This window comes from Pelobates fuscus, chromosome 8 (genome assembly GCF_036172605.1).
Source record: "Pelobates fuscus isolate aPelFus1 chromosome 8, aPelFus1.pri, whole genome shotgun sequence".
Lineage (NCBI taxonomy): Eukaryota > Metazoa > Chordata > Amphibia > Anura > Pelobatidae > Pelobates > Pelobates fuscus.
In genome coordinates this window covers 137,515,933-137,588,021 of record NC_086324.1, presented here as the reverse complement: position 1 = coordinate 137,588,021, position 72,089 = coordinate 137,515,933, and positions in this window count along the sequence as shown.

The window sequence follows — 72,089 nt, the reverse complement described above, 5'->3', positions numbered from 1 at the left end:
CAGCAGCCCTACCTCCCCACACACACAGCACCCCTCACACACACAGCACCCCTCACACACACTGCACCCCTCACACACACACCACACCCCTCACACACACAGCACCCCTCATACACACACACACACACACAACACCCCTCACACACACAGCACCCCTCACACACAACACCCCTCATACACACACACAGCACCCTCACACACACACACACAAACACACAGTACCCCACATACACACACGGCACCCCTCACACACACAGCACCCCACACACCACCCCACACACACACACAACACCCCTCACACACACAGCACCCCTCACACACACCACCTTTCATACACACAGACACACACACACACACAGCACCCGTCACACACACACACACACACACACACACACACACACACACACACACACACACACACACACACACACAGCATCCCTCACACACAGCACCCCACATACACATACACAGCACCCCTCACACACACACAGCACCCCCCCACACACACATCACCCCCCCACACACACAGCACCTCACACACACAGCACCCCACACACACCACCCCTCATACACACACACAGCACCCCCCACACACACACTACACACAGCAACCCTCAGACACACACAGCACCCCTCACACACAGCACACACACAGCACCCCTCACACACACAGCACCTCACACAGCCACATACACTACACCCCTCAATGCAGTATGTGTGTGTATTCAGGAGTCTGTGTGTGTGCTTGTATTCAGCAGTCTGTGTGTGTGTGCGCGTATTCAGCAGTCTGTGTGTGCGCGCGTATTCAGCAGTCTGTGTGTGTGCATGTATTCAGCAGTCTGTGTGTGTGTGTGTGTATTCAGCAGTCTGTGTGTGTGCGTGTATTCAGCAGTCTGTGTGTGTGTGTATTCATCAGTCTCTGTATTCAGCAGTCTTGTGTGTGTGTATTCAGCAGACTGTGTGTATGTATTGCATTTGTTGGATATACTAATAAATATAAGCTTAATTTTATCTATTTATATCATTATTTAAAATTTGTATCATTGAACTCTCTGTTGTTGTGTTCTTTTAAAACAAAAGTTGTTAATTAGTTCGGACAACAGTATGAGTTGTTTTTCTAAACTTAAACCTCAGTATTAAGGTTTAATTGCCGTGTTGGCACTTTAAGGAAAAAAAAGTTGGCATGTATTGCAGTTTGGGCACTCAGGCTCAAAAAGGTTCGCCATCACTGCCCTAACCCCTTCCATGCATATTAGAACCCACCCTACCCCTTCCATTCATATTAGTACTCCCCTAACCCCTTCCAATAATTTTTCTACCTCCCCCCTCCTCCAATCCATATTAGTAGCCCCCCTAAACCCTTCCAATTATTTTTCTACCTACCCCTCTCCCCTATCCTTATTAGTAGCCCACCTAAACCCTTCCAATTATTTTTCTACCTCCCCCTCTCCCCCTATCCTTATTAGTAGCCCCCCTAACCCTTTCCAATTATTTTTCTACCTCCCCCTCCCCCCATCCATATTAGTAGCCCCCCTAAACCCTTCCAATTATTTTTCTATCTTTGTCCCCCCTTTTACCTGACATAGCAGGGGGACCTCTGGACGTCCGGCAGGCGCAGTGTCAGACTGAGCGCCGGGTAGTCACGTGACACCCGGCCAGGGCCGGTGCAAGGATTTTTGCCGACCTAGGCCCCCATGTGTTTGCCGCCCCCATGTGACATCACAATGCCCCACCAATATGATCTGCCATGTTAACTAACGCCAGTGCTGGAGTGCCGTCGTGTTTACATTCAAAGGCCTGCAGGGACAGGCTATAGACACTAGAACCACTACATTAAGCTGCAGTGGTTCTGGGGACTATAGTGTTTCTTTAATGTGAGGTAAATTAGAGATTAGTGCCACGAATAATATGCTAGATTGCCTACTTACAACCAGATGAGGATGATGATGGGCTCTAGCTGCAGTCTGACTCCACTGGTCTGGTGTAGAACAGGCTCTCTGGAGGCTGTTTGTAACTGTGGTCACAAAAATCAATGTTCTGGGAGAACTTGAAGCAGCTCCATTTTTGGGGGGCCCTTTACACAGCTCAAGGTCTGGGTCCCAGGGTCCACCTTCATGTTCCACCAATTGTTCACAGGGGGTGGAGTGTGTAGGGGATGTCCTGATATGTGTGTAAGGAATGCATTGTGTGAATCTGTGTTTGGATGTGTAAGGGCTGCAAGGTGTGTTTCTGTGTATGTATGGGATGCAGTGTGTGCGTGTGTAAGGGGTGCATTGAGTGTGTGTAAGGAATGCATTGTGTGTTTCTGTGTGTGTAACGGATGCATTGTGTGTAAGGGTTGCATTGCTTGTGTGTGTGTGTCTAATTAATTGTGTGTGTAATGCATTGTGTGTTTTTCTGTGGGAAAGGGGTGCATTGTCTTTGTGTGTAAGGGGTGCATTGTGTGTGATTGTGTGTGTGTGATGGATGTCAATCTCTCCCCCCTCCCTTGTCACTCTCTTCTCCCCCCTCTCCCTCCCTTGTCACTCTCTTCTCCCCCTCCCTCCCTTGTCACATTCTTCTCACCCCCTCCCTCCCTTGTCACATTCTTCTCCCCCCTCCCTTGTCACTCTCTTCTCCCCCTCCCTTGTCGCTCTCTTCTACCCCCCTCCTTGTCACTCTCTTCTCCCCCCCCATTGTCACTCTCTTCTCACCTCCCCCTCCCAACTCTCATTTCCCCTCCCTCCCCCGTCAATTCCCCTCGCTGTCAATTTCTTTCTCCCTCCCTCGCTGTCAATTTCTTCCTCCCCCCATCCCTGTCAATTTCTTCCTCTCCCCCATCCCTGTCAATTTCTTCCTCCCCCCATCCTGTCAATTTCTTCCTCCCCCCCATCTCTCTCAATTTCTTCCTCCCCCCCCATTCCTGTCAATTTCTTCCTCCCCCCCATCCCTGTCAATTTCTTCCACCCCCCCCATTCCTGTCAATTTCTTTCTCCCACCCCCATCCCGGTCAATTTCTTTCTCCCACCCCCATCCCCAGCGCTCAGGCGGCTGCAGCATGAGGGGGGCCGGCGAGCTGGGGGGGATTTCTCCATAACCTGTCCCCCCCGCATGATTTCCTGGGGGGGATGCATCCCCCCCATCCCCCCGGTTCCTACGCCCATGCATACAGAATTAAAACTGAGAACCACTGATATGTATCCTGGTTTATGTGATAGTGTATTCTATGACATGCCCACTAGATGGGGTAATAGGTTCTTGGAAAGTATTTTGAAACATGTGCTTTCCAGTAAATTGTGGTGAGTTCAAAACAGGATTTGCTAAATTTAGGTCTAAAGATCCAACATGAATAATATTCTACAACCTGCTCTACATTAAAAAAAAAAAAAAAAATGTAGCATCTATTATTAAAGATTATTTACCAAGTCTTGAATTTGAAGCAGCTGATTTGATAAAAAATGACAATTTGCTTCTGTTGAGTGCTTGAATGTACCTTCTATTCTAATGCCTGTTTAGAAATTACAGAGATTATAACCACCACCACTGATACCGGAGAAACTGACGGAAGCGAAGCACAGAGAGATGGACACAGGTTTCTTCAGGAAGGAAGAGATTCTTTATTGGATCACCGATCGGGACTCAGAGGGACTAACGTCACCAAAATACAGCAAGTTCTGAGCCCCGGACAATAGTGCAGGCTCCTTATATAGGCACATAACTCCTCCCATATTAAGCTCCACCCGCACATTCTCTTGACCAATCAATACAAATAAGAATTAACTTCCTGCTTGACCGCATGGCTTGTCCAGCACAGTGGAGGAGGGGAATACTACATCCTGTATTCTTGCACATGCTCCGTACACTACTGATCGTATCTTGCCTCGTGCAACCAACTGATCGATACGTCAGCATATGCACGTACACATGCCACGTGGTAATCTCGGCCTACTAAATTTATTTTTACCGAGATTCCACCACATTCCCCCCTTTGATGCCTCTTGATATTTCACAATTACTTGAGGCATCACTTAACCTTAGTTTGCATACACCGCAAGTTACCTTGAACCAGACCAGACTTATCTTATGATGTGAATCTTCAACACTCATCTTCCTGCATTGGTTCTCCCTGATCTAGAGCCTCATATTTATAAATTGCCATTATCTGTGCAGCAGCCTTCCTCTCTGCTATATTTTCTATCAGGCTTTGCACAGACCTAACTACTAAGGGTATAAGACACGGCAGGAGTAGACACAACATTAAAATCAGTAGGACTCCACCTACCACTGCCTTAAGCCCTCCAAACCACTCATACCAGCTACCAAACCAACTACTTGGATTGTACCCTTTCCATACCTGAGTAGGCACATGCGCTAGTTTAACCATATGGCTAGTAAGCTCAGCTATTGCTTGCCCTTCGTCATCTATTTGAAGACAGCAATTGCTCAGGTTAAACTTCCCACATACACCTCCCTCTACTGCCAAAAGGTAATCCAAGGCTAATCTATTTTGGTAGACTGCTGTCCTCATCCTGGTATTATGCTTCGCTAGAAGATTGAGCGCTTGTGATGTCTCGTTAGTAATAATCTCAACCACCGCCTGTAATCTTATAATACGGCTGAGCATATAAATAGGGGTTCTATAACCAAAGGTACCATCTTCTGCCCACGTAGCTGGCCCATAATAATCTATAATACGCTGGGGAGGCAATTCATTATCTTCCCAGGCGCCTATCTCTATGGGTCCCCTTTTCTTCCTATGATTCACATCATATACTTTAACACCTAAAGTGTCACCTGTTTCAATAGGTAACAAGAAGAAGGATGGTTTGAGCATACCCAACACACATGCCCCTTCCCAGTCCTGTGGCAACTCCGAATAGGCTTTCTTACCACAGATCCAGTACAAATTTGCTGGGGCTCTCCAGGTAGATGTGATGGATAAATCAAACCACACATCCTTTAAATTGGCGTATCTAGCAAACGGGTTAGATGGTTCTGAGACATTTGAAGCCGACCACCAAGTTGTATTCTTCGTATCATCATCATAAGCTTTTTGCCCTAGACAAGTTAATTCTCCTACAGAAGTATTATACATCATTCCTTTCCTTGCTATGCAAACATAACCTATGATGGAGGTCTTTAATCTCCACTCAGATTTACCTCTAACACTCATATGATAATCGGCTTGTGTAGATATTAATTGGTCAACTGCCTCAGAACCGGACATTACCTCCTTTGCTTCCCAAGGCCATTGGTCTCCCATGTTAGTACCTCCACACACATAGCAGTTGGTAACATTAAGACTACCGGCAATACTTTCGGCTAAATCAATGAACAGGTTTTTAGCATTATGGGGGATCTTATTATCTATACTCATCTCTTCATAAAAGGAATGGTATACTTGATGAGTTTGGGAGGATACCGTATCAGTCTCTATCCCTATAAACAATACTGTCCCAGGATCTAAACCCGTCCCGTATATTTGAAACCCAAATAAATTACCATATTTGTCTAAGAACTTGTCGGGGTTATTTATAAGTATATGGACTGGATTGCATTCCATAGACTTACAATATGGGCTGGTAGGCAACTTAGTCACTATCATGTCTTTGTCTACTGTCTGTCCCCAAGTTGCCCACCCCACACAAGACCAATATGGGCAAAAGTTATAATCTCTATTTGGGCATCTAGGACTCACATATTTATTTTTACTACTGGGACAAATATATTTATCGTTAGACCCATACGTCCTCTCCCATCTAAGATCCCCACATACATTCCACGGCTTTCTACCACTTGATATCGCCTTACATGCATCAAATAGCAGAACACCCGAAGAATGTACGGATTCTAACACCGTCTTATTAATTAGGGTCCCCTGAGGATCTCCATTCCTGAGAGTCAACCAAATTGTACGAGGTTGATACTCCGGACTGAAGCACCTAGGTTCTCCTACTCCTAAATGGCACACACTATATTCTATATTTAGGTATCTACATCTTGATACATCTCCTTTACACTCGTATTGTGAATGCCAAATTAGGGTTTGGGAAATATGGTTACCTGTTCTTGTAGTCTTAATGCATACCTCACAGCTAGGAGTGTCGGTACCTCTACCTTCCTGAATATAAAAATACACATAAATAAACATTATCAAGAACACATCTTTCGTCGTCATCCTCAGTCTTCGTCCGTGCGAAGGCACCTCAGCTTCCAGGATGTAAGGGCTGCAGGGAATGGAGTTCTGCTCGTCTTCACAGGAGTCCCTTTGAGACTTTCCCTGGCTTATATACTATACGTCGGTGGGCGGACAGGCTTTATTATGGCCTTCTCACTCAGGCACCAAATCCCTAAAATAATAAAATTTTGTAATCCACACAAGTTCCTCGTTACTCCGACGGAGTAGTGCGTTTTAACCGGATCTTGCAGGGTGTCAGGATCGGGACAGGGATCCAACACGCAGAGTACAAACAGTAGCCAGATACGTATACCGGACCTTAGAATGGCCGGACTAACGTAAGTAGTACAGTATAGAATGGTCAAAGACAAGCCGAGGTCGAGGGTAACAGAAGACAGGTAAGCGAGAGACAAGCCGAATCAAGGGTAACAGAGATAAGCAGAGTAAGGTAAACAAGCCGGGTCAAAACCAAAAGGGATAATAGAATACACAAGCACTGAGTGACTAGAACAAGCTAGAACCACGACAGGGCAATGAGCTAATGAAAGAAGCTCTGTTAAATACCCTGTTCAGAGCAGTAACCACGCCTCCAAGGCGTCCTGATTGGTCCTGCAGCCATTGACTGACAGGTTGTTCCGGGGGAGTGTCCTGATGACTACTTCCTGCCTAGATGCTGTAAAAGGCAGTCACTCCCTCGCGGCCGGCCTAGCATGACCGGATAGACCGCGGGGAAGGGAGCCATCAGACCGTCTGGATGGAGGAACAGCTAAGTCTCTACCTCTTTCGGAGGTAGAGACCACAGGTACCCTGACAGTACCCCCCCTCTCAGATACGCCCACCGGGCGGAATGAACCGGGACGAGATGGGAAGCGAGAGTGATACGCCCTGCGGAGACGGGGAGCATGAACATCCTCCTGAGGTACCCAACTCCTCTCCTCAGGACCATATCCCTTCCAATCAACCAGATATTGTACTCTCCCCCGGGAGATTCGAGAATCAATAATAGAGTTAACCTCATACTCCTCCTGACCCTCCACCTGAACGGGGCGAGGAGGGGCTATTGTGGAGGAAAATCTGTTACATATGAGTGGTTTCAGCAATGAAACGTGAAACGAGTTCGGGATGCGTAAGGTATTAGGAAGAGCTAAACGATACGCAACTGGATTGATACGGGTCAGCACCCTGTAGGGTCCAATATAACGAGGAGCGAACTTCATGGAGGGCACTTTTAAACGGATGTTCCTCGTGCTCAACCATACCCTATCACCTGGAACAAAGACCGGAGCCGCCCTTCTACGTTTATCAGCGTGTTTCTTGACCAACATAGAGTTGTGCACAAGGATTTGTCGAGTTTGATCCCACAACTTCCTCAAATTGGCAACATGAACATCAACCGACGGCACCCCCTGGGAAGGGGAATCCGAAGGAAGAATAGACGGATGAAAACCATAATTCATGAAGAAGGGGCTTGAATGAGTAGAATCGCAAACGAGATTGTTGTGTGCAAACTCCGCCCAAGGAATCAAACCGACCCAATCATCCTGGTGTTCAGAAACAAAGCATCGTAAATATTGTTCGATTTTCTGGTTGGTACGTTCAGCAGCTCCGTTAGACTGAGGATGATAGGCAGAAGAAAAGTTTAATTTAATACCAAGTTGAGAGCAGAAGGACCTCCAAAAGCAGGAAACAAATTGGGAGCCTCTGTCCGATACAATTTGAGAGGGTATCCCATGTAGGCGAAAAATCTCCTTAGCGAATATCTCTGCCAATTCGGGAGAAGACGGGAGTTTAGGCAGGGGAATGAAGTGTGCCATCTTAGTAAACCTGTCAACCACGGTGAGGATAACAGTCTGTCTTTTAGAGATAGGTAGATCGACAATAAAGTCCATGGCCAAACAGGACCATGGTTTTTCTGGAACCTCCAAGGGGTGCAGGAATCCACATGGAAGCGTATGGGGTTGTTTGGTTTTAGTACAAACTTCACATGCAGCGATGAACTCCTCAATATCCCTCCGTAAAGCAGGCCACCAGAAGTCCTTAGAGATCAACGCGTAAGTTTTGCGAATACCAGGATGTCCCGCCATCTTGCTATTATGTAAACACTGTAAAAGTTCCAGTTGAAGAGCAGGAGGAACGAAATGACGGCCCGCAGGAGTCTGTTTAGGTGCTAGATGTTGCAACTTAATGATCTCGGCCAGTAATGGAGAATGAATCCTGAGATTCGTATTAGCAATGATATTGCATTTCGGCACTATAGAAGAAAGAACTGGTTCAGGTACAGTAGAAGGTTCATATTGGCGAGATAATGCATCGGCTTTAGAGTTTTTAGAACCAGGTCTGTAAGTCAGTACATAATTGAAGTGAGTCAGAAATAAGGACCAACGAGCTTGTCTAGAGGATAAGCGCTTAGCCTCCCCAATATAGGACAAGTTTTTGTGGTCCGTCAAAATCGTAATAGGGTGTAGGGTCCCCTCCAACAAATGTCTCCACTCCTTTAAGGCTTTAATGACTGCTAACAGTTCCCTTTCCCCGATGTCATATCTGCTCTCAGGCCCAGAAAATTTCTTAGAGAAAAAAACACAAGGGTGTAACGGTTTATCCACCCCTAACCTTTGAGACAGAACAGCCCCAACTGCTGTCTCAGAGGCATCGACCTCGAGCAAGAAAGGCAGAGTCGTATCAGGATGGACTAGAATGGGAGCCGAGGCAAAAAGTTCCTTGAGAGTCTTGAAAGCACCAAGAGCTTCCTTAGACCAGAACTTAGTATCAGCCCCTTGTTTGGTCATATTGGTAATAGGCGCAATGATAGAGGAGTAACCCTTAATGAAGCGCCTATAGTAGTTGGAAAAACCAATAAACCTTTGGATAGCCTTGAGTCCTTTGGGCAAGGGCCAGTCTAAAATAGATTGGAGTTTTACAGGATCCATTTTAAAACCCTCCCCAGAAATCACGTATCCAAGAAAGTCTACCTGAGACTGATCAAAACTGCACTTTTCCAATTTGCAATATAGACCATGTTGCAGCAGCTTGTGTAATACCTTTCTGACCTGTCTATGGTGAGTCTCAATCTCCTTAGAGTGTATTAGTATGTCGTCCAGGTAAACAATAACACAATCATGCTGAAACTCCCTAAGTACCTCATTAATCAAATCTTGAAATACTGCAGGAGCATTGCATAGTCCAAATGGCATAACAGTGTATTCGTAATGGCCATACCGGGTATTGAATGCCGTCATCCACTCGTGACCTTGCTGGATTCTCACCAAATTGTAAGCCCCTCTGAGATCTAACTTGGTGAAGATTTTGGAGCCCTTAAGACGATCAAATAACTCGGTAATCAGTGGGATAGGATAGGCATTTCTGACAGTTATTTTATTTAAGCCTCGGTAATCGATACAAGGTCTCAGCGTGCCATACTTCTACTTAATGAAAAAGAACCCAGCCCCGGCCGGAGAAGAAGACCTCCTGATGAATCCCTTTTCTAAATTCTCCCGAATATACTCCTCTAGAACCGAGTTTTCCTGAACAGACAAAGGATATACATGGCCCCTCGGAGGCATAGTGCCGGGTAGCAGCTTAATCTTACAGTCAAATGACCTGTGTGGAGGCAAAGAATCGGCATTCTTCTTGTCAAACACTGCCCTTAAGTCTAGGTAAAGGTCTGGTATTTGTCTTTCTGTGGACTGAGTAGGATTCTCCGGTATGTTAATATTAGCTAATGGAGAAACCTTGCACAAACACCGATCCTGGCAGCCCTGGCCCCACGAGAGTATCTCTCCTAACTCCCAATCGATAATAGGGTTATGTTTTTTCAACCATGGGTACCCCAGAACTATGGGAACGGAAGGAGACGAAATGAGCAGAAGAGATAAATTCTCCACGTGTAGGATACCAACATTTAAATCAATGGGTACGGTCTCACGAAAGATAACAGGGTCTAGTAGTGGTCTACCATCTATGGCCTCAACGGCCAAAGGTGTCTCCCTTAGCTGGGATGGAAAATTGTTCTTACTAGCAAAGGCTTGGTCGATAAAATTCTCAGCAGCACCGGAATCTATCAATGCCATAGCCCTTACTACTTCCTTCCCCCAAGTTAAGGAAACTGGTAGCAGAAGCCTGTGATCCTTATAATTAGGAGTAGAGGACAAAATAGAAACACCCAAGGCCTGTCCTCTAGAGGGACTTAGGTGCGAGCGTTTCCCGGGCGGTTAGAACAGTTCGAGAGTAAATGACCCTTGGCTCCACAATACATACACAAACCCTCTCTTCTCCTGTGCTGTCTTTCCTCCTCAGAGAGGCGGGTATACCCTTTCTGCATAGGTTCAGTAAGCAAAGATATCGTGGAGTCAGGACTTGGAAAAGCAGGAGCTAACCTAAAAGAAGGTCTCTGGTTCCTCTCTCGAGTGTTCTGTCTCTCTCTTAGACGTTCATCTATACGAGAGATGAACGAAATTAAATCCTCTAAATTCTCAGGGAGTTCTCTGGTAGCAACCTCATCAAGGATTACATCAGATAGGCCATTCAAAAATACATCCATATACGCCTGCTCATTCCACTTGATTTCTGCCGCCAGAGACCTGAACTCTAGTGCATAATCCACCAGTGTTCGGTTCTCCTGTCTCAGGCGCAACAGTAATCTGGCTGCATTAACCTTTCTACCTGGAGGGTCAAATGTTCTTCTAAAAGCAGCTACAAATGCGTTATAGTTATAAACTAATGGGTTATCGTTCTCCCATAGTGGGTTGGCCCATCTCAGAGCTTTCTCAATGAGTAGGGTGATAATAAATCCTACTTTTGCCCTATCTGTAGGATAAGAGCGAGGTTGCAATTCAAAGTGGATACTAATTTGGTTTAAAAAACCACGACACTTCTCAGGAGCCCCACCATAGCGTACTGGGGGGGTAATGCGAGAAGAAGCACCCACTGTGGCTACCTCTAGACCTGAACAGACAGGAGAAACAGGGGTATTACGTATCTCCTCTGGTGGGTTATTGGCACAAGCTAATAGAGCCTGTAGCGCAAGCGCCATCTGATCCATTCTGTGATCCATGGCTTCAAACCTAGGATCAGGAGCAGCCAGCTGACTGTTTGTACTTGCAGGATCCATTGGCCCTGTCGTAATGTCAGGATCGGGACAGGGATCCAACACGCAGAGTACAAACAGTAGCCAGATACGTATACCGGACCTTAGAATGGCCGGACTAACGTAAGTAGTACAGTATAGAATGGTCAAAGACAAGCCGAGGTCGAGGGTAACAGAACACAGGTAAGCGAGAGACAAGCCGAATCAAGGGTAACAGAGATAAGCAGAGTAAGGTAAACAAGCCGGGTCAAAACCAAAAGGGATAATAGAATACACAAGCACTGAGTGACTAGAACAAGCTAGAACCACGACAGGGCAATGAGCTAATGAAAGAAGCTCTGTTAAATACCCTGTTCAGAGCAGTAACCACGCCTCCAAGGCGTCCTGATTGGTCCTGCAGCCATTGACTGACAGGTTGTTCCGGGGGAGTGTCCTGATGACTACTTCCTGCCTAGATGCTGTAAAAGGCAGTCACTCCCTCGCGGCCGGCCTAGCATGACCGGATAGACCGCGGGGAAGGGAGCCATCAGACCGTCTGGATGGAGGAACAGCTAAGTCTCTACCTCTTTCGGAGGTAGAGACCACAGGTACCCTGACACAGGGATTCTCTGGATCTGCTGTAACTTGCCAAGAATCGACTGCTGCTGGTTTAACCCTGGAGTGATGTATCCACGGAGTCACTTCGGCTACTTTTATCGCTGTAGGGGTAGACAAAAGAACAACATAAGGACCTCTCCACTTGGGCCCTAACGGTACATTATTCCACTCTTTAATCCACACTTGGTCTCCTGGATGGTAACTATGAACAGGGGGATAAATATTCACAGGTAATCTATCTTGTACCCATTTCTGTACCTCCTCCATAGTCTTACCCAACTCTACAACCTGCTGCCGGGTAATTCCTTCTCCCAACTGACTCAAGTCCCCCCTTAAGTTACCAAGTACGGGAGGTGGTCGCCCATACATGATTTCAAAAGGAGAGAGGCCCATCCTTCTGGTAGGGGTACTGCGGATTCGCAATAGAGCTATGGGTAAGAGAACGTTCCACTTAAGTTGGGTTTCCTGACACATTTTAGCCAACTGATTCTTAATAGTTCTATTCATTCTCTCTACCTTACCAGAACTCTGGGGTCTATATGCCGTATGAAGCCTCCACTTTATACCAAGCATATGAGTCAGTTGTTGTAGGCACTGATGAACAAAAGCTGGACCATTGTCCGATCCTATAGAACAGGGTAGTCCATATCGGGGTATTATTTCTCGTAGCAGGAATCTCACAACTTCTCCTGCTTTCTCTGTACGAGTAGGACATGCTTCTACCCAGCCTGAATAGGTGCACACAATTACCAGCAGGTAACGATGTCCACCCGATTTAGGCATTACTGTATAGTCAATTTGTAAATCGGACATGGGGAGTCCCCCCATAAACTGGTCTCCTGGTGGCTTTACTGGTCCTTGTCTTGCATTATTTTTAGCACACGTTACACATCTTCGTACAATGGCCTGAGTCAAGTTGGACAATCTTGGTATGTAGAAATGTTTTCTGAGAGATTCTTCTGTGCTGTCTCTCCCAGAATGTGTCCCGTTGTGATAATTTTGGACAATTTCTACCGCTAGTGATGCTGGAATGACTATTCTTCCATCTTCTAACTGATACCATTTGTTCTCCAAATACTTTCCAGGTTCAGTCTTTAACCACTCCTCTTCTTGAGCTGTATAAACTGGAGTCCATTGAGACAGTGGAGTTGGTATAAGGGCAGCTATATGCCCCACATATTCCTGTCTTCCCGATTCAGCGGCACGCTTAGCTGCACTATCTGCCATCCGATTTCCTTTGGTTACATCACCATCTCCTCTCAGATGCGCTCGACAATGTATGATACCGACTTCTTTCGGCTCCCACACTGCTTCCAATAGTTGTAGGATTTCAGCTGCATATTTGATTTCTTTGCCTTCTGAATTCAGTAGTCCTCTTTCTTTATACAAAGCTCCGTGGGCATGAGTGGTTAAAAACGCATATTTGGAGTCCATGTAGATGTTCACTCTTAAACCTTCAGCCAATTGTAACGCTCGTGTCAGTGCTATCAATTCTGCCTTTTGTGCTGATGTTCCTTTCGCCAGTGGCCGAGCTTCTATCACCTTGTCTATTGTTGTTACTGCATATCCTGCATAGCGGATCCCTTCTTTCACATAACTACTGCCGTCGGTATAATATTGAACATCGGGGTTCTGGATGGGAAAATCACGAAGATCTGGTCTACTTGAAAATACTTCATCCATTACTTCCAAACAATCATGTTGACTTTCAGTAGGTTGTGGCAAAAGGGTAGCTGGATTTAAGGTGTTTACAGTCTCTAAATGCACTCTTGGGTTTTCACACAACATTGCTTGATACTTAGTCATACGGCTGTTACTAAACCAATGATTTCCTTTGTAATCCAACAACGTCTGTACTGCATGTGGGACTCGTACATAAAGTTCTTGACCCAGAGTGAGTTTATCGGCTTCAGCTACTAGCAGGGCGGCTGCAGCTACGGCTCTTAGACAAGGTGGAAGTCCGCTGGCCACTGCATCCAGTTGCTTAGACATATAGGCAACAGGTCTTTGCCATGATCCCAAGTACTGTGTCAATACTCCCACAGCCATTCTTCTTTGCTCATGTACATACAGGTAGAATGGTCGTGTGTGATCAGGTAGACCTAATGCTGGGGCACTCATCAAAGCCTTCTTCACATCTTCAAATGCCGTTTGCTGTTCTTGAGTCCATAAGAAGGGGTCGTGCTCTGTACCTTTGATAGCTGCATACAGAGGTTTTGCCAGTATCGCGTAGCTGGGAATCCATATCCTACAGAAGCCTGCTGCCCCCAAGAATTCTCGCACTTGTCTTCTATTCTTGGGTATCGGTATTTGGCACACAGCTTCTTTTCTCTCTGGCCCCATAATTCTTTGACCTTCAGAGATATGGAATCCCAGATATTTGACAGTTGGCAAACACAACTGAGCCTTCTTTCTAGACACCTTGTATCCTGCCTTCCAGAGAATGTGTAGTAGATCGTGCGTTGCTTGCTGACATATTTCCTTTGTAACTGCTGCTATCAACAAGTCATCTACATATTGTAACAATACACACTCTCCTGGGATGGACTCGAAATCCAGTAGATCTTGACTTAGAGCTGAACCAAATAGGGTAGGTGAATTTTTAAACCCTTGGGGCAGTCTTGTCCAGGTCATTTGGCGTTTTGAGCCCGTTACAGCGTTCTCCCATTGGAAAGCGAAAATACATTGACTTTCTGCGGCAATTCGGAGGCAAAAGAAGGCATCTTTGAGGTCTAAGACTGTAAAGTAAGTAGCCCCGCCCGGAATTAAAGCAAGCAGGTTATATCTATTGGGCACAACTGGATGTATACTAACAACCGCATCATTGACTGCTCTCAAGTCCTGCACAGGTCGATACTCATCTGTACCGGGCTTTTGAACAGGCAGCAATGGGGTGTTCCAGGGGGAAGTAAAGAATTTTAGGATACCATACCGTATGAACTTATCCAGATAAGATTGGATATTCTTCTTAGCCTTCTGCGGGATGTGGTATTGTCTTAGGCTTACTGGATAAACCCCAAGTTTTAGTTCAATTTTAATAGGTGGAATATTGCGGGCCAGTCCTGGTGGGTTGTTCTCTGCCCAAACTCCTGGTATGTTGAATAAGGACTCATCACTCCTAGGGTTTTGGCTAGTCAACGCTGTATAAAGTCGCCACTCTTCTTCCTTTGGTACGGATAATGTCATAATACCTGAGGGTCCATTAAACTTTAAGGATGTTGTTCCATTTGGTAGGAACGTAATCTGCGCTTGTAATTTAGATAGCATATCACGTCCCAGCAATTGGACTGGACATTCAGGCATATAAAGGAATTGATGTTTTACTACGTGGCCTCCCAATGTACAGAGTCGACTTTTAAGAACCGGTTTTTCAGCACTTCTTCCAGTTGCTCCTATTACAGTAATAGTCCTTCCAGATGGAGGAGCAACTAGATTAGTCACCACTGAATGTTCAGCACCAGTGTCGATCATGAACGCACTCCTTTTTCCCCCTATTGATACATCGACCATAGGCTCCGCTCTACCAAGGGGGATGGAGCCCGGTCGGTATCAATAGTCCTCCATGACCGTGTCAGCCAATCCTACAAAGTCCCTGCCTTCTCTATCGCGGGACCTTTGCGCTGCTGGGAAATACCTATCTTCCCTAACACTTCCTCTGTTCCCATTGCTCCCTCTATTACCATTACTCCCTCCGGGGCCTCCTCTACCTCTCGCTCTGCCTCTAAAGTTTCCATAACCTGCCCTGGGTTGGTCTCTCTCGTACTGCTCTCTTTGTGGACATTCGTTCCTCCAATGCCCTTCTTCCTTGCAATACGCGCACTGATTCCTACTCAAAGGCTCCCTACTCCATCTACTATCGCCTCTATCTGGGCCCCGTCTATCTACGCCTGCGATCGCTACCGCTAGCATATCTGCCTTTTTACGCATCTTGCGCTCTTCCTCTTTCTTACTTTCTGTTTCCCTATTCATATACACCTTATTCGCTACCTCCATTAGTTGGGTGATGGACATACCTGCAAACCCTTCTAACTTCTGTAGCTTGCGCTTAATATCTCCGTAAGCTTGGCTGACAAAGGCGGAGTTCACCATTCGGGAATTATCTGCGTCTTCCGGATTAAAGGGGGTATACAAGCGGTATGCCTCCAATAATCGGTCATAAAAGACACTGGGCGCTTCATCACTTTTCTGAATCACCTCAACTGTCTTCGACATATTAATGGCTTTCTTTCCTCCGGCTTTCATGCCAGCAATTATAGCGTCTCTATAGGCTCTGAGTTGAACCATATCAGCACCATTTACATTCCAATTGGGATCGGTGTTGGGATAATGTGTTGCGGCCCATGCTGATGGATTGGCTTGATTCAAAGTACGGGCTTTATCCTCTAGCGCTTTAATGGCCGCTTGATTAATTCTTGTCCTTTCCTCATTGTTAAACAAAGTCATTAATAACTGCTGGCAATCAGCCCATGTCGGGTTATGTGTCTGTACTATTGAGGTGAACAGATCAGTCATAGCTTGTGGTTTCTCAGTATACGAGGAATTGTGGGTCTTCCAATTTAAGAGATCGGTTGTCGTGAACGGGACATATACGAAGACTGGGTCAGCATGTGCCATTTGGCCTGCGGCATCGATATAGGCTGACCCGGGATTCAGACGAAGAGGCATCTGATAATGTTTTAATTGTTGGGTACCGGTCAGTTGTCGGGTTTGTATGGGGCTACGTAGAGGGGCGTCAGTTATGGGTTCCAGTCGGGGAGAAATAGGGCATGAGGATGTGGGAGCTTGGTTTTGGGAAAAGGTAGTAAATAAAACACTTCGAGCCGAGCTAGAAGAAGCTTGACCGGAAGTCTGAAGTGGCGCCAAATCAGGATATTCGGATCTAATGGGGATTGGCTCTGGTTCCGGAAGGGGAGATTTAGTACGAGAGGGGGTGGATTCTGTACTGGAGGAGGAAGCGGAAGTGGATGAGGGCAATGAGGGAAGGGTTGCAGGACTTCCTGCATTTGCGTCACTTCCTCTTAACGGAAAGTAAGGGGGCGGCAAAGGGATCTCGGACTCAGGGGGCGTGTCCAAAATGGGCCTAACACCAGTCCTAGTGGACAAACAAGTCCTAGCCACCATGAGGCGACATTGCTCCTCGTGGCATGTCTGAATCCATTTTGGCGAGTCATTTACGGCCTGTCTCCAACAATCAATATAAGGAAACTGGCCGTAAAGTTCAGGCCTACCCGATACAGCCACGAGTAAGCGCTGTACCAGAGTTGGATCCAAACTGCCACGTGGCGGCCATGCCGCAACCAAAGTAGGCCACTCCCTAGTACACAAAGTGACCAAACGTACAGGAGACATTTTAACCCCAAAATCACAAGTTTTGAATCCCTTTTTAAAATTCTTCACCATACAACCTAAGGGATCCGGAATCGTTGACTGCGACGCGCCCATACTTATCAATGGAACGTCGCTGACAACGAATACTATGCACGCGTACTATTCAACGGTCACACCCGTTTCCTCTGGCAACAGCACCACGTGGTACAGTTACCAAGTGAAACGTACACGATAACACAATAAACACTCAGGGAATTCCCGTACACACACAACTGTTACACCAGTCACTAGATAATCAATATTATGCCCTTTGGCGAAACTATACAGTCACCCACGCTATAATTCTCTGTATACGAATTACCCGTCTATAACACACCCCAGTAACATCGTCTTTTACAAATAGCGGTTACAGTACGGTTAGCATAGGTCAAAGCACAAGTTAAGGTCACAATACAATTATTAGTGGTTATGGTGTTAAACATGCAATGGACGACAATGATTAGTACTTATATACAGTGTCAGTAAATATACAGGGTTATGGTACCGTGCACTATAATACAGCAACACACTATTAACACTCTCGCTAGACGGCTGAGCTCGCGCTATCTAACAAGATATACACTTTACTAAACAATCTTTATCACATTTACAATTCCCAACTAAACTATTGGCCAGTACCTTGAATGGACTACCTAAAACTATATACACCCGTTTTGGTTAGCCACACTGCCCAAGCACCACATATAGCGAGCTAGAGGACCGAATTTACACAGGCGCCTCTTAGTCGATTACTATCAAAAATCTAGTGGGTTCCAAATTTACACGCCTTCCCACTTAGCCAAGATAGGTTGAGAGCTAGCGAACCGAATTTACACAGGCGCCGCTTAGTCTCCCGGTCCCTCCGACCTAGCGAACGTAATATACACCCTAGAACGCTAGTCTAGACAAGACACCGGTGTCCGGCTAGGGCTATTTACACAGGACCCCGCCTGACTAACCAAATCAAACGGTCTGACTAAAGAGCGTTCGATTGAGCGGTGCGCCTTCGCTCCTTCCCTCCGACAGAGGGGGCAGATTCCATACACAAATAACCCCTTATGGGCCTACCGCACAATCGGTATACCCCTAGTGGGTCTGCCGTCTAAAACAGCAGTTGTCTTACCTCCTCGTTCCTGAACCTGAGTTCACACTCATCGACGGGGACACCCCAGCACTTCTTACGTAGAGGCCGATGATCTCCTGGACAACAGACCAGTGGCGCCGAGACGAAGGGAGGTCCACGCAGAAGTTCAGGGGTGCAGCCGTAGAGAACGTGGGCAAAGATAGACCGTCTCACGCCTCTGCCTCTCAGCTACCGTTGAACGATGAGCTTCCCGGCCAATGCACCAAATGATACCGGAGAAACTGACGGAAGCGAAGCACAGAGAGATGGACACAGGTTTCTTCAGGAAGGAAGAGATTCTTTATTGGATCACCGATCGGGACTCAGAGGGACTAACGTCACCAAAATACAGCAAGTTCTGAGCCCCGGCACAATAGTGCAGGCTCCTTATATAGGCACATAACTCCTCCCATATTAAGCTCCACCCGCACATTCTCTTGACCAATCAATACAAATAAGAATTAACTTCCTGCTTGACCGCATGGCTTGTCCAGCACAGTGGAGGAGGGGAATACTACATCCTGTATTCTTGCACATGCTCCGTACACTACTGATCGTATCTTGCCTCGTGCAACCAACTGATCGATACGTCAGCATATGCACGTACACATGCCACGTGGTAATCTCGGCCTACTAAATTTATTTTTACCGAGATTCCACCACACCACCACTACCACACTAGGACCTCCTGATAACTAGCCGTGATTCGGGAAAAAGTTAGGGAAAAAAAAACTAAAACTGTGGCAAGCTTTCTAGTAGCCCCATGAGTGGTTGCTGGTTATAACCACAGCTAGTTTTGAAGTTACCAACAGGCTGCTGGGCACAAGACGGCAAACGATTAAGTGGTGGCAGAGCAGACCTGACTGTAGAGTACAGTTGGACTGGAAGAGTCTTCTTCTACATTAGCCAAAATAAGAGCAAGCTAATCTAACTAAACGATCAAAAAAAAAAACACATAAAAATAAAAAAAATGCACTCATGATGTCTACGAAGAATACATTCTTCTTTATTTACACTTTTTAACCCCTTAAGGACAGAGGCAATTGCACAAGTTCTGATCAAAACAAAATGTTAACAAAATGTGGAATTTGTGCTATATGTCTCTTCAACCGTAATTCACCTTTCATATTAAAATGGTTACACAATTTGTATATAGGAACGAAATAGGGTAATGAGATGCTGGGTTGACAAATAAGCATGATGCCATACTAGATGTTTAATCACGTGATAATTAATTTATTGCGATTGTCTATACACAGGTCAACACTGTAGCTATTCTATATTCTAGACCACCCTGTTCAGGAACTATTTCTACCTCTGTGTCATGTTACTTTTGCGCCTGTATCCCCATGTCACTCTCTCATCCTTTTTGTACCATTATTGCTATGTCCAACACCATTAAATACATTATTTTTCTAGTTCTCTGCCAATAATTGTGAAGTTGTTTCCTGCCCCCTTTTCTACTAGTATATCAGAATCTTAGCCTTGGTAAAGATGTCTGGAATACTCATAAATGGCTTACAAGGATTTCCAGGGGTTTAAATAACCAGAGAACAAGGCCAGTGAAACCAAGAATAGACACATAAGTATCAAGGAACATGCTTAGGTAGCCAGAACTACGGCAGGAGGACGAGTTTTAAATTTCATGGATATAAATAGACATTAGCTTCATGATGCAAGCATGTTAAAAATGGGAAAACGCTGACCCACGGATCGTAAAAGGCTGTTACTGTCAAGGTTTGATCTAATGACCCCAACATGCAGTACCTACACAAATGGTATTATAGAAGAAAGTAGGATAAAACAAAGAATAATAGTGTATTACCGCTCGTTAGAGTGAATAGGCCTAAAGTTACACTCCACAGCCTAAATATACAACATACATTTGCAAGCCCTCTCCTTCTAACCAAGCTCAGACTTTATGTGGCTTCCCTATCACAGCTCAATGAAAAATATTTGCAAGGCAGGTGCTCTGGGTAATGCCTGCTTCTTGAGTTTAGCTCCACCGAGCTAACCAAACCAGGAAGTAACAGGATTGGTTGCCTGATTGAGAGTCAGGGATGGTTGGTGGTGACTTTTTTAAAGTAATTTTTTTACTTGAACCAGAAAACTATACTCTCAATGATAAATATAATGTAGAGGGGGTACCCTCAATACCTCACTCAGATGGATGTGGTTTTTTTTGCTCACTACTTATTTTCTTCTTTCCAAATCTGCAATGCTTTCAGAGCAGTTTAGGGCACATCCTACTATCTCCCATTAGTGTTTCACTAGCCAGTTCTATTTGGGTACAACATGAGGTTCGGCTGCAGTTACCATTTGGGCTGTTTAAAAACCTACCAATTCTCAGCTGTCCATTAACCAATATGCCCATTGCATTTTCTACCTTCCTCTCTGAGATTGCATGATCACATTTTTTAAGATGACTTACTAAATAGTCTAAATTCAAAGAAGTTTTTCAGCATTCGTGTTTTCCACAAATATAGTCTCTTATTGAAGTTGCCACTTCAGTTCCCATTTCTGGAGTTAGTACATTTTGGATTTGAGTATCAGTATAACCTATTCCACAGGCTACTATCCTCACTCAACTTGTGCTTCAGAATGCTTTAATTAATGCACTAATACGTTTATAGACCAGTACACTGCTCTGGACCGGAAGTGTTGACGTAGTAGTTAAAACATTTTTTTTTAAAGCCTGGTATCCAACCCGATAATAACAAAATCATTAAAGGGACACTATAGTCACCTATACAACTATAGCTCCCTGCAGCCTTTCTCATGTAAACACTGTATTTTCTGAGAAAATACAGTGTTTACATTGAAAGCTAGGAACACCTCCAGTTGCAGTCACTCAGAGGGAACCAGAGGGACTTCAGGGTTGATGGAGGCATAACATGCCTCCATCCACTCAGATCTGCTGTCAGCAGAGCACAGGGCAGCACTGTGCACAGCATCCTGTGATTCAGTATCTCCTCCCTCCATGCAGACACTGAACTTTCCTCATAGAGATTCATTGATTCAATTCATCTCTATGATGAGATGCTGATTGGCCAGGGCTGTGTTTGAACCATGCTGGCTTTGACCCTGATATGCCTCTTTGTCAGTCTCAGACAATCCTATGGGGAAACACTGTGATTGGATCAGGCTACCACATGTCAGCAGACTGCTTGTTTTTCTGAGTCTAACAGCATGCAGATTTACAACTTCAGGCTTGAATACAGTAAGATTTTTTACTATATTTATGGAGGCATGAGGGGCCCAGGGGGGATAGATGGTGGTGTTAACACTATAGGGACAGGAATACACGTTTGTGTTCCTGACCCTATAGTGATCCTTTAATAAACATGAGAATGCTTAACTTTTAACCGTAGCACCAATGCTTGGGGAAGCTGGAGATAAAAGATTCGTAATGAACAACTAATGTTGACACACCATCTGACATGTATTACACCAAATTTATTACCGCTATGTTACAAACTTCAGGACACATGAATCTACATATATATACACATATATATATATATATATCCACACCCACTTATATATATGAACATCCTGGATATCTGGCAATTTTCTTCCCGTAGTTGAAAGGCAACAAGAATATGAATATGCATTTTATGAATAAAACCTGCGATAGCTTAACACATACAATACCATATGTAAAGGATATAGTGACACCTAGTGTTCACACACCATATTTAAAACAGTACCCTTGATGCATAACATTGAAAATAGCTAAGCAATCACTTTCCAGCAAACCTGCCTGCCTATTGTTAGGATGCATGAAAAAAATTATACTTGAAAAGATGCCAGCCTAAGTATTATTGGTCCTAGGCTGTATGACCTGAAATGAACAGCAGGAGAGTGCAGAAACATATATAGCTTTTATCATGGCAAACTAGCACCGTGCCCCTTAATACCCCCCCCCCCCCCCCCGTGATACAGACAGAGAGTTGAGCCTGCATAACATTTCAGCACCCAACGATGACCCAATATTGTGTAGACAGCCAAGCCACAGTTCCTTCCTCCAAATAACGCAGTTTTTGATGTACAACTACTCCTGAAACACGGCCATATACATGCCCCCAATAGATAGAGGTGCCCTGATGTTGATTAAAATTACCAGGAGAAGGACTCACTGCAATGCTAGTATTTCCTACTCACCACCTTGCCCAACATGTCATAACCAGGAGGCAATGCAGACCAGAAGTTGCTTCATTGGAAATTGCCTGCATTTCTGAGGTACGAGCCACAGGTATCTTTAAAGGTTGGATTAACCCATCCAACAACTACAGATCTTTTTGGCCTGAACATTTGTGACACTAATACTGACTCCAAACTTGGTCATTAAAAAGTGAGAAGATTATGAAATTTATCCTATTGTGAATTGTTTTATATTCTTGCATCTCAGGTGTGCTTTGCAATATCTCATACAGTAGGAAGGAGACCAAAGGAACAGTCTTGGGTTCCTGTCAGAGATGTCCACACCCTTAGGTAAATCAGAGTTTCACACCAGTTCCAAAACAAACTGGGTGGTTCCTTCCTGCTCTGGGGAAAGTCTTTGGAGATTTTACTGTCACACTACCTGTGCCATTTGTAGTCCTATATTAACCTCTCTTTTCCAAACCTTGCCACGCCTGATGTCCACCTCAATTATTTTCAGGTACCCACTAAACACACTGACAAATACTGATGCTTCCTGAAGTTCCTTGATGCGTGCATAAATATTTTTTTAGTATCCAAGATTTCTGTTGTCTTAGGCCATGGTTTAATTTAAATTGTGTTGCCATTAGGCATGTTGGCCTTGGCTGAATCTTTAAACTACACTGTGATTCCAAGTTCCCTTATTTTATTCCTTGGGTATGTTTTTGTTAAGACTGACTAATAAAAGTACCAGCAGTACGCATTCTATCTTTTCATGTTTTGCCCACGTCCATACTCTACCTAAAAATATGCCATCCAACATCAAAAATCGGTGTGTTGGTGTCTTCTTCTGAAGTCTCTCCCAGTGCCTAGACTTCTCTAGGAGTAAAACATAAACTGAGATTATTATATGTAAAGCTAAGCATGCTACAGCCAACAGTTAACTTATGCAAAACATATGTGCCTATAAAAATATATAATAGTATAGAGAGCACTTTAGATTCCCAGTAGGGTTGGATGAGTGGGCATTCCCACCAGATGTGGAGGTAGGTGCCCGTGTGTCTGGTGCATCTCCAGCAGGTTTCGTCTGTAGTGGGGTCGTATATGTGAGTCTAGTGTGGGGTGCGGTACCAGAGAGCCAAAATTTTATAGGCCGCTTCTTGCGTCCCGCTAGACAGCGCGCAGTGGAGCGTGAGGGTACATATCTTGTCCCATTGAGGTAGTGTGAAGGATGTGCCTAGTGCTAATTCCCATTTCCCCATAAAGCTTGGGGGCGGTTGTCTTCCCTGTCGCATGAGCATGCCATAGAGTGTGGAGAGGCCCTTAACTAGGGGTACTGGGTCCATACAGAGTTCCTCAAATTGTGTCAGTGTTCTAGTGGTGTTGTGGATCCGGAGCAGCGGTTGCGTGAACAGTTTCAGTTGTCTGTATCTAAATTGTATCATGAATGGGTGGTTTGAGTTCCCCGTCATGACCTCTAGTGTCTTGAGGCGGCCATCGGTGGTTGCGTGGCACAACCTCGGGACCTCTCGATCCAGGAGGCGGACTAGTGTTTTCGGCTCTTTACCTGGGGGAAGGTCTCGTTGTGGGTCAGCGGGAGCAATGGGGAGGGTGTGGTGGTGAGTGACAGTCATGTGGCTAGTTTATGCCACACCTGCATGGTCGCCTTGATGAGGGGGTGTGGGGCTGCTAACTGCCTACCCTGTTGGTGGTCCAGCCAGGGGAGGACTGCGATGGGTCTGCCCACCTGTGCGGTTTCCACGTCTTTCCACAGTTTAACTACCCCTGATTTAGTCCATTCCATGATCCGTTGGATGTGTGTGGCTCTGTAATACCCTCTGAAGTCAGGGAGGGCCAGCCCTCCCTTTTCTTTGGGCAGCGTGAGCACGTCATGCTTTATTCTCGGTTTCAGTTTCTGCCAGGTGAATCTAAGGGTCATGGATCTGAGAGAGGCAAAGAAGGCCTCTGGGATGGTACAGGGGATGGCCTGAAACAGGTACAGCACCCGCGGCAAGACATCCATTTTGAGAACTCCCACCCTGCCGAACCACGAGAGCCGTACCCGTTCCCATTCAGTGAGGTCGTTCTGGATGGTGCGCAGCAGCGGTTGAAAATTCGCCTCGTATAGCTGGGCGAGATCCTTGGTGATCATTGCCCCAAGGTATCTCAGGGAGGAGTCCGACCACCCGAAGGGGAGGTCCCTTCTCAGTGTCATTGCTGTGCGCTTTGGGATTGAGATGTTCAGGATCGTGGATTTGGAGAAGTTTATTTTGAAATTCGATAGTTCTCCGTATGTATCAAATTCCCTCATTAGGGTTGGCATTGCTGTTTCAGGTTCGGTGACGAAGAACAATAGGTCGTCTGCATACATTGCTACGGAATGCCTCTTGTTCCCTATCTTCAGCCCCGGGATGAGTGGGTTGTTCCGGATCGAGTTCAGGAATGGTTCCAGTGCGAGCACGAACAGAAGGGGTGAGAGTGGGCAACCCTGTCTGGTTCCATTCCTGATCGGGAAGGGGTCAGTAAAGGCCCCGTTCACACACGCGAGCTGTCGGTCTCGAATATAAAGCTTTGATCCAGGTCATCATGGATGGACCCATCCCCAGTTCCTCCAGCACCTGGAACATGAAGTCCCAGGATATCCTGTCGAAGGCCTTCTCTGCGTCCGTAGAGAACAGGAGAAGGCCCTCTTTGCTGGTATTTGCGGTATGGATCAGGGCTAACGCCCTGATCGTGTTATCCCTAGATTCGCGTTGTGGGGTGAATCCCACTTGGTCCCTGTGTATTAGGTCTGGGAGGAAGGTTTGCATTCTCTGCGAGAGCACTTTTGTGAAAAGTTTTATGTCGCAGTTAAGCAGGGATATTGGCCGGTAATTGGCGTCCTCTTCAGGGTCCTTCCCTTCTTTGGGGATCAGGGCGATGTTCGCCTCCAGGGTTGGGATCTGCATTCCGTCTCTGAGCGCATTGAGCGCCACCAGGAGGCGGGGGAGGAGGAGCTAAGCGTACGCTTTGTAATACCTGATGGGTAGACCGTCAGGTCCCGGGCTTTTGCCGGGTTTGGCTGTTTTGAGGGCCCATGCCATTTCCTGGGCGGTTATTGGTTCGTCCAGCTCTGCGCTTGCCTCTTGTGTGAGACGTGTGCCTATGCGGGATTCTAGGTATCTGGTGATTCGTGCTTTCTTGTCCGCTAGTGCATTATCTGTCGTGTGCGGTTCTAGGCTGTATAGGTCTGCATAGTAAGTCCGTATGGCGTCTGCCATGTCCCGTGGCATGCCCTGGATCCTCCCCTGTTTGTCCCTAATCTCGGGGATATATGCTGTTGCCCTCTTTTTGGCTATCATACGTGCGAGGAAGGTGCCACATTTATTAGCGTTATTATAGAAAAACGCTTTAGTGTGTATGCATGCTCTGTGATAGTTAGCATTGAGGATGGTAGAGAGTTCCCTCCGGAGCGTCGTTAGTTGTGCCCCGTCAGTCGGGAGATGGGTCTGTTTGTGTCTGTCCTCTAGTGTGCGAATTTCGGTCAATAGGGTCTTGAGTCTGGCGGCTTTTGCCCGTTTAAGGGCTGCACCTTTCACATTTGTGAGCTTCCCAGAGGCAGAAGGGCGTGACGTCCGGCGTGTCATTGTCTGTGAAATATTGCGCAAGTTGCGTTTTGGTTTCCGTCATCACCACCGGGTTGTTAAGGAGGGAGTCGTTGAGCCTCCAGCTGTTACACGTAGGTCTATATAGTGGGGACGTCACCGTCATTAGGACCGGGGCATGGTCAGACCAGGTTGCTGTGTCTATGGCCGTCCGTCTGATGTCTGTCAGAAAGTAATGTGGCATTAGGGAATAGTCGATTCTCGAGTAGGTTTTGTTGGGGGTCGAGTAAAAGGTATAGTCATGTTCCGTTGGGTGTGTCGCCCTCCAGCAGTCTACTAGGCGAGCTTCGTGTAAGGTCTTGTCTATGGCTGTGAGGATGTGGCGAGGCAGTGATGAGGTGCCAGTGGACGTGTCAACTGTCGGTCTTAGGGCTATGTTCAGGTCTCCCCCTATAATCAGGCAGCGTTCGGCAAATCTCTCTATTGCCTTGATTGTGGAGCGCAGGAAAAGGTGTTGGCGTCGGTTAGGGGTGTAAAGGCATGCGAACGTGTAGGGCTTGTCAGCTATCAGTCCCTTGACACAGATGTATCGTCCTAGCTTGTCCCTGAGAGTGTCAGTGGGGGCGAAATGTAGCGATTTGTGGATCAGTATCGCAGTGCCTTTGGTTTTCCCTTCTGGGTTGTTACTAAAGAAGCCTTGGGCGTATCGCCTGTCTGTGAGTTTAGGGGCTTGATCCTCTTTAAAGTGGGTTTCTTGAATTAGCACTACATGTGCCCTTTGGCTATGGAAATGGCGTAACGCGTTTGAGCGCTTCTCAGGGATGTTCAGCCCTTTAGCGTTTATGGTCAGGAGGTTGATCTCTGCTCGCTTGTGTGTGGTCTGGGGCGGCATAGTAAGGGCACAGCTGTGTCGGTGGCTTGTAGGGGTGGGTGGGGTAGGGGTGGTAAGTGACTGAAGGGGGGGCGCGGAAGCTGTAGAAGCCGGTCAGTAGATGCAAGGTGGGGCTACGCCCCTCCCCCCAGGGGCTATAAATAAAAATTTCAACAATAACAGTTAACAGTAATACAAACTCTGTAACTCTGTGTGTAAAACTCTGTGTGTAAAAGCAAAGGTAAAGGTGTGGGCAAGGTTGGAGTCGGCTCGACCGCACCTGTCGGTCCAGCCGAGTCCCCCTGCCGTGAACTATACACCCCTGTCCGGTGGGAGCGTGGCCTATCACCCCGTCTCTCCCTAGGGTTAATCCCCTCCTCTCTGCCGGGGCGCGGAGGGTAGCGTACCACTAAAGAGCGCCCTTCTCGTGGGCGGTGTGTGGGGAATCTTTTCCTATCTGGGGTCACCTGTGTCCTTCGTCACTACCCGTATAACAGTGAATACAATTGGCCCCTGTAGTGTCAGCAGTCGGGAGGCCCTAATCTCGAGCACCTTAGCGTACCCTGGGCGTGAAGCCAGTCTTGTGGGGTCAGTGTGGCCCGGTCCACCTGTAAGCGTTGGCGTGATGTCCCTGCTGTCCCTCCCTCTTGGCCAGTTGAGCTGTCATAGTTGCGGGGGGGGGCTAGTGCCGTTCCCAGCCGGTGTCACCTCTGTGAGACCCTGGTTCCCTGCCGTTACACGGGTGGTAAGTTACTCTCCCAGTATTCCCAATCTCATTAGACCATGCAAGGACGGTGGTGATGTCCCCATTCCGTGACACGGGTGGTAAGTTACTCTCCCAGTATTCCCGATCTCATTAGACCATGCAAGGACGGTGGTGATGTCCCCATTCCGTGACCCATTTAGCCATTTAGCCGTTGCCTCCCGCCTCACCCCCCTCCCCAAAATGTCAGTGCAGTCACATGCCAGTTCGTGGCCACCAACAACCCCATAGCAGGAGACCTGGAGAGAGTCAGAGAGTCTTTTGTGGTGTTGCAGGCCTGTCCCCTTTTCCCCCCTTTCCCGATGCCCACCCCAAGGGTCTCAGTAGACCGTGAATTGTAAGATCTGTGTGCATGGGTCGTGTGCGTGTGGGGTTGTCTGCCCCGGTGTGTGTGGTTATAGTTACGTGTTCTTTTGTGTCCTTTCGCAGCCTTGGGATCGCCTGGCATAGCTAGCGGGTTGCCCCGGCCGGTCTCACGGTTTCCATCCGGGTCCTGGGTCGTCGCTGTGGCTGTGGCTGGTCTTGTGGTGGCGGTGGTGGGCCATTGTAGTAGTCCAGCGGGTCTGGCCATCTCAGGTGAAGTGGGGGTAGGTGGAGTTCGGTTGTGAGGTCCTGTAGGTCTTGTGCCGTGCGTATTTGTCTAGGGCCGGTCGTTGTGTGTGCGACCAGGCCTGTTGGGAAGTTCCATTTGTACCTTATTTTCTGGGCGGCTAACGCTCTAGTAAGCGGTTTCAGAGCCCTGCGGTACCCAAGGGTGGCTGGGCAGAGGTCTGGGTATAGTTGAAGCTGGTGGCCGTCGTGGTCGAGCTCACCCCTGTTGCGGGCCTCATGTAAGATCTCTTCCTTCAGAGCATAGTTTTCCAGGCAGCAGATCACGTCTCGTGGAGGGGCGTCCGGCGGACCTCTGGGTCTCAGTGCTCTGTGTGCCCGGACGAACGCAATGGGAGTCTCACCCGGGCGTCCCAGGAGGCCATTGAATATGTTAGAGATGAGGGTTATCAGTTGTGCGGGAGTTTCTTCTCCTTCTCGTAGGCCACGTATCCGCAGGTTGTTTCTGCGGCCCCTGTTGTCCAAATCTTCGACGTGGCGTGCCATGGCCTGCATTTGGGTCAGTTGATGTGTCTGGGCCGTTGATTGGGCCGCCTGTGCCGCTGTTAGCTTGTCGTGGTCAGCCTCAATTTGGGCCATGCGGTCGGCTATGCCCTGTATATCCGCTCTCATCATTTGAATATCCGCCCTGATAGAGGTCTGAAGGGCTGTTGTGGCGTTGGTCAGATCAGCTCGGGTGGGTAGTGCCTTCAGCAGGCTGAGCCAGTCTGCCGGTGGGGTCGCCATGATTTCTCCCCGGTCTGGGGAGTGGGAGTTGGGAGTGGAGGCCTCTGCGTGTGAGTAGGCCTCAGACGCCGCCTGGGAGTTTGGGTCCGGCGTTGCGGCTAAGTATTGCCGCATGGAGGAGTTTATCAGCGCCTGGCGGGTCCCTGAGGGTTTAGGGGTGCTCCCGGTCTTTGAATGTTTCCCCATTTCGGGGAGTAGACAGCCTTAGTCACACCTGCCTGCATGTAAACACTTCCTGTAAAGTGAGATATTTTGTTTAAACTTCCTTTACGGCAAATTCTGTTTATTTTAGAATTTCTTATCTTGTGCACTGTTAACAGCTTACTATAGACCAGACATAAGCAACCTTCGGCACTCCAGATGTTTTGAACTACACCTCACATGATGCTTTGTCAGCATTATGGGTGTAAGAGATGAAGTCCACAACATCTGGAGTGCTGAAGGTTGCCTATCCCAGCTATAGACCTTGCTGGAGCCTCTTGTATGTGATTAAAGTTAGATTTATGGAGCAGGAGATAAAAAACAATTCTAAAATAAGTTAACATCTGATTGAAAAATAAAAAAACATTTTGTTTTCATGCCAGCTGTGCAAGTCACACCCAGAGAAGATGTGGCTAAGGCTGCATAAATGGAAACAAAAGTGTTTTAACTCCAAAATAGCAGAGAATTGAGTCTGCATGGGCTTGATCTATACACCAAAACTGCTTCATTAAGCTAAAGTTGTGTGACTATAAAGTCCCTTTAAGTGGGAAATTTGCTAATAGATAGTGGAAAATGAGCTGTCAGTTAGTGAGCATCTGTTATTGTTTTTATATTATTCTGTTTGTTTCACGCTTTCAAAGCATTGCTTCTATCTGTCCTACTGTTCAAGCCCAGCACCCTATGCCAAAAAAATGATTGACAGTATAGAACAGAAGAACCTTCCTTTAGCTGATTTTCCTGCTCTCTGTCACTGCATTTACAGAGAATGTCTGACTATATAAATCACTAGAGGCAATAAAAATTCACGCTAAGTGTGGGACACAGACATTTAAATGTTGTAGGCACGTAACGCGGCACAATTGATTCAGTACTTCCCCCTGTAAGCCCGAGACAGGGGAGGGCTGGCAGCCTTAGGCCTGGGGGGCAAAACCAGTCAAGTGGCCCATTGCGCCACCAAATCAGTTCACCATCCATGCCCACCTTTTCCTGGTTTTATAACGGATATTGATGTTATGCTAATCAGTAGCTCTTTGCCATACCCGCTCCTTCACGGCTCTGACTTTCAATGTTGTCAAAGCACAGGCTGAGAATCTCTGAGCCTGTGCTCTGACTCACTAACTGAGCGCCGGAACCACGAGGGAGAGGATATGATCTGACTGCACCTACTGCTGGTGCGCACCAGTGGACCACCAGTGAATCGTTTAAATTAAATATGCTGGTGTACCCAACTTGCGAGCTGTGTTGGCCGCCGGGTGCCTCTGTTGTCATGGCACCCTGCGTGACCGCACAGCTTGCCCACCCCAACGGCTGGCCCTGCTGACACACACTGACGTTACTAATGTAATGCTTGCTTGCTTGCGTTTAATGTAATGCTTGCAGGACGGCCAGCTGCCGCAGAACCTCTTTGTTCCCGTCTCTGCAAAGGGCTCCGGGCACTGCTTGTTGTGAGTGTGACCCACTGTAAATAAGGGGCAGAGGACAGAGGGCACTTGCACTGCGGTCAAGACGGGTCTGGGCAGGAGGAGAGTGCAGTGCAATCAGTGCACTCCCCTCCTGTGTGTCACCAGTAGACTGGTGCACCTGCCCAGGATCAGAGCCGGTGCAAGGATTTTTGCCGCCCTAGACAAAATATAAATTTGCCGCCCCCCCATGTGACATCACAATGCCCCACCCATATGATCTGCCATATGAACTAACGCCAGTGCTGCACACAGTGTGTGTTTACATTAAAAAGCCTGCAGGGACCAGCTATAGACACCAGAACCACTTCATTAAGCTATAGTGTCCCTTTAATGTGAGGTAAATTATAGATTAGTGTCACTAATAATATACTAGATTGCCTACTTACAATTAGATGAGGATGATGATGGGCTGCAGTTTGGCTCCACTGGTCTGGTGTAGAACAGGATCTCTGGAGGCTGTTTGCAACTGTGGTCACAAAATTCAATGTTCTGGGAGAATTGGAAGCAGCTCCATTTTTTGGGGGCCTCTTACACAGCTCAAGGTCTGGGCCCCAGGGCCTGACAGTGGGTATGCCCATAAGGCTCACTCATAAGTCCACTTATATGTTCCACCCACCCATGAGTTCGCTCACAGGGAGTGGAGTGTGTAGGGGATGTGTTATTTGTTATTGTAGAGGATCTAATATGTGTGCTTATGGTATGTAGTGTATAGGGATACCAGTTTGTGCAGGTGATGCAGTGTGTTTGTGTGTAGTGGAAGCAGTGTGTATTTGTGTATAAGGGATGTATTATGTGTTTCTGGTTGTGTGTAAGGGATGCATTGTGCGAATCTGTGTTTGTATGCATAAGGGATGCAGGTGTGTGTCTTTATGTGTGTGCATTGAGTGTAAGAGATGCATTGTGTTTCTGTGTGTATGTAAGAAAAACAGTGAGTGTGTTTGCATGTGTGTGTAAGGGTTTGCATTGTATGTTTCTGTGTATGTGTGCAAATGATGCATTGTTTTTGTGTGTAAGGGTTGCATTGTGTGTGTGTGTAATGGATGCATTGTGTGTTTCTCTGTGTGTAAGGGAAGCATGTTGTGTTTCTGTGTATGTATAGGGATGCATTGTGTGTTTCTGTGTATGTATAGGGATGCATTGTGTGTTTCTGTGTATGTATAGGGATGCATTGTGTTTGTCTGTGTATGTATAGGGATGCATTGTGTGTGTGTGTGTGTGTGCGCGCGTAGTGTGAAAGAGCTCCCTGTCTTGCCCCCTGTCCTATAGAGCTGTCCCTTCTGCCCCTTAGAGCTCTCCCCTGCCCCATAATGGTCTCTCCTCACCCCCACCCTCCCCTAGCGGTCTCTTCTAACACTCACCCACCCTCCCTGTGCTCTTCTCATCCCCCCTCCACCCTCCCTGTGTTCTTCTCACTCCTCCCTCTGTGTGTTCTCCTCACCCCCCTCCTCCCTGTGTTCTTCTTACTTCCCCCCTTGTTCTTCACACTCCCCTTGTTCTTCTTACCCCCTTCTTCCTATTACTCCCCCCTTCTTCTTCTTCTTCTTACTCCCCCTTCTTCTTCTTACCCCCTCTTCTTACCCCCACTTCTTCTTAACCCCTTCTTCTTACCCCATTCTTCTTCTTACACCCTCCTACTTCTTCTTACCCCCCTTCTTCTTCTTACCCCCTTCTTCTTCTTACTCCCCTTCTTCTTCTTACTCCCCCCTCTTCTTCTTCTTACTTCCCCTCTTCTTCTTACTCCCCCTTCTTCTTCTTACTCCCCCTTCTTCTTCTTACCTGCCTCTTCTTCTTACCTCCCTTCTTCTAATTACTTCCCACTCTTGTCCTTCTTACTTCCCCCTTCTTCTTCTTCCCCCTTCTTCGTCTTACTCTCCACTCTTCTTATTCTTACTCCCCCCTCTTTTTCTTACTCCCTCCTCTTCTTCTTCTTCTTACTTCCCCCTTTTTCTTACTCCCCCCTTCTTCTTCTTACCCCCCTCTATTTCTTATCTCCCCTCCTTCTTACTCCCCCTCCCCCTCTTCTTACTCCCCTCCCTCTTCTTCCCCCCCTTTTTCCTTTTCTCCCCTCCTTCTAACACTCCCCCTCCCCTCTTCTTACTCCCCCTCCCCTCTTCTTACTCCCCCCTCCCCTTACTCCCCCCTCCCCTTACTCCCCCCTCCCCTTACTCCCCCCTCCCCTCTTACTCCCCCCTCTTATTATCCCCCCTGCCCCCTTCTTACTCCCTCCCCTCTTCTTACTCCCCCTTCTTCTTACTCTCCCCCCTCGCCTCTTCTTACTCTGCCCCTCTTCTTACTTCCCCCTCCGCTTACTCCCCCCCTCCCCTCTTACTTCCCCCTCTTCTTACTCCCCTCTCCCCTCCCCTCTACTTACTCCCCCTCCCCTCTTACTCCTCCTCCCCTCTTACTCCCCCCTCCCCTCTTCCTACTCCCCTCTCCCTACTCCCCTCTCCCATCTTCTTACTCTCCCCCCTCCCCTCCTCTTACTCTCCCCCCTCCCCTCCTCTTTCTCTCCCCCCCTCTTCTTACTCCCCCTCCCCTCTTACTCCCCCCTCCCCTCTTACTCCCCCCTCCCCTCTTCTAACCCCCCTCCCCTCTTACTCCCCCTCCCCTCTTCTTACTCCCCCATCCTTCTTACTCCCCCCTCCTTCTTACTCCCCCCTCCTTCTTACTCCCCCTCCTCTCTTACTCCCCCCTCCCCTCTTTTTACTCCCCCCTCCTTCTTACTCCCCCCTCCCTTCTTCCTACTCCCCCCTCCCCTCTTCTTACTCTCCCCCCCTCCCCTCCTATTACTCCCCCCTCCTCTTACTCCCCCTCCCCTCCTCTTACTCCCCCTCCCCTCTTCTTACTCCCCCCCTCCCCTCTTCTTACTCTCCCCACTCCCCTCCTCTTACTCTCCCCCCTCCCCACTTCTTACTCTCCCCCTCCCCTCTTCTTACTCCACCCCTCCCCTCTTCTTACTCTTTCCCCTCCCCTCTTCTTACTCTCCACCCTCCCCTCCTCTTACTCTCCCCCCCTCTTCTTACTCTCCCCCCTCCCCTTAATCTCCCCCCTCGCCTCTTCTTACTCTGCCCCTCTTCTTACTTCCCCCTCCGCTTACTCTCTCCTCCCCTCTTCTTACTCCCCCTCCCCTCTTACTCCCCCCTCCCCTCTTACTCCCCCTCCCCTCTTCCTACTCCCCTCTCCCTACTCCCCTCTCCCATCTTCTTACTCTCCCCCCTCCCCTCCTCTTACTCTCCCCCCTCTTCTTACTCCCCCTCCCCTCTTACTCCCCCCTCCCCTCTTCTTACTCCCCCCTCTCCTCTTACTCCCCCCTCCCCTCTTCTTACTCCCCCATCCTTCTTACTCCCCCCTCCCCTCTTACTCCCCCCTCCCCTCTTTTTACTCCCCCCTCCTTCTTACTCTCCCCTCCTTCTTACTCCCCCCTCCCCTCTTCTTACCCCCCTCCCTTCTTCCTACTCCCCCCTCCCCTCTTCTTACTCTCCCCCCTCCCCTCCTCTTACTCACCCCCTCCCCTCTTATTACTCTCCCCCCTCCCCTCTTCTTACTCCCCTCTCCCCTCCCCTCTTCTTACTCCCCCTCCCCTCTTACTCCCCCTCCCCTCTTCCTACTCCCCTCTCCCTACTCCCCTCTCCCCTCTTCTTACTCTCCCCCTCCCCTCCTCTTACTCTCCCCCCTCTTCTTACTCCCCCTCCACTCTTACTCCCCCCTCACCTCCTCTTACTCTCCTCCCCTCTTCTTACTCCCCCTCCCCTCTTACTCCCCCTCCCCTCTTACTCCCCCTCCCCTCTTCTTACTCCCCCTCCCCTCTTACTCCCCCCCTCTTACTCCCCCATCCTTCTTACTCCCCCCTCCCCTCTTACTCCCCCCCTCCCCTCTTTTTACTCCCCCCTCCTTCTTACTCCCCTCTCCTTCTTACTCCCCCTCCCCTCTTCTTACCCCCCTTCCCTCTTCTTACCCCCTCCATTCTTCCTACTCCCCCCTCCTTCTTACTCCCCCCTCTTCCTACTCCCCCTCCCTCTTCTTACTCTCCCCCCTCCCCTCCTCCTACTCCCCCCTCCCCTCTTCTTACTCTCCCCCTCCCCTCTTCTTACTCCCCCCCTCCCCTCCTCTTACTCTCCCCCTCCCCTCTTCTTACTCCCCCCCTCCCCTCTTCTTACTCTTTCCCCTCCCCTCTTCTTACTCTCCACCTCCCCTCCCCTCTTCTTACTCTCCCCCCTCCCCTTAATCTCCCCCCTCCCCTCTTCTTACTCTCCCCCTCCCCTCTTCTTACTCTCCCCCTCCCCTCTTCTTACTCTCCCCCCCTCCCCTCCCCTCCTCTCCCACCCTCCCCTCCTCTTATTCTCTCCCCCCTCCTCTTATTCTCCCCCCCTCCTCTTATTCTCTCCCCCCCTCCCCTCCTCTTATTCTCTCTCTCCCTCCCCTCCTCTTATTCTCCCCCCCCCTCCCCTCCTCTTATTCTCTCCCCCTCCCCTCTTCTTCTTACCCCCTCCCCGGTAGCGTGGCCGAGCTGCTCTCCGGTCCGCAGTGCCCGGCCGGAGTGATAGGAAGGTGCACACTGAGTGTGCACTTCCTGTCAGTCCGGCCGGTTACAGGAAACAGAAACTCCTGTTCCGCGCGGAACAGGAGTTTCTGTTTCCTGTAACCGGCCGGACTGACAGGAAGTGTCAGTGTGCACTTTCCCATCACTCCGGCCGGGCATCGCGGACCGGAGAGCAGTTCGGCCACGCTACAGGGGAGGGGAGGTGAGGCAGTGCGGCAGCCTGTCTGAGCGCTCTTTACAGAGCGCTCAGGCGGCTGCAGCATTGTAGCAGCCACGCTACAGGGGAGGGGAGGTGAGGCAGTGCGGCAGCCTGTCTGAGCGCTCTTTACAGAGCGCTCAGGCGGCTGCAGCATTTAAAGGGCCGGCCCGCCGCGGCCGGTCCTAAAAGAATTTCGGGCGGCCCCCCGGCCCAGCCCGTCCCTGTTATGTACACATATTGCAACTACCCTGTTACATGACTCTACGAACCATATCTTTGTTCTGTATTACCCCTGTTTCTTTTCTTTTTTGTACCAAACTGTTCTAATGGTGTGTTACCTCCGTCTACAAGCAACATATACAATATATGCAAAAAACAAAATAACGAATGTTTAAAAAAAATTAATTGAAGATCATTTACTCTTGAATAAACTGACTTCAAAAATCAGATATTCAATCTCATCCTTTAATAAAATTTGGGATCCATGGCGAGAGTTTATTGCCAATAAAACTAGATAAGAAAACCACAGTGTATCTTTAAGGGGAATTACACGAACAGGCGTAAATATTATTATTATTTTTTTTTTGTGCTTCTTTTTTGTTTGTTCGATACTTTGTCTCTTCTCTCTCTTTGAGATTAAGTATTTTTATTCTATACTTGAAAAATTTGTGGGAAATCCAATTTGTAAAATGTTATAAAGCAATTTATATGTATAGCATAATTAATGAATTTTGCTAATGCCTATTATATATAATTGTTTGTTTTTTGCTCACATAAATAAAGAATGTAAAAAAAAAAAATCCACTACACATACAGAGATTACACCCTCTGTTGCCTGAGCCCAGAGCAATGTGTTCGGAGTGTCGTTAGCCAGCATATCTTGGGGTATACAATTGGGTGTCATTAGCCAGCATAGGGATGAGGGTAAACCTGCTTTAAATACTCCAAGATTTTTTTCTTTCAATTATATCCATGGGGTGACCTCTCATTTTTATTTCAACACCTTCTCATTTAATCTCTGACCGTATAATAATAAGCCAGTCTCCTACAATTTTCAGGTCTGCAACCATAATAAAATCATTGGAATCCGGCCCCACAGCCCACTGACCTATGCTTTGTAGGGGCCTCTAATAGCAGAGCAGAGACCTTATATGTCTGTGATTATGTATATTTAAAATAAATAAATTATGTGTGTTTATAATAAAAATGTTTTGACCGCTGCTTCGGGGCAATGGACAAAAAGGCTATCAAGTGTTAAAAGAAATGAAAATCAGTTTAGGACTGTTATTTTACAAAGATGATGCTCAGATGATGATAAACCAAAGCCCAGTTCACAAAAAAAATAGCCGGGACTTTGCATAAACTATTAGCATTGTAGGTTACCACTGATTTGAATTGCTGTTTTAGGATAAACTACTTATCCCATAATCCATTGCTGGACAGATCATTATGGGATAAGATTTATCCACATAGACCAGAAGAAATTAACAAAAAAAACAAAAAACCCACTCCTAATTGAAACATAGAAACATAGAAACATAGAATGTGACGGCAGATAAGAACCATTCGGCCCATCTAGTCTGCCCAGTTTTCTAAATACTTTCATTAGTCCCTGGGCTTATCTTATAGTTAGGATAGCCTTATGCCTATCCCACGCATGCTTAAACTCCTTTACTGTGTTAACCTCTACCACTTCAGCAGGAAGGCTATTCCATGCATCCACTACCCTCTCAGTAAAGTAATACTTCCTGATATTATTTTTAAACCTTTGTCCCTCTAATTTAAGACTATGTCCTCTTGTTGTGGTAGTTTTTCTTCTTTTAAATATAGTCTCCTCCTTTACTGTGTTGATTCCTGTGATGAGGTGCCCTTCGCCACTTTGTCCTGGAGAGGCCTGCTTGCCCGCCTCCTCCCCTGCGACTATGGTCCTGGACTATATTGCACTGCAAACCCTGTATTCAGGCATATGGACTTGTATTAGACTGTCTTTGTCCCTTTATCTATGCTGTAGGTTTGGACTGCTAATATAACCTAACAGCCAGGGGATTTAGGCGAATATATTACATGAGAATGCCATTACTGGAGAATACAGCCGTTCGTATGATTTCATGCGAATTCTTTGTGCTCTGAATAGGTGGCCGCCATTTCGGGACTTTTCCACGTGTTCGCGGCCATCTTGTGTGCGAACAGCGGTGTTTGCCTGTAACCGCATGGAACTGAAAACGGATACGCAAACAGGCGAACACCGCTGAATCCTCCAGACCTCCATAAGTTCGTACGGAAACTACCGAACGTCCCCTCGTTCGGTAGTTATATGCAATCATCTATGGGGATTCCAGCGAACCCCGCGATTCGCATGGATGGCCAGAGTATCATACCTTTTTACCGTGCGAACGGAGACCGACCGCAAGGCCAAAACTCATGGAACTAATTTCGGCTAGTTGGTCTGTGCGGTCGGTCAAAACTTTGGAACGTTGTATCTCCCGAACTGTACATCCGAATGGGGTGATTTTTGGATATATTGTCCCCCTGAAGGAGAGCTATCCAGCGCTACCGGATTTAAAGCTGTACCCCCTGTTTTTGGGGTACATCCAGAACTGGTGGAAGAATGTGGACATTTTAATTGGGTTATGTAGTTATCTGAGGGGAGGAGACGTGGGGGTGTTACCATCTGTATTATTGGTTGTTTTCATCCTCCCCCTGGGAGTGTTCTGTGTGTATCTATTTCTAATAAAAAGCAGGCTGGGTGTTCCAGTCCTCAGACCTCTTCTGACCCTCAATACGTAGCCTTGTCTCGTTATTGGAGGGAACTGCTATATCACACTGGGGATTGCTATGCGCTGCATATTCCCCTGAGCTCTTAATCACTTAGCTCTTGTAAGAGCTTGTTCCGGATACGCTCTCCTGGAGGAGAGGTCTTCCCCACACGGTCCTGGAGGACAGAAGCCGATCCAGGGTGGGAGGAAGACGGCGCGGCTCCAGTTAAGCTACGGCGGTTGTGGAGCCTGCGGTGGTTGTGGTGTCGTCTGCAGTGCTTGGAGTCCTCTGAGAGCGCTAGGAGCATCCATCAACGGAGGGTACTCGGTCGGAGTACACGGAGCTCCGTTACATTGGTGGCAGCGGTGGGATGGCGTCCTAGTGCGAGGAGAAGCAGCTCAGAGACACGGGTAACGTTTGGAGTTACAATTGAGGGCAACGCTAGCCATTGGGCAGCGCCCCTGGCTACAACAGGATGGCTTCCCTAGGGCGAGGAACAGCATCCTGGGAACACCCAGCAAAACTGGACTATTGGTATAGTCACGTACAGTTTGACGCTATGCTGAAGCGGCGGTTGGCTATCTACGGGTCCCTTCTAACCGAGGAAATGATACCAAGAATGAGGAGAGAACTGGCAGAGTATCTGCAGATGGAAGCAGAATATCGGGCAGTGAGGGCAAAGTATTCCGTCCCTGCGCCCCAACAACAGCGTGAGTTACAGGGGGCCGAAGGGGCCGTCCTTCCCCCCCAGCAGCCGTGTGTCCTACAGAGAGCAGAGACAGTTGGTCCCTCTCTACAGCAACAGGACCATGGTAAGGGAGTGGAGACAGGCGGTCTCCCTCTCCAGCGGCAGTGTGTACCCCAGGGGGCCGAAGGGGTCGTCCTTTCCCCCCAGCAGCCGTGTGTCCTACAGAGAGCAGAGACAGTTGGTCCCTCTCTACAGCAACAGGACCATGGTAAGGGAGTGGAGACAGGCGGTCTCCCTCTCCAGCGGCAGTGTGTACCCCAGGGGGCCGAAGGTGCCGTTCTTCCCCCCCAGCAGCAGTGTGTCCTACAGAGAGCAGAGACAGTTGGTCCCTCTCTACAGCAACAGGACCATGGTAAGGGAGTGGAGACAGGCGGTCTCCCTCTCCAGCGGCAGCCTGTGTTTCCAGGAGAGGAGCACAGCACCCCCTCTCCCCAGCGGCAGCTTCCCCCAACAAGGGGAGACACCAATCCTCCAGACGGCGCAGATGGGACCGTGGTCTCTGTGCCTGACCTACAGGGATGCTGGACAGCCCTTCCAGATCCCCAACTACCCTCACCGGGACACCCAGAGGAGGGGGTAAGTACAAATTCCCCTCCCCAGCTAACCCCTAGCGTGGCACCAGGGTTAACGGAGGCGATGCTAACCCCTCCTGACGTCCATGTTCCCTTGACTACTGAGCCGGACTATGGTCTCAGTACCCCAGCGGAAGAGCTGGCAGCTGGACAGAGCGCAGTCGGCCTCTGCCCTACCCTTGTCCCTGGTCCAGAGCCTGATGTCCTGCAGGCTACCCCAGCGGAAGAGCTGGCAGCTGGACAGAGCGCAGTCGGCCTCTGCCCTACCTTTGTCCCTGATCCAGAGCCTGATGTCCTGCAGGCTACCCCAGTGGAAGAGCTGGCATCTGGGCAGAGTACAGTCGGCCTCTGCCCTACCTTTTTCCCTGGTCCAGAGCCTGATGTCCTGCAGGCTACCCCAGTGGAAGAGCTGGCATCTGGGCAGAGTACAGTCGGCCTCTGCCCTACCTTTTTCCCTGGTCCAGAGCCTGATGTCTTGCAGGCTACCCCAGCAGAAGAGCTGGCAGCTGGGCAGAGTGCAGTCGGCCTCTGCCCTACCTTTGTCCCTGGTCCAGAGCCTGATGTCCTGCAGGCTACCCCAGCAGAAGAGCTGGCATCTGGGCAGAGCGCAGTTGGCCTCTGCCCTTCAAGTACCCTCGGCATGTGGCCTCATTACCACAGCCAAATACCCAGGTGCAGTAACTGTGTGTTGTGGGTAGGCTGTTCCTGTACTTTGATGTTGTGGGGGGGCCACTCGGACATCTGTTTATTGTGGGTTGGTGGATCGACTAACGGAGGCACTGACCGACAGAAGGTCAGGTGCCTGGTTAGTCTTCCCCCCAAAGGGGAGATGTGTGACGAGGTGCCCTTCGCCACTTTGTCCTGGAGAGGCCTGCTTGCCCGCCTCCTCCCCTGCGACTATGGTCCTGGACTATATTGCACTGCAAACCCTGTATTCAGGCATATGGACTTGTATTAGACTGTCTTTGTCCCTTTATCTATGCTGTAGGTTTGGACTGCTAATATAACCTAACAGCCAGGGGATTTAGGCGAATATATTACATGAGAATGCCATTACTGGAGAATACAGCCGTTCGTATGATTTCATGCGAATTCTTTGTGCTCTGAATAGGTGGCCGCCATTTCGGGACTTTTCCACGTGTTCGCGGCCATCTTGTGTGCGAACAGCGGTGTTTGCCTGTAACCGCATGGAACTGAAAACGGATACGCAAACAGGCGAACACCGCTGAATCCTCCAGACCTCCATAAGTTCGTACGGAAACTACCGAACGTCCCCTCGTTCGGTAGTTATATGCAATCATCTATGGGGATTCCAGCGAACCCCGCGATTCGCATGGATGGCCAGAGTATCATACCTTTTTACCGTGCGAACGGAGACCGACCGCAAGGCCAAAACTCATGGAACTAATTTCGGCTAGTTGGTCTGTGCGGTCGGTCAAAACTTTGGAACGTTGTATCTCCCGAACTGTACATCCGAATGGGGTGATTTTTGGATATATTGTCCCCCTGAAGGAGAGCTATCCAGCGCTACCGGATTTAAAGCTGTACCCCCTGTTTTTGGGGTACATCCAGAACTGGTGGAAGAATGTGGACATTTTAATTGGGTTATGTAGTTATCTGAGGGGAGGAGACGTGGGGGTGTTACCATCTGTATTATTGGTTGTTTTCATCCTCCCCCTGGGAGTGTTCTGTGTGTATCTATTTCTAATAAAAAGCAGGCTGGGTGTTCCAGTCCTCAGACCTCTTCTGACCCTCAATACGTAGCCTTGTCTCGTTATTGGAGGGAACTGCTATATCACACTGGGGATTGCTATGCGCTGCATATTCCCCTGAGCTCTTAATCACTTAGCTCTTGTAAGAGCTTGTTCCGGATACGCTCTCCTGGAGGAGAGGTCTTCCCCACACGGTCCTGGAGGACAGAAGCCGATCCAGGGTGGGAGGAAGACGGCGCGGCTCCAGTTAAGCTACGGCGGTTGTGGAGCCTGCGGTGGTTGTGGTGTCGTCTGCAGTGCTTGGAGTCCTCTGAGAGCGCTAGGAGCATCCATCAACGGAGGGTACTCGGTCGGAGTACACGGAGCTCCGTTACAATTCCCTTTATGTATTTAAATGTTTCTATCATATCCCCCCTGTCTCGTCTTTCCTCCAAGCTATACATGTTAAGATCCTTTAACCTTTCCTGGTAAGTTTTATCCTGCAATCCATGAACCAGTTTAGTAGCCCTTCTTTGAACTCTCTCTAAGGTATCAATATCCTTTTGAAGATAGGGTCTCCAGTACTGTGTACAGTACTCCAAGTGAGGTCTCACCAGTGTTCTGTACAATGGCATGAGCACTTCCCTCTTTCTACTGCTAATACCTCTCCCTATACAACCAAGCATTCTGCTAGCATTTCCTGCTGCTCTATTACATTGTCTGCCTACCTTTAAGTCATCAGAAATAATCACCCCTAAATCCCTTTCCTCAGATGTTGAGGTTAGGACTCTATCAAATATTCTGTACTCTGCCCTTGGGTTTTTACGTCCAAGATGCATTATCTTGCACTTATCCACATTAAATGTCAGTTGCCACAACTCTGACCATTTTTCTAGTTTACCTAAATCATTTTCCATTTGGCTTATCCCTCCTGGAACATCAACCCTGTTACATATCTTAGTATCATCCGCAAAAAGACACACCTTACCATCAAGACCTTCTGCAATATCACTAATAAAAATATTAAAGAGAATGGGTCCAAGTACAGATCCCTGAGGTACCCCACTGGTGACAAGCCCAAGCTTCGAATATACTCCATTGACTACAACCCTCTGTTGCCTGTCACTCAGCCACTGCCTTACCCATTCAACAATATTGGAATCCAAATTCAAAGATTGTAGTTTATTGATAAGCCTTCTATGTGCAACAGTGTCAAAAGCCTTACTGAAATCTAGGTAAGCAATGTCTACTGCACCACCCTGATCTATAATTTTAGTTACCCAATCAAAAAAATCAATAAGATTAGTTTGGCATGATCTCCCTGAAGTAAACCCATGTTGTCTCTGATCTTGAAATCCATGTGTTTTTAGATGTTCAACAATCCTATCCTTTAACATGGTTTCCATCACTTTCCCCACTACTGAAGTAAGGCTTACTGGCCTATAGTTGCCCGACTCCTCCCTATTACCTTTCTTGTGAATGGGCACAACATTCGCTAACTTCCAATCTTCTGGGACTACTCCTGTTATCAATGATTGGTTAAATAAATCTGTTAATGGTTTTGCTAGTACACCACTAAGCTCTTTTAATAGCTTTGGGTGTATTCCATCAGGTCCCATTGACTTATTTGTCTTTACTTTTGACAGTTGAAATAGAACCTCTTCCTCTGTAAACCCACGTGTAATAAATGACTCATTTATCCTTTTTCTTAACTGAGGTCCCTTTCCTTCATTTTCATCTGTAAATACCGAACAAAAATATTCATTGAGGCAGTCAGCTAGACCTTTATCCTCATCTACATACCTTCCTTCTTTTGTTTTTAATCTGACTAATCCTTGTTTTACTTTTCTTTTCTCATTTATATATCTAAAAAAAGTTTTGTCCCCCTTTTTTACTGACTGTGCTATTTTCTCTTCTGTGTGTGATTTGGAAGCTCTTATAACTTGTTTAGCCTCCTCTTGCCTAATCTTATAGGTCATTCTGTCTTCCTCACTCTGGTTTTTTTTTATAATTACTAAATGCTAACTTTTTGTTTTTTACTATTTTGGCCACATCTGCGGAGTACCACAGTGGTTTCTTGAATTTTTTGCTTTTACTGACAAGCCTAATGCAATTTTCTGTTGCCTTCAGTAGTGCAACTTTTAAATAATCCCATTTCTTTTGGACTCCATTTAAATTGCTCCAGTCTGATAATGACTCCTTTACACATATTCTAATTTTAGAAAAGTCTGTTTTTCTAAAGTCTAAAACTTTTGTTTTTGTGTGGTGTGACTCAGTCACTGTTCTTATATTAAACCACACTGACTGATGATCACTGGATCCTAAACTTTCACCTACAGTAATATCTGATACCAAATCTCCATTTGTTAACACTAAATCTAGTATGGCCTCTTTACGAGTTGGCTCCTCAACGACTTGTTTTAGAGACAATCCCAGTAGGGAGTTTCGAATATGTGTGCTCCTGGCACAAGTAGCTATTTTTGTTTTCCAATTCACATCAGGAAGATTAAAGTCACCCATGATGATAACTTCCCCCTTCATTGTCATTTTAGCTATTTCTTCAACTAGTAGATTATCTAACTCTTCAATTTGTCCTGGGGGCCTATAAATCACACCTACACGAGTTACTGTGTGATTACCAAATTCTAACGTAACCCAAATGGACTCTATGTTCACCTCACTAACCTTTATTAGGCTAGATTTTATGCTATCTTTTACATACAGGGCCACCCCTCCCCCTTTCTTGCCTTCCCTGTCTTTTCTATATAAAGAGTACCCTGGTATTGCTATGTCCCAGTCATTTTTCTCATTATACCATGTCTCAGTAACAGCGACTAGATCTACACTATCAGTTGCCATTATTGCCACAAGTTCATGGATCTTATTCCCTAAACTGCGAGCATTTGTAGACATGACTCTAAGCTTATCATTTTTTAACACACTTGCTACAGGCACCTTCTGTCCTTGTTTTGGGGGACAATTGGATTGATGTTTTATCACCCTTTTGCCCCCCCCTCCTAGTTTAAATACATCCTAGCAAAACCTCTGAACTGCTCACTGAGAACATTTGTTCCCTTTTGAGAAAGATGCAAACCATCTTTTTTGTACAGTTTATTTCCATTCCAAACAGAGCTACCATGAGCAATAAAGCCAAATCCTTGCTCCCGACACCATTCACCAAGCCACAAGTTAAAGTCCCTAATACGCATCCGCCTGTCGTTCTGAGTGTTATGCACAGGCAGAACTTCAGAGAATGACAGTGTGGAAGCAACCTGCCATATATCATTGGCAAAAACACTAAAAACTTCCTTAACCTCTGAAACCTCATTGCAATTGGAGCCTCTAATGCTGCTTTCTTTGTCTGCAGCTAGAAGCAGACACAATAAACAGTACTTGAAGAGGCAGTTTAACATGTGTTTGCTTGTTTGTTTTTTTATTTAACTTTTTGGCAATATTTTCAATGCATATTTGCAAAAAAAGGATGTGTCCATGTTGCTCCACCACCAATAACATAAGATGCCATTAGTTCACCATTAACATAACTAATATTCTACTCTTTCTGTGTCAATCATTTTATTTATTTATTTTAAATCTGCAGCCTTTTCTTAAAATATATTTTATCTAAAGGATCATTCTAGGCATGATAACAACTTCAGGTCCCGACTGCCATCTTACCTTAAGGGGTTAAGCTATTAAGGATAAAGTTTAATACCAAATTCTAGAATAGAAAACATTGCTCAATCACTCTACCCTTCCACTTCCTCTGAAGGTCCAAGGCTTCAATCAGGAAGTTACAGCCCGAGCACCACTGATAGGCTGAAAGCATCTGCTAATGCTCTCAGCCTATCACCGCCACCCAGTCCAAGATTTCAGAACTTTAAAGGAAATGGAGGGTCAGAGTTTGGGGTCAATTGGTTTGTTAATCGTTTAAAACCTTAAGGTAACATTATGCCTGCAGTAAACTTTATGGAATTAATAATACATGAATAACTAAAAATAATAACTTTAAAACTGAGTGTAAATTCAGAGACCGCACTCCTTGCTTTCGGCAATTCAATAATAGTTATTATGAGAGGCTATCAAACAAATAAACAATACATATTGTGACGGACGGCCTGGTACCCCGACTGGGTACCTCTGCCAATCACGCTTCCTAGTTACCCCCAAGATATTATAAGCACTCCACCAGACACCATAAGCACTGTAGCTTCTTAGCCGCCGCATCTTTGCTGGGGTCTCGCCTTCTCTGCCCACCCTGGACCCAAGTGAGTAGACCTCTCCTCCAGAGAGTATAGTAAGAAATAGTGCAAGTATAGCTGTTCCCCCCCCACACATGAGCCGAGGCTTAATGCTCGGAGAAGTCTGTTTAATACAGGCCAGCACTTACAATTTATACACATATTTAAGCCCGAAACAGTCTCATTTACATACAATAGGGTACGTAGTGCACTATAGTACAAGGAGGGTAGGGTCAGACAATAGCAAGGGCTGATGGGAAATTGAGAAGGGACAAACAGGATAGCCCTTCCTTCTGCTGTACATCCTTCCCCCCCCCCCCTCCCCCCATGCCCCCTCTTATCCGATCCCTTAGGATCTAATAGAATCCTTGGGAAGGGACTTGCACTGTAAGAGAATGAGGGAGGAATTTTGTGAACAACTTAACTGGTTTTGCCTGGTGAAAGGCCATGAGCTCACAGAGGACTCCATTATTGCTTAAGGGTAGAATGGGGCTTGAATCCCTGCATTAGAACACAATAATACTTTATTGGCTTACGGTATGGCTGTTAATCAGCCCCCTCTCCCCCATGCCCCCCCAATTATTATAATGCCCTAGACCGCTTCCCACCAAAACAACATCACAAGTAAGTTATTATGGTGCCCAGAGTATCCCTTTAATGCCACAACCACACCTTGGGAAAATGAGTAGTTTCTGTGCCTATCAAATACATTTTATTTTGATTTTTAATTGGATGTCATTTCCATAGATATTATGCAGTCAGACATTATTTTGCTGCATTTAGAACGTCGGGTTCTATTGTGATGTCACTGAACAGAGAACCGAGAACCTATTCCTGCTGGTTCTACTTGCATTTCAAGAGCATGTTCATTGCAGTGAGATGATGTACAAATTACTGTGACTAAGGTAAATATTATTTCTAACTTTCAATGTCCCCTGTTCCATGGTTGTAGGAAAATCAACCCCCATTCAGGAGGAAAAAAAAGATTGGCATAGGAACTATGAGCTCTCAAGTTTAATGATTTGAATGACTTCTGCAGACAAATTATTAGGGTGAGTGTGGAGCCACTAATTAAGTTGGGAGAATAAGATAGAGGTCTGAGAAATGACGGTTAACCTTTGGAATCCTTAGGCTATTCTTAGGTGGGATTTTAGAGACTTCTTAAAGGATAGGAGACTAGGGCAGAGACTAGATTTTGCATTACATGGCATGTAGAGTACGGAGCACAATTTTTTATATTATAGATCAGGATGGGCTCACATGTCTAAGTGCATAATAAGAACTTTTAATTTTCAATTCTCTTTATTAAAGTTTTTCTCTTTTTTCCTAAAGTACATACCAATTTCGTGGAGTACATAAATAGAAATAAAAACAAAAAAAAACAAGCAAAAACATATAGCCAAATACATTGTAAACAAAAATAAAATGTTATTTCTGCCGAGGAATTTGAGTTTCAAATATTCAGTAAGGTCATTATTACTGTGAACATTTCTTAGGGTAATCAGATTATGGATGTTTGTTTATTCTCCTTAACCATTGTTCCCATATATCAAATTTCTTTTTGGAGTTAATAAAAGTAATGCGAACTTCTTTCTCCATCTGGATTTGACCCATTAATTGGGTGTATGTTTTCTCCCATTGCGGGCTGACAATAGATTTCCAATTTTGTGCCATGGTTAGTTTAATTGCTAGTAGCGTATGGATAAGCAACATCTTATCTCTCATAGGCATAATTGGCCAATTTAGATGTAGTAAAACGTCTGCTGGAGACCAGTTTATTTTTCAATTAGATATTCTAGTAAACCAATAGAGTGATTTTCTCCAGATATCTTTGAGCCTATTGCATTCCCACCAAATATGCAGGCAAGTGCCTTTTTGAGTATTGCATTTCCAGCATAAGTCAGACTCAGATGGGGAAATTTTTACAGATTTTATGGGAACCTAATACCATCTATTGATAATTTTGTAATGTATCTCTAAAAGATTTATACAGTGTTCGAATGGTGTAGATCTAATTAATGTTTTGTTCTATTCGTCTTGTTCAATCTTCAATTTCACGTCTTTTTCCCATTTAAATATAACTGGTATTTTTTGTATATTATTATGATTTGAAATTATTTGTCTAATTTTCGACAGAATTTGTCCCATTTTAGAGTGATTAAATATTTTATATTTATATATTATATCGGAATCATGGAAGATAAGATATTTATTCAAAATATTTTTCACTCTAAGATAATTAAAGATTTGTGAATTAGGGACATTAACTTCCTCCTTCAAATCTGAAAATGCACTCTGCTAGGCTTGGGATCAACTATCAGGGCCAAGCCCCACTAGGCAGAGCCGCACACTGCCAGGCTCAGGCTGCACTAAAAAATTTAACAATATGGGCCATGCCTCACTAGGCTGAGCCGCACTCTGCCAGGTTTGGGCTCCACCTAGGAGAAACCATATGGGCCCAGCCCCACTAGGCAGAGCCACACTTTGCCAGGCTCGGGATCCACCAAGGAACAACCATCTCGGCCCAGCCCCAAAATGCAGAGCCACACTCTACTAGGCTTGGACTCCAACAAGGAGCAACAATCTGGGCCCAGCCCCACTAGGCAGAGTCGCACACTGCCAGGCTCAGGCTGCACCAAAGAGTAGCAATATGGGCCCAGCCCCACTAGGCTGAGCCGCACTCTGCCAGGTTCGGGCTCCTACTAGGAGAAACCATATGGGCCCAGCCCCACTAGGCAGAGCCACACTTTGCCAGGCTCGGGATCCACCAAGGAACAACCATCTCGGCCCAGCCCCAAAATGCAGAGCCACACTCTGCTAGGCTTGGACTCCAACAAGGAGCAACAATCTGGGCCCAGCTCCACTAGGCAGAGTCGCACACTGCCAGGCTCAGGCTGCACCAAAGAGTAACAATATGGGCCCAGCCCCACTAGGCTGAGCCGCACTCTGCCAGGTTCGGGCCCCACCTAGGAGATACCATATGGGCCCAGCCCCACTAGGCAGAGCCACTCTTTGCCAGGCTCGGGATCCACCAAGGAACAACCATCTCGGCCCAGCCCCAAAATGCAGAGCCACACTCTGCTAGGCTTGGGCTCCAACAAGGAGCAACAATCTGAGCCCAGCCTTACTAGGCAGAGTCGCACACTGCCAGGCTCAGGCTGCACCAAAGAGCAGGGCCGTACTGGGGATTCAAAGCAGCCCTGGAAAAGAAAATTATGCCAGCCCCATAAGTCATTGCGCCATATATTGTCACATGTAATATGTAAGGTTATGTCTTGCCAACCAAGATGATTGAGTAATATATAAACACATACATGCAGGTGTATATACACATACATACATACATACACACATGCACACACACACACACACACACACAACATACATATATATTTACTTTTCTAATATAAAATATTGATCCTTTTAGAGTATAACATTTAATTATACAGTAAGCGTATTCTCAGACACAGACAATCTTACTGACACACACAAGCTTATTGATACACAGCCTCAGACCATGGGCTTGGAACCCCCACAAATATTCACAAATTTATTTTACTCCAGCAATTCCAGTCACAATTACCACAGCAGTATCTGTGCTGTCTTTACCACTCAGTGCTCTTTACAGCAATGACCTCACAGTACCTCATCAATGCCACTTACTGTATTGCCCTTCCACAAAATATCTTACCCCAGCACTGCCCTTCCACAAAATATCTTACCCCAGCACTGCCCTTCCACAAAATATCTTACCCCAGCACTGCCCTGCCAAAAAATATCTTACCCCAGCACTGCCCTTCCACAAAATATCTTACCCCAGCACTGCCCTGCCAAAAAATATCTTACCCCAACACTGCCCTGTCATATTATTTTACCCCAGCACTGCCCTGTCACATATTACTTTACCCCAGCACTCCCCTGTCACATTATTTTACCCCAACACTGCCCTGTCACATTATTTTACCCTAGCACTGCCCTGTCACAGATTACTTTACCCCCGCACTGCCCTGTCACATATTATTTTACCCCAGCACTGCCCTGTCACATATTATTTTACCCCAGCACTGCCCTGCCACATATTATTTTACCCCAGCACTGCCCTGTCACATATTTTACCCCATCACTGCCCTGTCACATTATTTTACCCCAGCACTCCCGTGTCACATATTATTTTACCTCAGCACTGCCTTGTCACATATTATTTTACCCCAGCACTGCCCTGTCACATATTATTTTACCCCAGCACTGCCCTGTCACAGATTATTTTACCCCAGCACTGCCCTGCCACATATTACTTTACCCCAGCACTCCCCTGTCACATATTATTTTACCTCAGCACTGCCCTGTCACATATTATTTTACCCCAGCATTGCCCTGTCACATATTACTTTACCCCAGCACTGCCCTGTCACATATTATTTGACCCCAGCACTGCCCTGCCCACACACTGATAGACTCAGGCTGCACCAAAGAGTAACAAAATGGGCCCAGCCCCACTAGGCTGAGCTGAACTCTGCCAGGCTCGGGCTCAACTGAGGAGCAACAATCAGGGCCAAGCCCCACTAGGCAGATCCGCACTCTGCTAGGCTTGGGCTCCACCAAGGAGTAACAAAGTGGGCCCAGCCTCAATAGGCAGAGCCGCACTCTGCCAGGTTCGGGCTCCACCAAGGAACAACAATCTTGGCCCAGCCCCAATATGCAGAGCCACACTCTGCTAGGCTTGGGCTCCACCAAGGAGCAACAATCTGGGCCCAGCCCCACTAGGCAGAGCCGCACACTGCCAGGCTCAGGCTGCACCAAATATGGGCCCAGCCCCACTAGGCTGAGCCGCACTCTGCCAGGCTCGGGCTCAACTGAGGAGCAACAATCAGGGCCAAGCCCCACTAGGCAGAGCCGCACACTGCCAGGCTCAGGCTGCACCAAAGAGTAACAATATGAGCCCAGCCCCACTAGGCTGTGCCGCACTCTGCCAGGCTCGGGCTCAACTGAGGAGCAACAATCAGGGCCAAGCCCCACTAGGCAGAGCCGCACGCTGCTAGGCTTGGGCTCCACCAAGGAGTAACAATATGGGCCCAGCCTCAATAGGCAGAGCCGCACTCTGCCAGGTTCGGGCTCCACCAAGGTACAACAATCTTGGCCGAGCCCCAATATGCAGAGCCACACTCTGCTAGGCTTGGGCTCCACGAGGAGCAACAATCTGGGCCCAGCCCCACTAGGCAGAGCCGCAAACTGCCAGGCTCAGGCTGCACCAAAGAGTAACAATATGAGCCCAGCCACACTAGGCTGAGCCGCACTCTGCCAGGCTTGGGCTCAACTGAGGAGCAACAATCAGGGCCAAGCCCCACTAGGCAGAGCCGCACACTGCCAGGCTCAGGCTGCACCAAAGAGTAACAATATGAGCCCAGCCCCACTAGGCTGAGCCGCACTCTGCCAGGCTCGGGCTCAACTGAGGAGCAACAATCAGGGCCAAGCCCCACTAGGCAGAGCCGCACTCTGCTAGGCTTGGGCTCCACCAAGGAGTAACAATATGGGCCCAGCCTCAATAGGCAGAGCCGCACTCTGCCAGGTCCGGGCTCCACCAAGGAACAACAATCTTGGCCCAGCAGCAATATGCAGAGCCACACTCTGATAGGCTTGGGCTCCACGAGCAGCAACAATCTGGGCCCAGCCGCACTAGGCAGAGCCGCACACTGCCAGGCTCAGGCTGCACCAAAGAGTAACAATATGAGCCCAGCCCCACTAGGCTGAGCCGCACTCTGCCAGGCTTGGGCTCAACTGAGGAGCAACAATCAGGGCCAAGCCCCACTAGGCAGAGCCGCACTCTGCTAGGCTTGGGCTCCACCAAGGAGTAACAATATGGGTCCAGCCTCAATAGGCAGAGCCGCACTCTGCCAGGTTCGGGCTCCACCAAGGAACAACAATCTTGGCCCAGCCCCAATATGCAGAGCCACACTCTGCTAGGCTTGGGCTCCACGAGGAGCAACAATCTGGGCCCAGCCCCACTAGGCAGAGCCGCACACTGCCAGGCTCAGGCTGCACCAAAGAGTAACAATATGAGCCCAGCCCCACTTGGCTGAGCCGCACTCTGCCAGGCTCGGGCTCAACTGAGGAGCAACAATCAGGGCCAAGCCCCACTAGGCAGAGCCGCACTCTGCTAGGCTTGGGCTCCACCAAGGAGTAACAATATGGGCCCAGCCTCAATAGGCAGAGCCGCACTCTGCCAGGTTCGGGCTCCACCAAGGAACAACAATCTTGGCCCAGCCCCAATATGCAGAGCCACACTCTGCTAGGCTTGGGCTCCACGAGGAGCAACAATCTGGGCCCAGCCCCACTAGGCAGAGCAGCACACTGCCAGGCTCAGGCTGCACCAAAGAGTAACAATATGAGCCCAGCCCCACTAGGCTGAGCCGCACTCTGCCAGGCTCGGGCTCAACTGAGGAGCAACAATCAGGGCCAAGCCCCACTAGGCAGAGCCGCACTCTGCTAGGCTTGGGCTCCACCAAGGAGTAACAAAATGGTCCCAGCCTCAATAGGCAGAGCCGCACTCTGCCAGGTTCGGGCTCCACCAAGGAACAACAATCTTGGCCCAGCCCCAATATGCAGAGCCACACTCTGCTAGGCTTGGGCTCCACAAGGAGCAACAATCTGGGCCCAGCCCCACTAGGCAGAGCCGCACACTGCCAGGCTCAGGCTGCACCAAAGAGTAACAATATGAGCCCAGCCCCACTAGGCTGAGCCGCACTCTGCCAGGCTCGGGCTCAACTGAGGAGCAACAATCAGGGCCAAGACCCATTAGGCAGAGCCACACTCTGCTAGGCTTGGGCTCCACCAAGGAGTAACAATATGGGCCCAGCCTCAATAGGCAGAGCCGCTTTCTGCCAGGTTCGGGCTCCACCAAGGAACAACAATCTTGGCCCAGCCCCAATATGCAGAGCCACACTCTGCTAGGCTTGGGCTCCACGACGAGCAACAATCTGGGCCCAGCCCCACTAGGCAGAGCCGCAAACTGCCAGGCTCAGGCTGCACCAAAGAGTAACAATATGAGCCCAGCCCCACTAGGCTGAGCCGCACTCTGCCAGGCTTGGGCTCAACTGAGGAGCAACAATCAGGGCCAAGCCCCACTATGCAGAGCCGCACTCTGCTAGGCTTGGCTCCACCAAGGAGTAACAATATGGGTCCAGCCTCAATAGGCAGAGCCGCACTCTGCCAGGTTCGGGCTCCACCAAGGAACAACAATCTTGGCCCAGCCCCAATATGCAGAGCCACACTCTGCTAGGCTTGGGCTCCACGAGGAGCAACAATCTGGGCCCAGCCCCACTAGGCAGAGCCGCACACTGCCAGGCTCAGGCTGCACCAAAGAGTAACAATATGAGCCCAGCCCCACTAGGCTGAGCCGCACTCTGCCAGGCTCGGGCTCAACTGAGGAGCAACAATCAGGGCCAAGCCCCACTAGGCAGAGCCGCACTCTGCTAGGCTTGGGCTCCACCAAGGAGTAACAATATGGGCCCAGCCTCAATAGGCAGAGCCGCACTCTGACAGGTTCGGGCTCCACCAAGGAACAACAATCTTGGCCCAGCCCCAATATGCAGAGCCACACTCTGCTAGGCTTAGGCTCCACGAGGATCAACAATCTCGACCCAGCCCCACTTGGCAGAGCCGCACACTGCCAGGCTCAGGCTGCACCAAAGAGTAACAATATGAGCCCAGCCCCACTATGCTGAGCCGCACTCTGCCAGGCTCGGGCTCAACTGAGGAGTAAAAATCAGGGCCAAGCCCCACTAGGCAGAGCCACACTCTGCTAGGCTTGGGCTCCACCAAGGAGTAACAATATGGGTCCAGCCTCAATAGGCAGAGCAGCACTCTGCCAGGTTCGGGCTCCACCAAGGAACAACAATCTTGGCCCAGCCCCAATATGCAGAGCCACACTCTGCTAGGCTTGGGCTCCACGAGGAGCAACAATCTGGGCCCAGCCCCACTATGCAGAGCCGCACACTGCCAGGCTCAGGCTGCACCAAAGAGTAACAATATGAGCCCAGCCCCACTAGGCTGAGCCGCACTCTGCCAGGCTCGGGCTCAACTGAGGAGCAACAATCAGGGCCAAGCCCCACTAGGCAGAGCCGCACTCTGCTAGGCTTGGGCTCCACCAAGGAGTAACAATATGGGCCCAGCCTCAATAGGCAGAGCCGCACTCTGACAGGTTCGGGCTCCACCAAGGAACAACAATCTTGGCCCAGCCCCAATATGCAGAGCCACACTCTGCTAGGCTTGGGCTCCACGAGGAGCAACAATCTGGGCCCAGCCCCACTAGGCAGAGCCGCACACTGCCAGGCTCAGGCTGCACCAAAGAGTAACAATATGAGCCCAGCCCCACTAGGCTGAGCCGCACTCTGCCAGGCTCGGGCTCAACTGAGGAGCAACAATCAGGGCCAAGCCCCACTAGGCAGAGCCGCACTCTGCTAGGCTTGGGCTCCACCAAGGAGTACCAATATGGGCCCAGCCTCAATAGGCAGAGCCGCACTCTGACAGGTTCGGGCTCCACCAAGGAACAACAATCTTGGCCCAGCCCCAATATGCAGAGCCACACTCTGCTAGGCTTGGGCTCCACAAGGAGCAACAATCTGGGCCCAGCCCCACTAGGCAGAGCCGCACACTGCCAGGCTCAGGCTGCACCAAAGAGTAACAATATGAGCCCAGCCCCACTAGGCTGAGCCGCACTCTGCCAGGCTCGGGCTCAACTGAGGAGCAACAATCAGGGCCAAGCCCCACTAGGCAGAGCCGCACTCTGCTAGGCTTGGGCTCCACCAAGGAGTAACAATATGGGTCCAGCCTCAATAGGCAGAGCCGCACTCTGCCAGGTTCGGGCTCCACCAAGGAACAACAATCTTGGCCCAGCCCCAATATGCAGAGCCACACTCTGCTAGGATTGGGCTCCACGAGCAGCAACAATCTGGGCCCAGCCCCACTAGGCAGAGCCGCACACTGCCAGGCTCATGCTGCACCAAAGAGTAACAATATGAGCCCAGCCCCACTAGGCTGAGCCGCACTCTGCCAGGCTCGTGCTCAACTAAGGAGCAACAATCAGGGCCAAGCCCCACTAGGCAGAGCCACACTCTGCTAGGCTTGGGCTCCACCAAGGAGTAACAATATGGGCCCAGCCTCAATAGGCAGAGCCGCACTCTGACAGGTTCGGGCTCCACCAAGGAACAACAATCTTGGCCCAGCCCCAATATGCAGAGCCACACTCTGCTAGGCTTGGGCTCCACGAGCAGCAACAATCTGGGCCCAGCCCCACTAGGCAGAGCCGCACACTGCCAGGCTCATGCTGCACCAAAGAGTAACAATATGAGCCCAGCCCCACTAGGCTGAGCCGCACTTTGCCAGGCTCGGGCTCAACTAAGGAGCAACAATCAGGGCCAAGCCCCACTAGGCAGAGCCACACTCTGCTAGGCTTGGGCTCCACCAAGGAGTAACAATATGGGCCCAGCCTCAATAGGCAGAGCCGCACTCTGACAGGTTCGGGCTCCACCAAGGAACAACCATCTTGGCCCAGCCCCAATATGCAGAGCAACACTCTGCTAGGCTTGGGCTCCACGAGGAGCAACAATCTGGGCCCAGCCCCACTAGGCAGAGCTGCACACTGCCAGGCTCAGGCTGCACCAAAGAGTAACAATATGAGCCCAGCCCCACTAGGCTGAGCCGCACTCTGCCAGGCTCGGGCTCAACTGAGGAGCAACAATCAGGGCCAAGCCCCACTAGGCAGAGCCGCACTCTGCTAGGCTTGGGCTCCACCAAGGAGTAACAATATGGGCCCAGCCTCAATAGGCAGAGCCGCACTCTGCCAGGTTCGGGCTCCACCAAGGAACAACAATCTTGGCCCAGCCCCAATATGCAGAGCCGCACTCTGCTAGGCTTGGGCTCCACGAGGAGAAACAATCTGGGCTCAGCCCCACTAGGCAGAGCAGCACACTGCCAGGCTCAGGCTGCACCAAAGAGTAACAATATGAGCCCAGCCCCACTAGGCTGAGCCGCACTCTGCCAGGCTCGGGCTCAACTGAGGAGCAACAATCAGGGCCAAGCCCCACTAGGCAGAGCCGCACTCTGCTAGGCTTGGGCTCCACCAAGGAGTAACAAAATGGGCCCAGCCTCAATAGGCAGAGCCGCACTCTGCCAGGTTCGGGCTCCACCAAGGAACAACAATCTTGGCCCAGCCCCAATATGCAGAGCCACACTCTGCTAGGCTTGGGCTCCACAAGGAGCAACAATCTGGGCCCAGCCCCACTAGGCAGAGCCGCACACTGCCAGGCTCAGGCTGCACCAAAGAGTAACAATATGAGCCCAGCCCCACTAGGCTGAGCCGCACTCTGCCAGGCTCGGGCTCAACTGAGGAGCAACAATCAGGGCCAAGCCCCATTAGGCAGAGCCACACTCTGCTAGGCTTGGGCTCCACCAAGGAGTAACAATATAAGCCCAGCCTCAATAGGCAGAGCCGCTTTCTGCCAGGTTCGGGCTCCACCAAGGAACAACAATCTTGGCCCAGCCCCAATATGCAGAGCCACACTCTGCTAGGCTTGGGCTCCACGAGGAGCAACAATCTGGGCCCAGCCCCACTAGGCAGAGCCGCACACTGCCAGGCTCAGGCTGCACCAAAGAGTAACAATATGAGCCCAGCCCCACTAGGCTGAGCCGCACTCTGCCAGGCTCGGGCTCAACTGAGGAGCAACAATCAGGGCTAAGCCCCACTAGGCAGAGCCGCACTCTGCTAGGCTTGGGCTCCACCAAGGAGTAACAATATGGGCCCAGCCTCAATAGGCAGAGCCGCACTCTGACAGGTTCGGGCTCCACCAAGGAACAACAATCTTGGCCCAGCCCCAATATGCAGAGCCACACTCTGCTAGGCTTAGGCTCCACGAGGATCAACAATCTGGACCCAGCCCCACTAGGCAGAGCCGCACACTGCCAGGCTCAGGCTGCACCAAAGAGTAACAATATGAGCCCAGCCCCACTATGCTGAGCCGCACTCTGCCAGGCTCGGGCTCAACTGAGGAGTAAAAATCAGGGCCAAGCCCCACTAGGCAGAGCCACACTCTGCTAGGCTTGGGCTCCACCAAGGAGTAACAATATGGGTCCAGCCTCAATAGGCAGAGCAGCACTCTGCCAGGTTTGGGCTCCACCAAGGAACAACAATCTTGGCCCAGCCCCAATATGCAGAGCCACACTCTGCTAGGCTTGGGCTCCACGAGGAGCAACAATCTGGGCCCAGCCCCACTAGGCAGAGCCGCACACTGCCAGGCTCAGGCTGCACCAAAGAGTAACAATATGAGCCCAGCCCCACTAGGCTGAGCCGCACTCTGCCAGGCTCGGGCTCAACTGAGGAGCAACAATCAGGGCCAAGCCCCACTAGGCAGAGCCGCACTCTGCTAGGCTTGGGCTCCACCAAGGAGTAACAATATGGGCCCAGCCTCAATAGGCAGAGCCGCACTCTGCCAGGTTCGGGCTCCACCAAGGAACAACAATCTTGGCCCAGCCCCAATATGCAGAGCCACACTCTGCTAGGCTTGGGCTCCACGAGGAGCAACAATTTGGGCCCAGCCCCACTAGGCAGAGCCATACACTGCCAGGCTCAGGCTGCACCAAAGAGTAACAATATGAGCCCAGCCCCACTAGGCTGAGCCGCACTCTGCCAGGCTCGGGCTCAACTGAGGAGCAACAATCAGGGCCAAGCCCCACTAGGCAGAGCCGCACTCTGCTAGGCTTGGGCTCCACCAAGGAGTAACAAAATGGGCCCAGCCTCAATAGGCAGAGCCGCACTCTGCAAGGTTCGGGCTCCACCAAGGAACAACAATCTTGGCCCAGCCCCAATATGCAGAGCCACACTCTGCTAGGCTTGGGCTCCACGAGGAGCAACAATCTGGGCCCAGCCCTACTAGGCAGAGCCTCACACTGCCAGGCTCAGGCTGCACCAAAGAGTAACAATATGAGCCCAGCCCCACTAGGCTGAGCCGCACTCTGCCAGGCTCGGGCTCAACTGAGGAGCAACAATCAGGGCCAAGCCCCACTAGGCAGAGCCGCACTCTGCTAGGCTTGAGCTCAGCCAAGGAGTAACAATATGGGCCCAGCCTCAATAGGCAGAGCCGCACTCTGCCAGGTTCGGGCTCCACCAAGGAACAACAATCTTGGCCCAGCCCCAATATGCAGAGCCACACTCTGCTAGGCTTGGGCTCCACGAGGAGCAACAATCTGGGCCCAGCCCCACTAGGCAGAGCCGCACACTGCCAGGCTCAGGCTGCACCAAAGAGTAACAATATGAGCCCAGCCCCACTAGGCTGAGCCGCACTCTGCCAGGCTCGGGCTCAACTGAGGAGCAACAATCAGGGCCAAGCCCCACTAGGCAGAGCCGCACTCTGCTAGGCTTGGGCTCCACCAAGGAGTAACAATATGGGCCCAGCCTCAATAAGCAGAGCCGCACTCTGACAGGTTCGGGCTCCACCAAGGAACAACAATCTTGGCCCAGCCCCAATATGCAGAGCCACACTCTGCTAGGCTTGGGCTCCACGAGGAGCAACAATCTGGGCCCAGCCCCACTAGGCAGAGCCGCACACTGCCAGGCTCAGGCTGCACCAAAGAGTAACAATATGAGCCCAGCCCCACTAGGCTGAGCCGCACTCTGCCAGGCTCGGGCTCAACTGAGGAGCAACAATCAGGGCCAAGCCCCACTAGGCAGAGCCGCACTCTGCTAGGCTTGGGCTCCACCAAGGAGTACCAATATGGGCCCAGCCTCAATAGGCAGAGCCGCACTCTGACAGGTTCGGGCTCCACCAAGGAACAACAATCTTGGCCCAGCCCCAATATGCAGAGCCACACTCTGCTAGGCTTGGGCTCCACAAGGAGCAACAATCTGGGCCCAGCCCCACTAGGCAGAGCCGCACACTGCCAGGCTCAGGCTGCACCAAAGAGTAACAATATGAGCCCAGCCCCACTAGGCTGAGCCGCACTCTGCCAGGCTCGGGCTCAACTGAGGAGCAACAATCAGGGCCAAGCCCCACTAGGCAGAGCCGCACTCTGCTAGGCTTGGGCTCCACCAAGGAGTAACAATATGGGTCCAGCCTCAATAGGCAGAGCCGCACTCTGCCAGGTTCGGGCTCCACCAAGGAACAACAATCTTGGCCCAGCCCCAATATGCAGAGCCACACTCTGCTAGGATTGGGCTCCACGAGCAGCAACAATCTGGGCCCAGCCCCACTAGGCAGAGCCGCACACTGCCAGGCTCATGCTGCACCAAAGAGTAACAATATGAGCCCAGCCCCACTAGGCTGAGCCGCACTCTGCCAGGCTCGTGCTCAACTAAGGAGCAACAATCAGGGCCAAGCCCCACTAGGCAGAGCCACACTCTGCTAGGCATGGGCTCCACCAAGGAGTAACAATATGGGCCCAGCCTCAATAGGCAGAGCCGCACTCTGACAGGTTCGGGCTCCACCAAGGAACAACAATCTTGGCCCAGCCCCAATATGCAGAGCCACACTCTGCTAGGCTTGGGCTCCACGAGCAGCAACAATCCTAGCCCAGCCCCACTAGGCAGAGCCGCACACTGCCAGGCTCATGCTGCACCAAAGAGTAACAATATGAGCCCAGCCCCACTAGGCTGAGCCGCACTTTGCCAGGCTCGGGCTCAACTAAGGAGCAACAATCAGGGCCAAGCCCCACTAGGCAGAGCCACACTCTGCTAGGCTTGGGCTCCACCAAGGAGTAACAATATGGGCCCAGCCTCAATAGGCAGAGCCGCACTCTGACAGGTTCGGGCTCCACCAAGGAACAACAATCTTGGCCCAGCCCCAATATGCAGAGCCACACTCTGCTAGGCTTAGGCTCCACGAGGATCAACAATCTGGGCCCAGCCCCACTAGGCAGAGCCGCACACTGCCAGGCTCAGGCTGCACCAAAGAGTAACAATATGAGCCCAGCCCCACTAGGCTGAGCCGCACTCTGCCAGGCTCGGGCTCAACTGAGGAGCAACAATCAGGGCCAAGCCCCACTAGGCAGAGCCGCACTCTGCTAGGCTTGGGCTCCACCAAGGAGTAACAATATGGGCCCAGCCTCAATAGGCAGAGCCGCACTCTGCCAGGTTCGGGCTCCACCAAGGAACAACAATCTTGGCCCAGCCCCAATAGGCAGAGCCACACTCTGCTAGGCTTAGGCTCCACGAGGATCAACAATCTGGGCCCAGCCCCACTAGGCAGAGCCGCACACTGCCAGGCTCAGGCTGCACCAAAGAGTAACAATATGAGCCCAGCCCCACTAGGCTTAGCCGCACTCTGCAAGGCTTGGGCTCAACTGAGGAGCAACAATCAGGGCCAAGCCCCACTAGGCAGAGCCGCACTCTGCTAGGCTTGGGCTCCACCAAGGAGTAACAATATGGGCCCAGCCTCAATAGGCAGAGCCGCACTCTGCCCGGTCCGGGCTCCATCAAGGAACAACAATCTTGGCCCAGCCCCAATATGCAGAGCCACACTCTGCTAGGCTTGGGCTCCACGAGGAGCAACAATCCTAGCCCAGCCCCACTAGGCAGAGCAGCACACTGCCAGGCTCAGGCTGCACCAAAGAGTAACAATATGAGCCCAGCCCTACTAGGCTGAGCCGCACTCTGCCAGGCTCGGGCTCAACTGAGGAGCAACAATCAGGGCCAAGCCCCACTAGGCAGAGCCGCACTCTGCTAGGCTTGGGCTCCACCAAGGAGTAACAATATGGGTCCAGCCTCAATAGGCAGAGCCGCACTCTGACAGGTTCGGGCTCCACCAAGGAACAACAATCTTGGCCCAGCCCCAATATGCAGAGCCACACTCTGCTAGGCTTGGGCTCCACGAGCAGCAACAATCTGGGCCCAGCCCCACTAGGCAGAGCCGCACACTGCCAGGCTCAGGCTGCACCAAAGAGTAACAATATGAGCCCAGCCCTACTAGGCTGAGCCGCACTCTGCCAGGCTCGGGCTCAACTGAGGAGCAACAATCAGGGCCAAGCCCCACTAGGCAGAGCCGCACTCTGCTAGGCTTGGGCTCCACCAAGGAGTAACAATATGGGCCCAGCCTCAATAGGCAGAGCCGCACTCTGCCCGGTCCGGGCTCCATCAAGGAACAACAATCTTGGCCCAGCCCCAATATGCAGAGCCACACTCTGCTAGGCTTGGGCTCCACGAGGAGCAACAATCCTAGCCCAGCCCCACTAGGCAGAGCAGCACACTGCCAGGCTCAGGCTGCACCAAAGAGTAACAATATGAGCCCAGCCCCACTAGGCTGAGCCGCACTCTGCCAGGCTCGGGCTCCACCAAGGAGTAACAATATGGGTCCAGCCTCAATAGGCAGAGCCGCACTCTGCCAGGTTCGGGCTCCACCAAGGAACAACAATCTTGGCCCAGCCCCAATATGCAGAGCCACACTCTGCTAGGCTTGGGCTCCACGAGCAGAAACAATCTGGGCCCAGCCCCACTAGGCAGAGACGCACACTGCGAGGCTCAGGCTGCACCAAAGAGTAACAATATGAGCCCAGCCCCACTAGGCTGAGCCGCCCTCTGCCAGGCTCGGGCTCAACTGAGGAGCAACAATCAGGGCCAAGCCCCACTAGGCAGAGCCACAGTCTGCTAGGCTTGGGCTCCACCAAGGAGTAACAATATGGGCCCAGCCTCAATAGGCAGAGCCGCACTCTGCCAGGTTCGGGCTCCACCAAGGAACAACAATCTTGGCCCAGCCCCAATATGCAGAGCCACACTCTGCTAGGCTTGGGCTCCACGAGGAGCAACAATCTGGGCCCAGCCCCACTAGGCAGAGCCGTACACTGCCAGGCTCAAGCTGCACCAAAGAGTAACAATATGAGCCCAGCCCCAGTAGGCTGAGCCGCACTCTGCCAGGTTCGGGCTCAACTGAGGAGCAACATTTAGGGCCAAGCCCCACTAGGCAGAGCCGCACTCTGCTAGGCTTGGGCTCCACCAAGGAGTAACAATATGGGCCCAGCCTCAATAGGCAGAGCCGCACTCTGCCAGGTTCGGGCTCCACCAAGGAACAACAATCTTGGCCCAGACCCAATATGCAGAGCCACACTCTGCTAGGCTCTGGCTGAACAAGGAGCAACAATCTGGGCCCAGCCCCACTAGGCAGAACCGCACACTGCCAGGCTCAGGCTGCACCAAAGAGTAACAATATGAGCCCAGCCCCACTAGGCTGAGCCGCACTCTGCCAGGCTCGGGCTCAACTGAGGAGCAACAATCAGGGCCAAGCCCCACTAGGCAGAGCCGCACTCTGCTAGTCTTGGGCTCCACCAAGGAGTAACAATATGGGCCCAGCCTCAATAGGCAGAGCCGCACTCTGCCAGGTTCGGGCTCCACCAAGCAACAACAATCTTGGCCCAGCCCCAATATGCAGAGCCACACTCTGCTAGGCTTGGGCTCCACGAGGAGCAACAATCTGGGCCCAGCCCCACTAGGCAGAGCCGCACACTGCCAGGCTCAGGCTGCACCAAAGAGTAACAATATGAGCCCAGCCCCACTAGGCTGAGCCGCACTCTGCCAGGCTCGGGCTCAACTGAGGAGCAACAATCAGGGCCAAGCTCCACTAGGCAGAGCCGCACTCTGCTAGGCTTGGCCTCCACCAAGGAGTAACAATATGGGCCCAGCCTCAATAGGCAGAGCCGCACTCTGCCAGGTTCGGGCTCCACCAAGGAACAACAATCTTGGCCCAGCCCCAATATGCAGAGCCACACTCTGCTAGGCTTGGGCTCCACGAGGAGCAACAATCTGGGCCCAGCCCCACTAGGCAGAGCTGTACACTGCCAGGCTCAGGCTGCACCAAAGAGTAACAATATGAGCCCAGCCCCACTAGGCTGAGCCGCACTCTGCCAGGCTTGGGCTCAACTGAGGAGCAACAATCAGGGCCAAGCCCCACTAGGCAGAGACGCACTCTGCTAGGCTTGGGCTCCACCAAGGATTAACAATATGGGCCCAGCCTCAATAGGCAGAGCCGAACTCTGCTAGGTACGGGCTCCATCAAGGAACAACAATCTTGGCCCAGCCCCAATATGCAGAGCCACACTCTGCTAGGCTTGGGCTCCACGAGGAGCAACAATCTGGGCCCAGCCCCACTAGGCAGGGCCGCAAACTGCCAGGCTCAGGCTGCACCAAAGAGTAACAATATGAGCCCAGCCCCACTAGGCTGAGCCACACTCTGCCAGGCTTGGGCTCAACTGAGGAGCAACAATCAGGGCCAAGCCCCACTAGGAAGAGCCGCACTCTGCTAGGCTTGGGCTCCACCAAGGAGTAACAATATGGGTCCAGCCTCAATAGGCAGAGCCGCACTCTGCCAGGTTCGGGCTCCACCAAGGAACAACAATCTTGGCCCAGCCCCAATATGCAGAGCCACACTCTGCTAGGCTTGGGCTCCACGAGGAGCAACAATCTGGGCCCAGCCCCACTAGGCAGAGCCGCACTCTGCCAGGTTCGGGCTCCACCAAGGAACAACAATCTTGGCCCAGCCCCAATATGCAGAGCCACACTCTGCTAGGCTTGGGCTCCACAAGGAGCAACAATCTGGGCCCAGCCCCACTAGGCAGAGACGCACACTGCGAGGCTCAGGCTGCACCAAAGAGTAACAATTTGAGCCCAGCCCCACTAGGCTGAGCCGCCCTCTGCCAGGCTCGGGCTCAACTGAGGAGCAACAATCAGGGCCAAGCCCCACTAGGCAGAGCCACACTCTGCTAGGCTTGGGCTCCACCAAGGAGTAACAATATGGGCCCAGCCTCAATAGGCAGAGCCGCACTCTGCCAGGTTCGGGCTCCACCAAGGAACAACAATCTTGGCCCAGCCCCAATATGCAGAGCCACACTCTGCTAGGCTTGGGCTCCACAAGGAGCAACAATCTGGGCCCAGCCCCACTAGGCAGAGCCGCACAATGCCAGGCTCAGGCTTCACCAAAGAGTAACAATATGAGCCCAGCCCCACAAGCCTGAGCAGAGCTCTGCCAGGCTCGGGCTCAACTGAGGAGCAACAATCAGGGCCAAGCCCCACTAGGCAGAGGCGCACTCTGCTAGGCTTGGGCTCCACAAAGGAGTAACAATATGGGCCCAGCCTCAATAGGCAGAGCCGCACTCTGCCAGGTTCGGGTTCCACCAAGGAACAACAATCTTGGCCCAGCCCCAATATGCAGAGCCACACTCTGCTAGGCTTGGGCTCCACGAGGAGCAACAATCTGGGCCCAGCCCCACTAGGCAGAGCAGCACACTGCCAGGCTCAGGCTGCACCAAAGAGTAACAATATGAGCCCAGCCCCACTAGGCTGAGCCGCACTCTGCCAGGCTCGGGCTCAACCGAGGAGCAACAATCAGGGCCAAGCCCCACTAGGCAGAGCCGCACTCTGCTAGGCTTGGGCTCCACCAAGGAGTAACAATATGGGCCCAGCCTCAATAGGCAGAGCCGCACTCTGCCAGGTTCGGGTTCCACCAAGGAACAACAATCTTGGCCCAGCCCCAATATGCAGAGCCACACTCTGCTAGGCTTGGGCTCCACGAGGAGCAACAATCTGGGCCCAGCCCCACTAGGCAGAGCCGTACACTGCCAGGCTCAGGCTGCACCAAAGAGTAACAATATGAGCCCAGCCCCAGTAGGCTGAGCCGCACTCTGCCAGGTTCGGGCTCAACTGAGGAGCAACATTTAGGGCCAAGCCCCACTAGGCAGAGCCGCACTCTGCTAGGCTTGGGCTCCACCAAGGAGTAACAATATGGGCCCAGCCTCAATAGGCAGAGCCGCACTCTGCCAGGTTCGGGATCCACCAAGGAACAACAATCTTGGCCCAGCCCCAATATGCAGAGCCACACTCTGCTAGGCTTGGGCTCCACAAGGAGCAACAATCTGGGCCCAGCCCCACTAGGCAGAACCCTACACTGCCAGGCTCAGGCTGCACCAAAGAGTAACAATATGAGCCCAGCCCCACTAGGCTGAGCCGCACTCTGCCAGGCTCTGGCTCAACTGAGGAGCAACAATCAGGGCCAAGCCCCACTAGGCAGAGCCGCACTCTGCTAGGCTTGGGCTCCACCAAGGAGTAACAATATGGGCCCAGCCTCAATAGGCAGAGCCGCACTCTGCCAGGTTCAGGTTCCACCAAGGAACAACAATCTTGGCCCAGCCCCAATATGCAGAGCCACACTCTGCTAGGCTTGGGCTCCACGAGGAGCAACAATCTGGGCCCAGCCCCACTAGGCAGAGCAGCACACTGCCAGGCTCAGGCTGCACCAAAGAGTAACAATATGAGCCCAGCCCCACTAGGCTGAGCCGCACTCTGCCAGGCTCGGGCTCAACTGAGGAGCGACAATCAGGGCCAAGCCCCACTAGGCAGAGCCGCACTCTGCTAGGCTTGGGCTCCACCAAGGAGTAACAATATGGGCCCAGCCTCAATAGGCAGAGCCGCACTCTGCCAGGTTCGGGCTCCACCAAGGAACAACAATCTTGGCCCAGCCCCAATATGCAGAGCCACACTCTGCTAGGCTTGGGCTCCACGAGGAGCAACAATCTGGGCCCAGCCCCACTAAGCAGAGCAGCACACTGCCAGGCTCAGGCTGCACCAAAGAGTAACAATATGAGCCCAGCCCCACTAGGCTGAGCCGCACTCTGCCAGGCTCGGGCTCAACTGAGGAGCAACAATCAGGGCCAAGCCCCACTAGGCAGAGCCGCACTCTGCTAGGCTTGGGCTCCACCAAGGAGTAACAATATGGGCCCAGCCTCAATAGGCAGAGCCGCACTCTGCCAGGTCCGGGCTCCACCAAGGAACAACAATCTTGGCCCAGCAGCAATATGCAGAGCCACACTCTGATAGGCTTGGGCTCCACGAGCAGCAACAATCTGGGCCCAGCCGCACTAGGCAGAGCCGCACACTGCCAGGCTCAGGCTGCACCAAAGAGTAACAATATGAGCCCAGCCCCACTAGGCTGAGCCGCACTCTGCCAGGCTTGGGCTCAACTGAGGAGCAACAATCAGGGCCAAGCCCCACTAGGCAGAGCCGCACTCTGCTAGGCTTGGGCTCCACCAAGGAGTAACAATATGGGTCCAGCCTCAATAGGCAGAGCCGCACTCTGCCAGGTTCGGGCTCCACCAAGGAACAACAATCTTGGCCCAGCCCCAATATGCAGAGCCACACTCTGCTAGGCTTGGGCTCCACGAGGAGCAACAATCTGGGCCCAGCCCCACTAGGCAGAGCCGCACACTGCCAGGCTCAGGCTGCACCAAAGAGTAACAATATGAGCCCAGCCCCACTTGGCTGAGCCGCACTCTGCCAGGCTCGGGCTCAACTGAGGAGCAACAATCAGGGCCAAGCCCCACTAGGCAGAGCCGCACTCTGCTAGGCTTGGGCTCCACCAAGGAGTAACAATATGGGCCCAGCCTCAATAGGCAGAGCCGCACTCTGCCAGGTTCGGGCTCCACCAAGGAACAACAATCTTGGCCCAGCCCCAATATGCAGAGCCACACTCTGCTAGGCTTGGGCTCCACGAGGAGCAACAATCTGGGCCCAGCCCCACTAGGCAGAGCAGCACACTGCCAGGCTCAGGCTGCACCAAAGAGTAACAATATGAGCCCAGCCCCACTAGGCTGAGCCGCACTCTGCCAGGCTCGGGCTCAACTGAGGAGCAACAATCAGGGCCAAGCCCCACTAGGCAGAGCCGCACTCTGCTAGGCTTGGGCTCCACCAAGGAGTAACAAAATGGTCCCAGCCTCAATAGGCAGAGCCGCACTCTGCCAGGTTCGGGCTCCACCAAGGAACAACAATCTTGGCCCAGCCCGAATATGCAGAGCCACACTCTGCTAGGCTTGGGCTCCACAAGGAGCAACAATCTGGGCCCAGCCCCACTAGGCAGAGCCGCACACTGCCAGGCTCAGGCTGCACCAAAGAGTAACAATATGAGCCCAGCCCCACTAGGCTGAGCCGCACTCTGCCAGGCTCGGGCTCAACTGAGGAGCAACAATCAGGGCCAAGCCCCATTAGGCAGAGCCACACTCTGCTAGGCTTGGGCTCCACCAAGGAGTAACAATATGGGCCCAGCCTCAATAGGCAGAGCCGCTTTCTGCCAGGTTCGGGCTCCACCAAGGAACAACAATCTTGGCCCAGCCCCAATATGCAGAGCCACACTCTGCTAGGCTTGGGCTCCACGACGAGCAACAATCTGGGCCCAGCCCCACTAGGCAGAGCCGCAAACTTCCAGGCTCAGGCTGCACCAAAGAGTAACAATATGAGCCCAGCCCCACTAGGCTGAGCCGCACTCTGCCAGGCTTGGGCTCAACTGAGGAGCAACAATCAGGGCCAAGCCCCACTAGGCAGAGCCGCACTCTGCTAGGCTTGGCTCCACCAAGGAGTAACAATATGGGTCCAGCCTCAATAGGCAGAGCCGCACTCTGCCAGGTTCGGGCTCCACCAAGGAACAACAATCTTGGCCCAGCCCCAATATGCAGAGCCACACTCTGCTAGGCTTGGGCTCCACGAGGAGCAACAATCTGGGCCCAGCCCCACTAGGCAGAGCCGCACACTGCCAGGCTCAGGCTGCACCAAAGAGTAACAATATGAGCCCAGCCCCACTAGGCTGAGCCGCACTCTGCCAGGCTCGGGCTCAACTGAGGAGCAACAATCAGGGCCAAGCCCCACTAGGCAGAGCCGCACTCTGCTAGGCTTGGGCTCCACCAAGGAGTAACAATATGGGCCCAGCCTCAATAGGCAGAGCCGCACTCTGACAGGTTCGGGCTCCACCAAGGAACAACAATCTTGGCCCAGCCCCAATATGCAGAGCCACACTCTGCTAGGCTTGGGCTCCACGAGGAGCAACAATCTGGGCCCAGCCCCACTAGGCAGAGCCGCACACTGCCAGGCTCAGGCTGCACCAAAGAGTAACAATATGAGCCCAGCCCCACTAGGCTGAGCCGCACTCTGCCAGGCTCGGGCTCAACTGAGGAGCAACAATCAGGGCCAAGCCCCACTAGGCAGAGCCGCACTCTGCTAGGCTTGGGCTCCACCAAGGAGTACCAATATGGGCCCAGCCTCAATAGGCAGAGCCGCACTCTGACAGGTTCGGGCTCCACCAAGGAACAACAATCTTGGCCCAGCCCCAATATGCAGAGCCACACTCTGCTAGGCTTGGGCTCCACAAGGAGCAACAATCTGGGCCCAGCCCCACTAGGCAGAGCCGCACACTGCCAGGCTCAGGCTGCACCAAAGAGTAACAATATGAGCCCAGCCCCACTAGGCTGAGCCGCACTCTGCCAGGCTCGGGCTCAACTGAGGAGCAACAATCAGGGCCAAGCCCCACTAGGCAGAGCCGCACTCTGCTAGGCTTGGGCTCCACCAAGGAGTAACAATATGGGTCCAGCCTCAATAGGCAGAGCCGCACTCTGCCAGGTTCGGGCTCCACCAAGGAACAACAATCTTGGCCCAGCCCCAATATGCAGAGCCACACTCTGCTAGGATTGGGCTCCACGAGCAGCAACAATCTGGGCCCAGCCCCACTAGGCAGAGCCGCACACTGCCAGGCTCATGCTGCACCAAAGAGTAACAATATGAGCCCAGCCCCACTAGGCTGAGCCGCACTCTGCCAGGCTCGTGCTCAACTAAGGAGCAACAATCAGGGCCAAGCCCCACTAGGCAGAGCCACACTCTGCTAGGCTTGGGCTCCACCAAGGAGTAACAATATGGGCCCAGCCTCAATAGGCAGAGCCGCACTCTGACAGGTTCGGGCTCCACCAAGGAACAACAATCTTGGCCCAGCCCCAATATGCAGAGCCACACTCTGCTAGGCTTGGGCTCCACGAGCAGCAACAATCTGGGCCCAGCCCCACTAGGCAGAGCCGCACACTGCCAGGCTCATGCTGCACCAAAGAGTAACAATATGAGCCCAGCCCCACTAGGCTGAGCCGCACTTTGCCAGGCTCGGGCTCAACTAAGGAGCAACAATCAGGGCCAAGCCCCACTAGGCAGAGCCACACTCTGCTAGGCTTGGGCTCCACCAAGGAGTAACAATATGGGCCCAGCCTCAATAGGCAGAGCCGCACTCTGACAGGTTCGGGCTCCACCAAGGAACAACCATCTTGGCCCAGCCCCAATATGCAGAGCCACACTCTGCTAGGCTTGGGCTCCACGAGGAGCAACAATCTGGGCCCAGCCCCACTAGGCAGAGCTGCACACTGCCAGGCTCAGGCTGCACCAAAGAGTAACAATATGAGCCCAGCCCCACTAGGCTGAGCCGCACTCTGCCAGGCTCGGGCTCAACTGAGGAGCAACAATCAGGGCCAAGCCCCACTAGGCAGAGCCGCACTCTGCTAGGCTTGGGCTCCACCAAGGAGTAACAATATGGGCCCAGCCTCAATAGGCAGAGCCGCACTCTGCCAGGTTCGGGCTCCACCAAGGAACAACAATCTTGGCCCAGCCCCAATATGCAGAGCCGCACTCTGCTAGGCTTGGGCTCCACGAGGAGAAACAATCTGGGCTCAGCCCCACTAGGCAGAGCAGCACACTGCCAGGGTCAGGCTGCACCAAAGAGTAACAATATGAGCCCAGCCCCACTAGGCTGAGCCGCACTCTGCCAGGCTCGGGCTCAACTGAGGAGCAACAATCAGGGCCAAGCCCCACTAGGCAGAGCCGCACTCTGCTAGGCTTGGGCTCCACCAAGGAGTAACAAAATGGGCCCAGCCTCAATAGGCAGAGCCGCACTCTGCCAGGTTCGGGCTCCACCAAGGAACAACAATCTTGGCCCAGCCCCAATATGCAGAGCCACACTCTGCTAGGCTTGGGCTCCACAAGGAGCAACAATCTGGGCCCAGCCCCACTAGGCAGAGCCGCACACTGCCAGGCTCAGGCTGCACCAAAGAGTAACAATATGAGCCCAGCCCCACTAGGCTGAGCCGCACTCTGCCAGGCTCGGGCTCAACTGAGGAGCAACAATCAGGGCCAAGCCCCATTAGGCAGAGCCACACTCTGCTAGGCTTGGGCTCCACCAAGGAGTAACAATATAAGCCCAGCCTCAATAGGCAGAGCCGCTTTCTGCCAGGTTCGGGCTCCACCAAGGAACAACAATCTTGGCCCAGCCCCAATATGCAGAGCCACACTCTGCTAGGCTTGGGCTCCACGAGGAGCAACAATCTGGGCCCAGCCCCACTAGGCAGAGCCGCACACTGCCAGGCTCAGGCTGCACCAAAGAGTAACAATATGAGCCCAGCCCCACTAGGCTGAGCCGCACTCTGCCAGGCTCGGGCTCAACTGAGGAGCAACAATCAGGGCTAAGCCCCACTAGGCAGAGCCGCACTCTGCTAGGCTTGGGCTCCACCAAGGAGTAACAATATGGGCCCAGCCTCAATAGGCAGAGCCGCACTCTGCCAGGTTCGGGCTCCACCAAGGAACAACAATCTTGGCCCAGCCCCAATATGCAGAGCCACACTCTGCTAGGCTTAGGCTCCACGAGGATCAACAATCTGGACCCAGCCCCACTAGGCAGAGCCGCACACTGCCAGGCTCAGGCTGCACCAAAGAGTAACAATATGAGCCCAGCCCCACTATGCTGAGCCGCACTCTGCCAGGCTCGGGCTCAACTGAGGAGTAAAAATCAGGGCCAAGCCCCACTAGGCAGAGCCACACTCTGCTAGGCTTGGGCTCCACCAAGGAGTAACAATATGGGTCCAGCCTCAATAGGCAGAGCAGCACTCTGCCAGGTTTGGGCTCCACCAAGGAACAACAATCTTGGCCCAGCCCCAATATGCAGAGCCACACTCTGCTAGGCTTGGGCTCCACGAGGAGCAACAATCTGGGCCCAGCCCCACTAGGCAGAGCCGCACACTGCCAGGCTTAGGCTGCACCAAAGAGTAACAATATGAGCCCAGCCCCACTAGGCTGAGCCGCACTCTGCCAGGCTCGGGCTCAACTGAGGAGCAACAATCAGGGCCAAGCCCCACTAGGCAGAGCCGCACTCTGCTAGGCTTGGGCTCCACCAAGGAGTAACAATATGGGCCCAGCCTCAATAGGCAGAGCCGCACTCTGCCAGGTTCGGGCTCCACCAAGGAACAACAATCTTGGCCCAGCCCCAATATGCAGAGCCACACTCTGCTAGGCTTGGGCTCCACGAGGAGCAACAATTTGGGCCCAGCCCCACTAGGCAGAGCCATACACTGCCAGGCTCAGGCTGCACCAAAGAGTAACAATATGAGCCCAGCCCCACTAGGCTGAGCCGCACTCTGCCAGGCTCGGGCTCAACTGAGGAGCAACAATCAGGGCCAAGCCCCACTAGGCAGAGCCGCACTCTGCTAGGCTTGGGCTCCACCAAGGAGTAACAAAATGGGCCCAGCCTCAATAGGCAGAGCCGCACTCTGCAAGGTTCGGGCTCCACCAAGGAACAACAATCTTGGCCCAGCCCCAATATGCAGAGCCACACTCTGCTAGGCTTGGGCTCCACGAGGAGCAACAATCTGGGCCCAGCCCTACTAGGCAGAGCCGCACACTGCCAGGCTCAGGCTGCACCAAAGAGTAACAATATGAGCCCAGCCCCACTAGGCTGAGCCGCACTCTGCCAGGCTCGGGCTCAACTGAGGAGCAACAATCAGGGCCAAGCCCCACTAGGCAGAGCCGCACTCTGCTAGGCTTGAGCTCAGCCAAGGAGTAACAATATGGGCCCAGCCTCAATAGGCAGAGCCGCACTCTGCCAGGTTCGGGCTCCACCAAGGAACAACAATCTTGGCCCAGCCCCAATATGCAGAGCCACACTCTGCTAGGCTTGGGCTCCACGAGGAGCAACAATCTGGGCCCAGCCCCACTAGGCAGAGCCGCACACTGCCAGGCTCAGGCTGCACCAAAGAGTAACAATATGAGCCCAGCCCCACTAGGCTGAGCCGCACTCTGCCAGGCTCGGGCTCAACTGAGGAGCAACAATCAGGGCCAAGCCCCACTAGGCAGAGCCGCACTCTGCTAGGCTTGGGCTCCACCAAGGAGTAACAATATGGGCCCAGCCTCAATAAGCAGAGCCGCACTCTGACAGGTTCGGGCTCCACCAAGGAACAACAATCTTGGCCCAGCCCCAATATGCAGAGCCACACTCTGCTAGGCTTGGGCTCCACGAGGAGCAACAATCTGGGCCCAGCCCCACTAGGCAGAGCCGCACACTGCCAGGCTCAGGCTGCACCAAAGAGTAACAATATGAGCCCAGCCCCACTAGGCTGAGCCGCACTCTGCCAGGCTCGGGCTCAACTGAGGAGCAACAATCAGGGCCAAGCCCCACTAGGCAGAGCCGCACTCTGCTAGGCTTGGGCTCCACCAAGGAGTACCAATATGGGCCCAGCCTCAATAGGCAGAGCCGCACTCTGACAGGTTCGGGCTCCACCAAGGAACAACAATCTTGGCCCAGCCCCAATATGCAGAGCCACACTCTGCTAGGCTTGGGCTCCACAAGGAGCAACAATCTGGGCCCAGCCCCACTAGGCAGAGCCGCACACTGCCAGGCTCAGGCTGCACCAAAGAGTAACAATATGAGCCCAGCCCCACTAGGCTGAGCCGCACTCTGCCAGGCTCGGGCTCAACTGAGGAGCAACAATCAGGGCCAAGCCCCACTAGGCAGAGCCGCACTCTGCTAGGCTTGGGCTCCACCAAGGAGTAACAATATGGGTCCAGC